The sequence below is a fragment of the Gopherus evgoodei genome, chromosome 13 (assembly GCF_007399415.2).
Source record: "Gopherus evgoodei ecotype Sinaloan lineage chromosome 13, rGopEvg1_v1.p, whole genome shotgun sequence".
NCBI lineage: Eukaryota > Metazoa > Chordata > Testudines > Testudinidae > Gopherus > Gopherus evgoodei.
In genome coordinates this window covers 31006175-31070306 of record NC_044334.1, presented here as the reverse complement: position 1 = coordinate 31070306, position 64132 = coordinate 31006175, and the positions used below count along the sequence as shown (strand labels likewise).

Genomic DNA, 64132 nt, shown 5'->3' with positions numbered 1-64132 from the left:
CTCAGGACATCCCGGTGAAACGGGGCAGTTCTGTTATCCCAATTGTACAGAGCAGAAACTGAGGCACAGAAAGACTAAGGTCATCTAGGAAGTCCATGGCAGAGCAATGACTTGAACTCACGTCTCAGTGCTAGGTCAGAGCTCTAACCATCAGACCAGCCTTCCTCTCTAGTCCCATTGACCTCACTTCTGTATCATGCTTCTCCTTTATATGAGCCCAGGGACCCCTTGCTCCTTTTCCCATCTGTCTTTTCTTTTTCTACTGCCAGATGCTTTCTCGCTCTAGGAATCTGCATTCCCTCTCCTTTGGGTTGATTGTATAATTGTAACCCTGCCTAAAATCCAACCCACTTTTAATCCAGAAAGAAAAATGTCCAGTGTGGAAAATGATCTTTATTTCTCAGCTTTGAATGGTCTCCTCTTTTGGCATCCTGTTGGGTAAAAACAGATCAGACTCAATCCATTTGCTCCTGTGGAGCTGCCAGTGTCCAAATTCTCTGAAGACCCGTCACTCAGCTGCTGGAAAATGTAAGATGAGAAATACATGTAAAGCACCTTTTTATAATGTGCTTTTCAAACCTTTTACTTTGTGTGTCAAGAGACCCCTTCAGTGCCTGGCTTTTAAAAAACACAAATTGCCTCTGTATGGGCTCAATCCAAAAAGCTCTAACCAATTGAGCTACCATGCCAGGTCCCCTCCAAATCCCTTGACTGGGGGGTGAGGGAGGGAGTCAATTTTTTGTCAAGGTCCAAATTTCTTGGTCATGGTATAGTCAAGGTCCAGACTCCAGAAAAACATTTTCCACACTGCAATAATAAAATAATAATGATAATGATAAGTAAATACAAAGATTTCACAGTCCATTTGGCACTCCGGATTTGGCCCACAGTCTGCCATTGACTATCCCTGTCTTAAATATTCCTACATACAATGTACCTGTGACTTCTCTGTATAACTCTCCCTTTGAATCATTTGGGTCCTGAGTCACAAACAAGACTTGGGCCAGTGGTCTGACCTCATGCTTCTCCTCCACATTGTCCTGCTGATCATGTTCTTCACCAGCTGCCCCTGGTGCCCTGCTCCCATGACTGATCTCAAACACCATGTATCTCAACGGTATATTTGTTTCTTCAATTCCCACAACTACACTTTGTTGGAGAAAAACTCAGTTCTCACTTTTTGGTTGGGTGCAGCAGAGTCAGATACTTTATTTTCTCTTTACAATTATATAGAGGGAGGGAGTGCCCTTGAACACAGGGTTGCCCCAGTCCTAGGCAGGTCTCTCTCCAGGTAAACAATTACAGCAGCTTTTATACTTTTTGTTACATACAATAATAAGCAACAGCTGCATTTTGTTTAGACAGAGGCCATTTTGATATCTTATTTTTCTCACTTCTATTTAGACGCCAGTCTACATTCCTCATTATCGACACAAGGTCGCAACAACTTCTCACACAGTTCTTACCCACTCGCCTCACACAATCCTCACTTCTACAAATCTCACGTTAGTAGGGTTACAGCTAGCCCGATTCTTGCTAACAGAGACTGTCATGCATTAAGATCCCCTCCAAATCCCTGTCAGTTCTTTCTCTACTTCCACAACCTGTATACTTTCTCTTTGTGAGTCACTTGACTGCTGGTGTTGGCAAGGCCTCAGTTAAGGGACTTTTAGGCCCTTCCAATTTTAATCAACAGGCCTGTTTAAATGGCTCATCCTCTTTTATACAATGGCTGTGCAATACACTTAGTCCATAGTTTAGGGTTAACATTTCAAACATCCGCTGGTCTCCATCCCTCAGTAAGGAGGAACATCTCTTTAAGGACATAGGAGGATGGGTGCTGTTGCACCATTAGGTTTGCATCATTTTTATATTTTATACTTTCCTGAGAGGGCCAGATCTCTTACAGAATTCAAACCCAAACCAAAACAAGTTATGTGATAAAAATGTACTCGACAATAAGTGGTTAATGATTTTCCCTGATAAAAATCCCTGTGTGTATCCTGAAAAGCCATAGACTGTCTGACTGTAATCTGCACTAGGCTGGATAGGCAAAGGTCTGACCACGCTGGTCTTCACTAGACAGCCACAAACAAGGCAAAAGAAAACCTGCCACATTTCTCCACTAGCCACAGTGTAAATGCTGGAATTCAGCGCAAAACCAGTCAACTTTATTAAAATTGCACTTTTACTTTTCAGGCTACATCTATAAGCAAACAAACAACAACAACAACAACAAAACACACACACACACCCCAACAAGCAATAAATACACCAACTATAATCACAAATATCCTAAGCAGTGGTTTAGATCTCTGAGTTGTGATGCTTAGGGACATTGTGGCTACAGGACAATACTGGTATATAAATACATGCACAAAGGATAACATTTGTCCCCAAAATGGTTATAAAGATATTTGTGTAAAATGCAATATATTTCTGAGAATAATGAGGCAACATTGTTGAGCAGTCTGACAAGTTATTAATAAGTTCCCTCTGAGGACTGGTAAGGTGCCCAGGGAAACTGAAATAAGCCACCATGTACCAATAAGGAGGAAGATGCTGTACTTTTTCTTTGTATCATATGGCTTCTTTTTAGTCATGGTTAAATATCAGGGCAACAAACCTACCAACTTGTCTAATAAACCAAATTGTGTAGAACAGGCTCGAAGTTCTCTTTCCAGACTTAAGAATGTTTACTTTGTAAACTATTCCAGTCATGAGATCACAAGGAGGTAGACTGCCAATAAAAAGTACATATAGTTGTGAAGTTTATTTTTCCTAGGGCCATCAAAGCCATCAGGTTCTCCACAGCTATGAAATAACGTATGATGAGAAGGCAACTTTAGTTAACTCTATGCAATCAGTAATAAGTTCTCCTGTGTGCTTATAATGTCAGGCTCTCAGAGTCAGCCTCTTCATGGGGTAAAATTAGGCACTTCCAGCCTTAAACTGACAGGCCTGTTCCAATGGTTCATCCTCTTTCATACAACGATCGTGTAATACTCACTTAGCCAGGAGCATAGGGCCAATGTTTTAAAGTCTATTGGCCTCTCTCCCTAGATAGGTTCGCTAACTTTCTACACTCACAAAACCTAGGCTTTTTGCCACTCCAAGCAAAAAAATGTTTGGCTGTCCGCCACCCCAACCCTGGGCTCTCCCCTCCCCGCAAGTGCCCTCCCCATCCGCCCCCACTGCCTCCCCAGCCCTGGGCTCCCCCGCCCCAGACGTGACATCCTCGTTCACCACAGCAACCCACATTTACACTTGCAGTGGGGATCAAACCGTTTCTCCTATTTTTATTTCACTTTAGTATAAATCTCACGTCCCCGTCCCCCGCAACCCCATCTTTAGTGCTCCACATGCCCATGGCAGGTACAGGGACTAACCCTCAAACCTTGTACCTGGAAAGGGCTGGGGATCTAGTAAAGGGGGTTCAGACAGCGGAGCAGGTGTGGGGTGCTTGGGGGCTCTACACTGGCAGAGAAGCGGGGTGTGATGTGCTCGCGAAGGAGGGCGGAGGAGGAGAGGGGGTATCAGGAGGGTTGCTGGAGAAGAGTGCAGGGGAAGGGGGAGGTGCGGGTGAAGAGGGCTGGGGGAGGGTACAAGGGGAGGGGTGCGGCGCAGGAGCAATGGGGGAAGGTACCAGTGAAGATGCTGTGAGTGGGATGGAGGGTGGAAGGGCTGAGAGGGGCAGGCACTGATAGCTGCTTCCCCAGCCCCGTGCAGGCAGAGCCGAGAGGACAGACACTGACCCACAGGTACTTGAGCCGCGGGGGTCCCCCGGCTCAGAGCCGGGCTCTGCCTCTCCCCACCCCTGGCACAGTGGGGGCCTGGGGCAGGCAGCGCGGGGCTGAGGCTGGGGATGTGCATGGTGGTCTGGGTCCGGGAGCAGGAAGAAGAGGCGGCAGCTCCCTGGCAGCTCGAACTGCCCAGCTACTTGCCCCATCAGCGCATGAGCTGGGATCCACGACCCCTGCCCAGCCCGGCGGTGCCCTGAACAGCCCACTCAGGTGGGAAAACACCACGCCACCCTGGGGAGACTCAGAGCAGCAGCGATGGGGGCAGCAGGATCCCTCCTTCCTCCCTGCATCCTGGGCCCCGCTTCCCTCCCTCCCTGGCTCCTCACACACTCCAGGAGCCCTTTTCGCAGCCCAGGCTTGGCTCCAGGGGACGATGCTCTGGCTCTCCAGTGGCAGGGCTCTGGCCAGGGCCGGCTCCTGGCTTTTTGCTGCCACAAGCAAAAAAAAGGAAAGGAGGGGGGCAGAGTGCGCCCCTTGGAAAGTGCTGCCACAAGCAAAAAAAAGGAAAGGAGGGGGGCAGAGTGCGCCCCTTGGAAAGTGCTGCCCCAAGCACATGCTTGGAGTGCTGGTGCCTAGATCCGGTCCTGGGTAATAATCAAGTGATCTCTCTCCTGCCGTCCATCTCCACCCTCTGGCAAACAGAGGCTAGGGACACCATTCTTTACCCTTTCTGGCTAATAGCATTAATGGACCTAACCTCCTTGAATTTACCAGTTCTCTTTTAAACGCTGTTATAGTCCTAGTCTTCACAACCTCCTCAGGCAAGGAGTTCCACAAGTTGACTGTGCGCTGTGTGAAGAACTTCCTTTTATTTGTTTTAAACCTGCTGCCCATTAATTTCATTTGATGGCCCCTAATTCTTATATTATGGGAACAAGTAAATAACTTTTCCTTATTCGTTTTCTCCACACCACTCATGATTTTATATACCTCTGTCATATCCCTCCTTAGTCTCCTCTTTTTCAAGCTGAAAAGTCCTGGCATCTTTAATCTTTCCTCATATGGGACCCGTTCCAAACCCCTAATCATTTTAGTTGCCCTTCTCTGAACCTTTTCTAGTGTCGGTATATCTTTTCTGAGGTGAGGAGACCACATCTGTAGGCAGTATTCAAGATGTGGGCGTACCATGGACTTATATAAGGGCAATAAGATATTCTCTGTCTTATTCTCTATCTTTTTAATGATTCCTAACATCCTGTTTGCTTTTTTACCGCCGCTGCACAGTGTGTGGACGTCTTCAGAGAACTATCCATGACGACTCCAAGATCTCTTTCCTGATCAGTTGTAGCTAAATTAGCCCCCATCATATTGTATGTATAGTTGGGGTTATTTTTCCCAATGTGCATTACTTTACAATTATCCACATTAAATATCATTTTCCATTTTTTTGCCCAATCACTTAGTTTTGTGAGATCTTTTTGAAGTTCTTCACAGTCTGCTTTGGTCTTGACTATCTTGAGCAGTTTAGTATCATCTGCAAACTTTTCCACCTCACTGGTTACCCCTTTCTCCAGATCATTTATGAATACATTTAATAGGATTGGTCCTAGGACTGACCCTTGGGGAACACCACTGGTTACCCCTCTCCATTCTGAAAATTTACCATTTATTCCTACCCTTTGTTCCGTGTCTTTTAACCAGTTCTCAATCCATGAAAGGACCTTCCCTCTTATCCCATGACAACTTAATTTAGGTAAGAGCCTAAGGTGAGGGACCTTGTCAAAGGCTTTCTGGAAATCTAAGTACACTATGTCCACTGGATCTCCCTTTTCCACATGTTGATCCCTTCAAAGAACTCTAATAGATTAGTAAGACATGATTTCCCTTTACAGAAACCATGTTGACTTTTGCCCAACAATATATGTTCTTTTATGACAATTTTATTCTTTACGGTTGTTTCAACTAATTTGCCTGGTACTGATGTTAAACTTACCAGTCTGTAAATGCTGGGATCACGTATAGAGTCCTTTTTAAATATTGGCATTACATTAGCTATCTTCCAGTCATTGAGTACAGAAGCTGACAGGTTACAAACCACAGTTAGTAGTTCAACAATTTCACATTTGAGTTCTTTCAGAACTCTTGGGTGAATTTCATCTGGTCCCGGTGACTTGTTAATGTTAAGTTTATCAATTAATTCCAAAACCTCCTCTAATGACACTTCAGTCTGTGACAATTCCTCAGATTTGTCACCTACAAAAGCTGGCTCAGGTTTGAGAATCTCCCTAACATCCTCAGCCGTGAAGACTGAAGCAAAGAATTAATTTAGTTTCTCTGCAATGACTTTATTGTCTTTGAGTGCTCCTTTTGTATCTCGATCATCCAGAGGCCCCACTGGTTGTTTAGCAGGCTTTCTGCTTCTGATGTACTTAAAAAACATTTTGTTATTACCTTTGGAGTTTTTGGCTAGCCATTTTTTGGCTTTTCTTATTACATTTTTACACTTAATTTGACAGTGTTTATGCTCCTTTCTATTTACCTCACTAGGATTTAACTTCCACTTTTTAAAAGATGCCTTACCTCCCACTGCTTCTTTTACATGGTTGTTAAGCTACGGTGGCTCTTTTATAGTTCTTTTGCTGTGTTTTTTAATTTGGGGTATACATTGAAGTTGGGCCTCTATTATGGTGTCTTTAAAAAGTGTCCATGCAGCTTGCAGGGATTTCACTCTAGTCACTGTACCTTTTAATTTCTGTTTAACTAACCCCCCATATTTTTGCATAGTTCCCCTTTCTGAAGTTAAATGCCACAGTGTTGGGCTGTTGAGATGTTCTTCCCACCACAGGAATGTTAAATGTTATTATATTATGGTCACCATTTCCAAGGGGTCCTGTTATAGTTACCTTTTGGACCGGATCCTGTGCTCCACTCAGGACTAAATCAAGAACAGCCTCTCCCCTTGTGGGTTCCTGTACCAGCTGCTCCCAGAAGCAGTCATTTAAAGTATCAAGAAACTTTGTGTCTGCATTTCGTCCTGAGGTGACATATTCCCAGTCAATATGGGGATAATTGAAATCCCCCACCATTATTGAGTTCTTTATTTTGATAGCCTCTCTAATCTCCCTTAGCATTTCATGGTCACTATCACTGTCCTGGTCAGGCGGTTGATAATAGATGCCTAATGTTATATTCTTATTAGAGCATGACATTTCTATCCACAGAGATTCTATGGAACATGTGGATTCACTTAAGATTTTTACTTCATTTGATTCTACATTTTCTTTCACATATAGTGACACTCCCTCCTCCCCCCACACCCGCCCCACCCCGCCCCACATGACCTGTTCTGTCCTTCCGATATATTTTGTACCCCGGAATGATTGTGTCCCATTGATTGCTCTCAGTCCACCAGGTTTCTGTAATACCTATTATGTCAATATCCTCCTTTATCATGAGGCACTCTAGTTCACCCAGCTTATTATTTAGACTTCTAGCATTTGTGTACAAGCACTTTAAAAACGTGTCACTGTTTATTTGTCTGCCCTTTTCTGATGTGTCGGATTCTTTTTTATGTGAATGTTTCTTGTCTCATCTGGCCCCTACTTTATCCTCTTCCATCCTCTCCTCCTCACTAAAACCTAGAGAATCTCTATCAATAGACTCTCCCCTAAGAGAAGTCTCTGTCCGATCCATGTGCTCCTCTGCATCAATCGGCTTTCCCCCATCTGCTAGTTTAAAAACTGCTCTGCAACCTTTTCAACGTTAAATGCCAGCAGTCTGATTCCACTTTGGTTTAGGGGGAGCCCATCCCTCCTGTATAGGCTCCCCCCATCCCAAAAGTTTCCCCAGTTCCTAATAAATCTAAACCCCTCCTCTCTACACCATCGTCTCATCCACGCATCGTCTCATCCACGGATGATAATTATTTAAGTAAATCCAGCAACTCAGCAAACAAAAGAATGTCTCCGTTTCAAAAAACTGCTTCTTAGTGTTGTTTAAAACCATAGCTTTATTTCTAACAAAGTCTTTTGTTGCAAAATTGAACCATTTTTAAAAAAGGGAGGAGGGGTGTGGGGAAACACAGTTGAAGATCCATGTTCCATGTTCATCTCCCAATCTTTCATGCCAACACATGTATACTTCTTTTTAAACTTTTTTTTATTGAAACATATGAGAATATGTATTATCTATAGTAATATTTTCCTCTGTGCTTTAACATTTAGAAAGTCTTTAAAGTAAAATATTCTTTCACTGACAACAGTCATTTTAGCAAAAAGGAGGAGGGAGATGCATTTCTTCAGATAACAAGGGTAAGAAAGGCCAATCTTTCTCTCTGTCTTTCATGCAGTTACAAAAGTATAGCCTCTCTTTTACAATAAAAAAAAGTTTAAAAACTGCTCTGTAAATGAATATTTTATATTAAATCCTTAATTAATTAAAAATCCCAAGTTAAATAAATTTTTATTGTAAATGTGCATTGTATATTGATATGACCTTATTTTTTTCTGTCACTAAAGTCTTTAGAAAACAATGATTTCCGTCTTTTAAAATGATAACATGTTTATAAATGGAGATATTACAATCCCCAGGAACTGATTTCTTCACAATTTACACTCCTGAAAAATATTTTTACAGGGTTTTTTCTTACTATGCTTTGTTTAAAGGAGAAAGTACTGAAATATTTCTGACTGGGTTATGACAAAGCGCAGGGCCGGCTTTAGGCCGATTCACCCAATTCCCAGGAATCGGGCCCCGTGCCTAAGAGGGCCCCGCGCCTTAGACTTTTTTTTTTTTTTAAACTTACCCCGGGTCCCTGGCTGCGATCTGCTCAGGGGTCTTCCGTGGTCCCACTCCCTTGAGCGAAGCGCAGGCAGGAGAGTGGCAAGCCCCACGGCCCCGGCTGGAGTCCCGGCCGGAGCGCAGCAAGCCCCGCTCTCCCGGCTGGAGCCCCGGCCGGAGTGCGGAAAGCCCCACGGCCCCGGCTGGAGTCCCGGCCGGAGAGCGGCAAGCCCCGCTCTCCCGGCTGGAGCCCCGGCCGGAGCGCGGCAAGCCCCGAGGCCCTGGTCTCCTGGCTGGAGCTCCGGGCCTTTAAATAGCCTCCAGAGCCCCGCCACCCCCATGCATTCCCCAGGGCTCCCGCGGCTATTTAAAAGGTCCAGGGCAGGGCAGAAGCTGGGGAGCCCCGGGCCCTTTAAATAGCCCCCAAAGCCCTGGGATAGCAGGGAGCTTGGGGGCTATTTAAAGGGCTGGGGCTCCAGCTGCCTCTGCTGCACCCTCTGCCTTGCCCACACCAGCCCTGCACCCCGTGCCCACAGCCAGTCCCTGTCAAACCCCCTGCCGTGTCTCCAGTCAACCCCTGCCACACTCCCTTGGCCCTGTCCAAAGCCAGCCAGCCTCACACACACTGCTGCCCGCACCAGCCCTGCACACCCTGCCTGTCTCCAGCCAACCCCTGCTGCACCCCCCTGCCTGAAGCCAGCTAGTCTCTGCCTCTGTCTCCAGCCCTGCCAACCCCTGCTGCATCCCCCCGCAGCCCTGCCTGAAGCCAGCCCGCCCCACACACCCCCTATCTCCAACCAGCCCCACACCCCTTGCCCTGCCTCCAGCCAGCCCCATGTCCACTGCTGCCCTGCAGTTCCAGGACAGTAACCCTGCACACCTGCTTCAATGAGGTGGGCAGGGAGCAGCTGGGACCCACACATGTGAAACAGCAGTCATTAATAACCAATCAACAGCATATATGATGCAATGTACATAATTTATAATTTTATTATTTATATAGTTATGGAAAGTAAATAATACATGAAAGAAATGAAAGGCTTTTTTTTCCAGTCATCCCTGCCAGGGCCCCACCGAAAATGTTTGAATTGGGCCCCGCACTTCCTAAAGCCGTCCCTGACAAAGCGGTCTCTCTTGGTTGCAAAATGCTGCTTCTTAGTCTCATGTTTAACTCCAGTAGAACAGCATGCTAATATAGCTTTATTGCTAATAAAAATATATTGTTGCAAAAGTTAACAGCTTCAGATAACAAGGGTGAGAGGGGGCAGTGTATCTCCCTCTTCTATGCAGTTACAGAAATATAGCCTGCCTTTTTAAACTTGTATTGTAAATGATGGAAATATTATATTCCCTCCAAAAATCTTCACACATGACAAATAATATCCTGTAAACCAGTGTTATAAAGTTTAAATTAAAAGGCTTTCTTGCAGCTAAAGTCAATAGGTGCTAACTTCCAACAAATGTAAAGTAGCATATTTCTGATAGTCTTTAAGTAAGTGGAATAAGGGAAATTGACACAATTCATGAGGATCTTTCGACCATTTTAAAGACAAAGGGTAAAGGTTTATGTAAAAAGAGGTAGTTTAATTCCTGGTACAAAACTAAAAACTTATAAAGATGTTTGTTAAATTTACATAAATTTTGTAAATAAAGAAATCTATATGCATGGTCCTTTTGAGTGGTGTTTTACAAGTTTATTTGTTAAAGCTGGTTTCATGGCATTTACAGTTTTCTTTCCTAACTTTAAAAAAAAAATTGATGTGGGAGAAATAGCAATCTTATCTCCGCTAAAAAGTGTTATGTTTTACGCAAGTTGGTTTTTCTTTTAAGTTAGCCTGTGTATGTTTTGTATAAAGTGTGTACATCTAAAGCTTTCTTACAGTGTACAAGTAAGATGATTTTACAGCAGTTTTCCTTTAGGCAAAACTTTGAAAAGCAAGTTAACACTTTTTAAAAGACTGGTGTATTTCTACAAAAACTTACATTATGTTATGTACAGTCTTTGTCTTTTTATCATTTATTTAAAGAGATGCATTTTTTAAACTGATAGTGGTCGAAAGCCACACCTCTTGGGACATTATGATTTGTTCAGAAAAATACAATTCTATTATGTTTTGAAAGTGTAGCTTCTGATGGCTTGTCCAAGGCTGACTGTTCTGGAATTACTGGGATTTGACTAGTAACAGCTGCAGTGGTGAGCTGCTTGTCTCTTTTCTCTGCTCTTTGGCCAGTGACCCAGGCTTTCTTCCTTTCCTGGAGTTTTAAAACATTCTCTGCAGCCTCTGAGTTAATTTTCTCTTTCTGTGACAATTTGAAATGCTTTTGCTGGTTGTCAGTTCTACAGTCTCTCTCATTGTGTGTCTTGTTTGACCCCACCCCACGTTCTTGTCTCAAATGTTCTGTAACTAATATTTATTTCAAAAGACAATTATTTTTCAGATTTTATTTCAAAACTACTTGAATTCATAAAATGTTATTTTTCTTTCTAAAGACCTCATAACATTTCTGTCTTATCACATTATTCCTCTGTTTAAAAAACTTTATTTCAAATGTGTAAAAGGCCTGGTTTCTTCTGAAAAAAATTCTCTTTTCTTCTAACCTTTAAAATGTCTCTAAATGTGAAAAAACCCACATACAAGCACTCCTAATGCTCCCCATAAAAAAATTAAATATTTCAAATAGGCTACTGCACCAAAAGTGTACATGTCCAAAACTGAGATCAGAGGGTGGAATAAACCAAAATGTGGGCCTGGAAACTTGTCAATATGTATATGGTGAAAAAAGGTATGGAGGTCTTCACTACTTCTACCAATAGCTGATATTAATAAAGAACCTGTCAATGAAGATCCCCCAGCACATGATGCACTTTAAATCCAGGATGGCTTCACTCACCACTGTGATGGGAAACAGCCAATGGCATAGCTGCAATGGTTCAGGTGGTGCAGGTGCACCAGGGCCCATGAGGTTATGGGGGCCCATCAGATGGAGTGTCACTCCAGCACTCCACCTGGTGCACGGGGTTGCAATGCCACTCACTCAAATGTGGCCCTCTCACCTCCATCAGATGGTGGGGAGGCTGGGCCAAATTTGAGTGACATTGCGACTGAGCATGCAGGGGTCACAGCACCACTGAGGTTTGGCCTGCCTGCCCCTCCATCATGACAGAGGAGGGGGCTGGGCCAAACCTGAGTGGTGCAGCAGTTCCATGGACTAGGTTGCAACACCACTCTCTCAAATTTGGCCCACACTGTGTGAGTATAGGGTAGGCAATAGGCATGAATGGAGCAGCTGGGATCAGGAGGAGCTGCCTGTGCCTGGGATGAGAGTAGAGAGCTGAGCCAGGGGTGCTGGTAAGCAGCTAGGATGGTCCAGGAGTGGGAGGAGAGGGACAAGAGGCAGGATAAGAAAGCCCCAGTGAGCCACGGGTTCGTATTCCCCAGACAGGGAGGGGAGAAGTGGGGGCAGAAGGCTGCTAGGGACAGGGAGTGTCTGGGAGGGGAATGGGGAGTAGGGTTGCCAGGTGTCCAGTTTTTGACTGGAACGCCTGGTTGAAAAGGGACCCTGGTGCATAGGCATCAACTTTCTCTGGCACTGATGGGTGCCTGCCCCCCCGCCCCTTTCCCCGCCCCTGGCCCCTCCCCAACTCCACCCCATCCTCGCCCCTGGCCCTGACCCCATTCCAACCCCATCCTCAAAGTCCCCACCCTAACTCTGCCCCCTCTCCCTGCTCCTATTGGATCCCTTCCCCAAATCCCTGCCCCGGCCCCAGCTCTTCCCCCAGCGCAGCCACGTTCCCCCTCCTCCCCCGGCCCCTGCCCCGAATCAGCTGTTTCACAGCGCAAGCACTGGGAGGAAAGGGGGAGAAGCAGGACAGGACAGCGCACTGGGGGAGGAGGTGGATGCGGGGGTGAAGGTGAGCTGGAGCAGGGGGGTGGGATGAGGCCATGGGGAGTTACCAGTGGGTCCACCAATTTTTTCGGTGGATGCTCCAGCCCCAGACCACCCACGGAGTTGGTGCCTATGGCCCGGAGGCTCCAGTCAGCACCACCAACCGGGCCATTAAAAGTCCAGTCGGCAGGGTTGTGGAGCGAAGGCAGGCTAGTCCCTACCTGCCCTGGCACGGCACTGTGCCCCAGAAATGAGGGGGGGGGCTCCCCACTCCCGTTGGCCAATGGTAGCTGCAGCGGCAGTGCCTGGGGGTGAGAGCAGCATGCAGAGCCGTCCGGCGCCCCTCTGCACAGGAGCCAGACCTGCTGGCCACTTCCAGGGCGCAGCGTGGTGCCAGGCCAGGCAGGGCGCCTCGCCACATGCCAGGCCAGGCAAGCCTACGCCCCGGCAAGCCTGCGCCCCAACCCAGTGACATGAGTGAACCCCCCAGGGAGAGGGAATGCAGAGAGCGGGGGCGGGGCCTGGAGAAGGGGCGGGGCTAGGATGTTGGGGGCGGGCCGGGAAAGGGGTGGGGCGGGGAAGGCTCAGGGGGTTTTTGTGGGGCCCGGCGGCAGCGGACTGGGGCGCGAGGGAGGCGGCCCCGGCAGCGCTGGACGCCGCGCGCTGAGCCTGCCCCTGCCCGGGCCCCGCCTCCGCCTCCGCCTCCCGGGCCCCACCGCCCGCGCACCGCCGGGCTGCGGCGGAGCCTCCGCAGCGCGATGATGGCGACGCGGGTGTGCGAGAGCCCGGCGCTGCGGCGACTGCTGCGGGGACCCTGCCTGGCCCTGAGCGGAGCCCGGTGAGCCCCGGCTCCCCTGCGGCCGCGACCCCGGCATCGCCCCTCTCAACCGGGTCCCCGACGCGTCCGTCCGCGGAGTCCCGGACCCCCTGCGCCCCGACGCGTCCGTCCCCTGGGTCCTCGTCACCCCCGGCCCCTGCGCCCCGCCGCGTCCGTCCCCTGGGTCCTCGTCACCCCCGGCCCCTGCGCCCCGACGCGTCCATCCGCGGAGTCCTGTACCCCCATCACCCCGGCGCCCCCGACGTGTCTGTCCCCTGGGCCCCGTCCCCTGCGCCCTGACGTGTCCAGCCCCCGGGTCCCTGTCCCCTCTACCCTGATGTGTCCATCCCCTGTGTCCCTGGTCCCCTGCGCCCCAATGCATCCATCCCCTGGGCCCCTGGCCCCTCCGGCCCCTGCACCCCGACGTGTCCGTCCGCGGAGTCCTGTACCCCCATCACCCCTGCGCCCTGACGCGTCCTTTCCCTGGGCCCTCGTCCCCTGCGCCCTGACGCGTCCGTCCCCTGGGCTCCCGTCACCTCCAGCTCCTGTGCCCTGATGTTTGTCTATGGAGTCCCGTAACCCCATCACTTCTGTGCCCTGACACATCCAGCCCCTAGGCCCTGACGTGTCCATCCCCGGTGCCCCTGTACCACAATCACCTCCAGCCCCAATGTGCCCATCCCCTCTTCACCATACACCCATTACCCCAGGCCCCTGTCCCCCAATGCGTCCATCCCCTGCGCCTCCATTACCCCAGGACCGTCCTCCAACGTGTCCATCCCCTGCCCCCATCACCTTCGGTTCCTGTGCCCCAACCATCCCTAGGGCCCTGTATCCTTATTATCTCAGGCCCCTGTGCCCCAAAGTGTTCATCCCATGCACCCTCATACCCTCATTACCCCAGGCCTTTGCTCCCAAAGCGTCCGTCTCCTGTTCCCACATGCCCCATTATGTTTGGCCTCTGCCCCCCAAAGTGTCCATCCTCTCCATCCCTGTCCCTCATACCCCCATTGCTTCTGGCCCCTGTGCCACCCCTTCCAGTGCCCTCCATCTGTGTCCCTTTCCACCCATCACCTCTGCCAAGGGCCTCTGCACATCTGGGACACTGTGTGCTCCCCATCATCCCCTTACCCCTCCCTTCATTAGGGCCACTGTGGGCCCTTTTGTCACCTCTCCCCATGTCATCATCTCCCTCCCTCTTATCCCCTCCCGGCATGGACCTCTGCACCCCTATTGTCTCTCCCTTCCATCACTGTCACTTTTGCTCTTGGCTTGGGAGCCTTATTCTCTGGTTACCGTAGGCACTTTAGTGTCTGAGTTTGCAAAATCCCCACCCTAAGTTTGGCAAGGGAATTGGGGGGTTGAGGGCAGCTGTTTGAATGTCTGGGGAAGGGCAGGCGCAAGGCTTGAAAGGCCAACAATTAGCTGCAAGTGGTCCCTTCTCCAATGCTCAGGCAGCCACGGTTGGGCCCAGAAGGCAGGGCAGGGCATGCCATGCCATGCCATGTGCTCTTGTCCCAGGGTACTGTATTGTTAGGAGAGAGAATGAATCCACTTCCGTGAGTTTTGTACGACTGAGGGGAGCAGGAGAGATGGGGGCACCCCTAGGAGCTGACTTGCAATCACGGGGGGTCATTTACCAAGGGACCTGATTCTGCCCTCCAAGTCTGGAGTAATTGCACTGAGCTCAAAGGAGTAAGAGGAGAAAGGCCTGCAACCCCAAGATCCTAACCTGGGCATAACAGATCTGCAGCAGAATAGAGCCCCCAGGTTGATGGCAAACAATCCTGCCCATCCAGCCCGATTTCAAAGCTCTTTGTAACAATGATGTGCCAAGGGACTGATGGGCAACTCAGGCCCCCGGGGGGGTCACTCCCGGCTGCTCTGGATTATTAGGATTCGGAGGATGGAAGGATGCAGGGGGCCCAGTGAAGGTTTGAAACGTTCAGGAAGCATCTGGCAGGCTTGTTTGAAGCCAGGAGGAGGGTTGTTTATCTTTCTCTCTGTTGTTAATGCGTTACTAGAGATTGTAGCATTGGGCAAAGGTCTTGCCAGGCACAAATTGTGGATGTTGTATCTCTGCTGATTTTCATGGGAGGGACAGAGCTGGGGAGATGGATCTGTATCTGCATCAGTACACCATGGCAATACTACTCTGGCACCTCCAGGATGTTTCCAGCCCTTATGGTTGTGAAGATCAGGGCCACCCAGAGAGGGGGACAAGTGGGGCAATTTGCCCTGGGCCCTGCAGGGGCCTCCACAGTGGGGTCCTTCACTCACTCTGGGGGCCCTAGAAAACTCTCGTGGGGCCCTGGCCCCGGAGCTTCTTTCATTTCAGGTCTTCGGCGGCGGGAGGTCCTTCCGCTCTGGGACCCACCGCGAAAGTGCCAGGTCTTCCGCAGCAGTTCGCAGACCCCAAGCCCCCTAATTCTCTGGATGGCCCTGGTAAAGATGACTTTCCAAAGATGTCCTGATGCAGCACTGTCTTCCTGAGTCTGCAGCCAGCCTGCAACAATAGCTCTGAGAGAAAGATGCTTCCTTGGTCGTTAGTACTGAAGCCCAACAACACTATAAATGTCGCTGTCACTACTGCACTGTTGATTTGTTTTACCAGTGATGAATTGCTGGGATTAGAGGCAGACTTTGAGAGGAGTGTCGCTGTCCCACCTGTGTGCACCTTTCACCCCCTTGTGATTTCAGCCCTGGACACAGCCTCTTACTTTGCACGTGCAGGTGAAGAGTTTGGAGAGGCCACCTCTAGAAGGTCTTGGACCGAAGGTGGCGCATCCTGCGTTAGTGGGGCTTAAACAGGAGGCAGCCTGACAAGGGTCCCTGGCACAGGCTTCTGTACGCTGTGCCACATTTAAACCCTGCTCCTTTTCCTGAAGAGCCACAGATTGGACAGGCACCCAAACCGTGTCTGCAGGGCCTCTGCTGGCAGACTCTGAAAAGGAGCTGCACAGCCAAGCCCATGCACTGCAGTGCTGTGCATTCCCCTTGGCTGGGATGCCGCCCTTCCTCTTGGCTCTGGGGAGCGGAGTTCTGAAACTCTGGGGTGTTCTTTAATCCCTGTTCTTTGGTATTAGGACCTCAGTTGTTAATTACCAAGGATTCCTTGAAGAAATGTTGCTTCCTGTGTTTTACATGCAAGTATTTTTGAGCCTGTGGCAGTCAATGTGTGCCTATTTTTGGTTGATAAAATGTGCTTGTCCTCCTCTCTAAGCAAGTGGATCCAATTAAAACCCCCGGACTAATGCAGCAAGCTGCCTCAGTGGCACATCTCCCCTTGAACAGAGCCCAGAACCCTGCCCCCTCTGGCAAAACCTTGTGTTGACAAATAGGCCAGCGTGCCCTGAAGGTGCTGCACTAGCCAGCCTGATCCAGTGGGGGTGGGGGATTCGAATTCCTGAACGCCTGGGGGAGAGCAGTTTGGAGGAGGGGTCTGTGTTGCTCACTGCCTGTGCCCTGCGCTCTGATCCCCTGAGGATTTAGGTGTTCTCAGAGGGCTGGTTCCTTACACAGGTAACAAGACTAGTTCAGTTAGGTGGCTGTGTTACGGATTTTCTTCCTCATCTGGCCTTGTTCAGTTACCTGCTCCTGGCTACTGGGACATTGCTCCTGGCAGAGTGTAAGTCAGTCCTCCAGGACCTCTTTCTGGGCAGGGACTTCAGACCGCTAGGGAACCCAGCAGTGCATGGCAGATACCTCCTGTTGCTGTTGACAGCCTGTGGGTGCCAGAGAGAGAGGACCTGACTGCAGCCCTGTATTCACTCCCTCCTACGCCTCGGCCCATCTCTGCCTTTGCTGACCTCTGCGCCTTCTTCCAGGGGATACTCCAGGGACAGCGAGGGCAGCTGGTTCCGCTCACTCTTTGTCCACAAAGTGGATCCCCGAACGGATGCTCATTCCACACTCTTGTCGAAGAAAGAAACCAGCAACCTGTACAAGATCCAGTGTGAGCTGCCCCTCTCCTTGTCCTTCCCTTGGCTCCAGGCCACTGCAATCTACACGCCAGCATCAGGGAGGGCGGTCAGTGTTCGGGGGTAGCCTTGTCATTTGTGGGGCTCCTACCTGCTGGCGGTGGATCTGGAGGCCCCCCCCCATGCCAATCCTGCTGGGGGAGTGCCTCCATCTCCACTCCTCCCCCTACCCCTCCCTGGGCCATGCAGTGAGCTGCAGGGCCCCAAGCAGATGTTTACTTTTTGTGTGCTTAAAGCTGGCCCTGCGTGGGTGTGGAGGCTCGTCTGCCCTCTGAGTTGGGGACAGTAGGAGAGGGGAATCTGATTGGCAAATCACCCAGCTGGCCGGGGATGGGCCTGCCAGGAGGTTAATAACCTTCTCGGGGATACAGCACTTGGGTGCACGCGCAGACAGGGTTCTGCTCACGCACCTCGCTGCCCTGCATGCCCCTGCTGTCCAGTCCTGCCCATCTCCCCGATGTGCCCTGCAGCGCCCCCTGCTGTTCGCTTCCTGGTGTTCTTGAAGCTGAGACTGGCAGTCGTGCCATGTCAGAGGCTGGTTCCTGGTCTCCAGTGCCTGACCCTGCTGTGCATTAGAACCAGGGTTGTGCAGAGAATCATGGTGTGGGGCAGGAGGGAGTTGGGGTACGTGAAAGCAGTGTTACTGCTCGGAGAGTGAGAGCTGCATGGAGGCCAGATGCCCGCATGTCACTTTGCGCAGCCCAGGAAGATGGCTGGCTGCTCTTAGCCCTGCCCTTGTGTTCCCTGCGGCTTGAGGCTGAATTTCTGCCCTGCTGACGTGACTTTTCCTGTCTGTTTCCTTGCTGCAGTTCACAATGTGAAGCCCGAATGCCTGGACGCTTACAACAGCCTGACGTGAGTGTCGCCCCCACCCGCACCTCTGCAGTGACGGGAGCCTGTGGGGCAACAGGTTCTAGCGGGGTTGACTGTTGGAGTTGTTCCTTGTACGGGCCCCTGTGTAGGGAGGAGCAGGGCTTTGTGGGTAAGGCACAGGACTGGGAGTCAGGACTCCTGGGTTCTGTGTGACCTTAGGCAAATCACTTCCCCTTTCTGTGCCTCAATTTCCCTGTCTGTAAAATAGGGGAAGGGATTCTGACTCACCCCTCGCTGTGCTGCAGGGTCTCACTCCTATGTGTTTCCAAAGTGTTTTGAGACCCTCAGCAGGCTGATGTGAGAGCCTCAGCTCTGCCTCTAAGCTTCCTTCTGCAGCTCCCTGTTCATTCCCCAGCCACTGCTCCTGCTCCCCCTTCTGTCCCATCTTTCTTCCCTGTCCCGTGAAACCCAGGTTCACAGACTCTGAATTGTCCCTAGCCTCTGTTTGGGATGATCACTGGATGATTTCCTGCTCCGTTCATTCCCTCTGGGGCACCTGGCATTGGCCACTGTCAGAAGGCAGGGTCCTGGGCTAGAAGGACCTTTCAGTCTGACCCAGTCTGGCCGTTCTTATGTCCTATGAGGCCAGTGCATCCCTCCTGCTGTCTCCAGGGCCTTGGCTTTCAGTATTGCTCAAGGAAGCATGAGTGTGTCAGCTTGAGTTGACTCACTATGTTGCACATGGTGCAGCTCATCCCTTGCAACCAGCACTTTGCTCCAGTTCATGCCCAAGACATTCCGTGTTGGGTTGGAAGGGTGAGTTGGGCGGGCATGGGTGGAGTCTTGGCCAGGACCAGCCCGTTACCCCCTGTAAGGGGTGGGGGGAGTGTTTAGTCACTGCCAGAGCCCTGTGTTCTCTCACACTGACCCCAGGCCCCAGCCTGCACTGGTATCTCTGCCTTGGAGTGTCAGCTGGTGCAGCCCCCCATTAGCTGGAGGGGTGAGGAGAGATTTCAACCTTTCCCACTGCCAGCTTCAGGTCTCTGCCTCCTGCTTCCCCATCTGCCTGGTCCCTCATAGCCTGGGCAGCAGGAGGAAGGACCTTAAATGCAGCTCTTCTGCAGGGCAGTCCGAGCCACCCATAGGCATTTCCCCGTGACCCTTCTGCATCCTCTGCAGGGAGGAGGTGCTGCCCAAGCTGCACTCAGACACCGATTACCCTTGTGACCTGGTTGGGAACTGGAACACGTGGTACGGAGAGCAGGACCAGGCAGGTGAGCAGGTGGCTGCTGGGCAGGACTCGTGGGCTCATGATGTGGGCATTGCACAGCCTTTGGTGGCCCAAGGTGCAGCCTGAAAGGTTGCAGGAAGCAGGCAGCTCAGGAAACGTGTTCCCTGTCCTACCAAGGGCTGGGCTCATTGACTCGGGATGCGGGATGGAGACCTGAACTATTCATTGCCCAGAGCTGGCCTCAGATGCACAGCCTGTACTTCTCTCTGTGGCTGTCCTGCCTTCTGGTGGAAACAGACTGAAATGCAAGTGAGAGGGGGGTTCAAATTAAACCAGGGGTCTCAAACTCCCGGCTCGTGGGCCACTGCGGCCTGAGAACCTCCCCAATGTGGCCTGTGGGGCTCCAGCAGTTTTGGGGCAGGGTCTCTCCCTTGGCCCGCCTGCCGCCCCTGGGCACTCCCCCCACCCCACATCCCCTGGGCGATTTACATGGCCCGAGGCCCTACTCACCACTAGCAGCGCAGCGGAGCTAAAAGGCTTCTGCCTGCTCGCTCCAGGGGCTGCCGGGCCCTCCCTGTGGCCCAGGAGTGGGGCTGTGCCTCCACACGCTGCCCCCGCCTCCAGCACCCCGGCAGCCAATAGGACGCTGCAGGGGCGGTGCCTGGGGCAGCAGTGCGTGGAGGCCCCCCAGCCTGCCCCGCCTTGGAGCTCAAGCTAAGCGCTGCACCCCCGACCCCCTCCCAGAGCCTGTACCCCCCCCCCCCGCCCCCATATAGGTACCTAGTGAGAGAAAAGCCACACTTGAAGATGGTCAAACATACCCTAGGCCCCAGTCCTGCCCAGATGCACGTGGTCAGTGTGACATGCTGTACCTTGGGGGAGCACCTCGCCCTGTAACCCTCCCTATTCCTTATGTGTATATATATTGTGATATTGCAGGTAAAGCAGGCCATGTGAGGTATCAGGATCTGCTGAAAGTAACTGTTTTATCTACATATGTATGTCATTAGTGCTCGTGTACTGCCAGGCTCTATCTTGAGCAGACGCTGTCAGTCATGTCAAATCATATGGGTGGTTTTCTGATGTGAGCAAACTCGCATTTTGGTCCAGCTCACTTATTGTCACTTGGGACTTGAACCTAGGTCTCTGGCTGTAAAGAAGGAGAAGCTAACCCAGCACCCCCTCTCCACAGCTCCCATCAGCCCCTCTTGTGCCTGGGGTCGATAGCACAGATGAACTCAGAAAAAACAAAGCAAAGTCATGCAGAAAATTCTCCTTGCCCAGCATGGGGTAGCGAATCAGTGATGGGCCAAGGAGGGTGAAATTGGCAGCAAAGGTCAGGGCTGCAGCACTACTCCACACTAGCCCAGAAAGGAGGCCTAGCTGTGGAGAGAGAGCCATGAGTTGTGGTGTGTATGTACTGACTTCCTTCGATCCTGCTGGGCAGGTCACCTGGCTCTGGCCTGGCCGCCTCTGCCCTTGGCTGAGACAGGGTGGAGTTTGCAAGACAGGGGGAATTAGCCCTGGAGCATGGGGCAGCTTGGGTGGAGTGCTTGGGTCCCTGGACAGTCGCTGACCACTCGTGTTCGCATCACAAGGACTCCCAGCCAGGCCTGACTCTCTCGTTGCAGTGCACCTCTGGCGTTTCTCCGGCGGGTACCCGGCACTCATGGACTGTATGAACAAACTGAAACAGAACAAGGTATCGCACACTTCACCATAGCTCCTCCTAAGCATAATTCCACCTCAGCTCTGTCGTACGCCCCCCCAAGGCGCTGCATATGCACTGACCCCATGTCAGGTGATTGCAGTCTCCCTGCCATGTGCACCATGCCCCTCCTCCAGCCGGCAGCCCTCTGCATCCCCTTCTTCCCCATGCAGGTGCTCCAGGCAGTTTGCCCCCCGAGCCCCTGGGCACAGTGGAACCCTGGTGCGTCATCGCTGGGATTCGTGCTCCCAGCCCCTGGGGGCAGCGGCATCCCTCAGCTGTTGTTCTTTGCAGGAGTACCTGGAGTTCCGCAAGGAGAGAAGTACGATGCTGCTGTCTCGCAGGAACCAGTTACTCCTGGAATTCAGTTTCTGGAATGAGCCTTTGCCCCGAGTCGGGCCCAACCTCTACGAGCTGAGAACGTACAAGCTAAAGGTAAATTGCTCCTTCCGGAGCCTCGTGGGGGAGCAGCGACCATTACTGGGCTAAGGACAGTAGAGCAATGAAGCAGCACGGCCTTTAGACCTGTCCACAGGCAGGTCCCTTGCTCAGAGCAGGGTTCTGGGAACCCCAAACCCTGGGAACTAATCCTTGTCTTCCAGACAGTTTCAGGAACTAAATCAATGGGGGACACTGCTCCTCCATCTGATAAATGACTGGTACAGACAAGAATGTTTTCCCTCAAAGCGCCTTCAAGGACCCCCACATATGCAACAGCAATAGTCTAGAGCAGTGGTTCTTAACCTGTACTGCAGCCTGCACCCTTTTGGTGCTCAGAATATGTTCTCGCACCCTTTAGCAAAAATCGTTGAAGTAGGTCAGTTCTTTAAATCTAGGTATATCATAACTATAGAACGAAAGAGATCGAATTATATATTTTAATTTCACAGTAAAATTAAGAATACTTGAAAAATTACACACTTTTTTAAAGTTCACCGGCTCAGTGACTCTTCTGCTGTTGCTTTTGTTCAATGATGTTCGAGAAACGAGGAACTTCTTTTTGAAATAGCCACATGCATGTTATCACTTGCATTTAGGTGGTTTCTGGCCTTTGTTTTGATGTGTAAGAGTGATGAAAATCCTATCTCACACAAGTGTGTAGTCGCAAATGGCACAAGGATCTCCAGCTCTGTCTTCGCCAGTTGTGGAAACAGTGCTAGTTGAGCACATCAGATGTGTTGAGTTCATTTAAGTGTATGAATACATCTGCCATGTACTCTAGGCAAAGGATGAACTCTCTATTTTCGAAGTCATCAACTAAATTACTGCTTTGGTTACAAAGAAACTGACTTATTTCTTCGTGCATTTCAAAAATACGAGTAAGCATTCCGCCACGGGAAAGCCACCTCACTTCTGTATGGAAAAGGAGGACAGTGTGCTCAGCACCAATTTCGTCACAAAAAGCACAGACAAGGCGATGATTTAGAGCACATCCTGGATGAAGTTTCCTGTGCTCACCACAGTAGACAAAGTATCCTTCAATCTTGTAGGCAAAGTCTTCGCGGCAGGTGCATGACAGTGCAACATACAATGTGTGATCGTGATATGAGGTACTTCTTTCTTTACATAGGCAACAAATCCTGAATTTTTTCATAGCATGGCAGGGGCACCATTGGTGTAAATTGATCCACACATGTCAGGCGTTATCTTGTGCTTCAAAAAGAGGGCTGATGAGATTGACCCATCGATTCCTTTTGTAGTTAGTTGCAGTGGTTCACAGAACAAGAATTCTTCTAAGATTTCTTTCTCTTCTACGTACCATACCTGCTGAAAGGGCATCTTGCATCCCCAGGGGGTGTGTGCACCCCAGGTTAAGAACCACTGGTCTAGAGCACAGGGTGAGGAGCTAAGTGGGCCCACCTGGCTCAGACCATTTGATCTGCTATCCTGGTCTGGCAGTGGCCTGTGCCTGATGTTTTGGGGGAGTGAGCACCTCAGTTAATACAGCTAGTCAGCTCTGCCCTACCATACAGGGTGGGTGATGGTGTGGGATTCCTGTCTGGCCCAGGTGGGCAAGCAGAGCCTGAGAATGACCTTGATCCCCAGCTTACAGAGGATAAATGCAGTCGTGACATGGTTTTAATTCCTTCTCTTTCTTTCCAGCCAGGGACCATGATCGAGTGGGGGAATAACTGGTAAGCATTGAACCTTCAAGCCTCTTTGTATTCCTGACTAGCAATCCTAGTGCTGTGCAGAGTGGGAACAGAGCCCAGCCGTGCAGGGGTCTCTGGCTGGACAGGGATCCATAAATGATCTGGAAAAAGGTGAACTGTGAGGTGGCAGATGATACAAAACTATTTAAGATAGTTAAGTCCCACGCAGACTGTGAAGAGTTACAAAAGAATCTCTCAAAACTGGGTGACTGGGCAACAAAATGGCAGATGAAATTCAGTGTTGACGAATGCAAAGTAATGCACATTGGAAAACATAATCCCAGCTATACATATAAAATGATGGAGTATGAATTAGCTGTTACCACTCAAGAAAGAGATCTTGGAGTCGTGGATAGTTCCCTGAAAACATCCACTCAGTGTGCAGCGACAGTCAAGCCAACAGAATGTTGGGCATCATTAAGAACGGGATAGATAATAAGACGGAAATATCAGATTGCCTCCATATAAACCCATGGTACATCCACATCTTGAATACTGAATGCAGATCTGGTCACCCCATCTCAAAAAAAATTTATTGGAATTGGAAAAGGTTCAGAAAAGGGCAACACAAGTGATTAGGGGTATGGAACAGCTTCTGTAAAAGGAGAGATTAATAAGACTGAGACTTTTCAGCCTAGAAAAGACAAGTAAGAGGAGATATGCTAGAGGTCTATAAAATCATGGCTGATGTGGAGAAAGTAAATAAGGAAGTGTTATTTACTTCTTACAACACAAGAACTAGGAGTCACCAAATGAAATTAATAGGCACAGGTTTAAAACAAACAAAAGGAAGTATTTTTTCACACAACACACAGTCAACCTGTGGAACTCTTTGCCAAAGGGTGTTGTAAAAGCCAAGACCTAACAGGGTTCAAAAAAGAATTAGATTAATTCATGGAGGATAGGTCCAGGCTGGGCGGGGATGGTGTCCCTAGCCTCTGTTTGTCAGAAGCTGGGAGTGAGCGACCGGGAATGGATCATTTGACGATTACCTATTCTATTCATTCCCTCTGGGGCACCTGGCACTGGCCACTGTCATTGGACTGGATACTGGGCTAAATGGACTTTTGGTCTGACCCAGTACGGCCATTCTTATGTAGTGCCAGTCCATCCAGCTTTAACTGAAATCTCACCTCTCTGGAACTGCCCCTTGAATGCCATGAGCTCCATAAGCGAGGCCCAAAGCAGAGCAGCCAGCACCTTGCATCACCGTATGCAGAAGGAGACCACATTAAGCGCTTGTGTTGGGAATGTGAGCAGCAGGATGCTGGGAGTTGGAGCACTAGGCTCAGAGTCAGAAGACCCAAGTTCTAGTCCTGTTGATGCTGTACGTTATTTGTGATGTGGTAGAACCCAAAGGCAGCTCCAAATAGGGAGCAGGACCCCATTGTACTAAAACATCCCTGCCCCAAGATGTCACAGTCTGGCATGTGATAGGAGCCGTAGTGACTCACTCAAGGTCACATAATAAGCTGCTGAGTGACCTTGGACAAGTTACTTCATCTCTCCATGCTTCAGTTTCCCCAGCAGGGAGCTGTACCCGCTTTGTATACGTGCTCTGAGGTCATTTTCCCTCAATTCTTTCCTTTCCCCTGCACCAAGCTTTCCTTTCACCTCTTTGCTCAATGCTGGATGCTTCTCCAGCTGAGGCAGTGGCCTTCCATGGGTAACATCCGCTCACGGTTCTGTGGCCGAGAACACAGACCACAGTATAGTTGGACCCAAACAGTACTGAAGATCAGAGTAATTGCAAGGCCAGTCCAGCTAAACACCTGAGTAACCCAGTTGACTTCAGGATTGCCTAGTGGTTAAAGCACTGGGAGTCAGGAGAGCTGGGTCCATTTCCTACCTTTGTCACAGACTCTCTGCATGACCTTGGGCCAGACACTTAACATCTGTGGGCCTCAGTTTCCCCATCTGTAATGTGGAGACAATGCTTCCTCCCTACCTCGGCTGGGTATTAGGAAAAGACCCTTTCTGGGGCAGGGAGTATTTCTTACTATGTGTTCATACAGCGCCTAGCCCAACGGAGGCCTGGATCTCAGCTGGAGATTCTAGAAGCCACTGTAATATAGCTACAAAGAACTTACAAGGCCCCTTGCCCCTATGGTGATGGTCCCATTGTGGGTAGCTGACACAAGGGAAGGCTGCAGGATTGGGCCAATAGTGGGAGGTGAGTGGCTGCATTGTACGATCTCAACTATTGTTGCAATGTGGAAATGGACTCTAGTAGCGTATAAAGGGGGTCTGCATTGGGCAAAAGCGGTCTGGTCTTTTCATGCCAGCATTGGCCATGTCTTAATTACATGTATCCAAAATAACATACAAGCATCTCTAATACCAAGGTGGGGGCTGCTATTGTATTGAAGTTATGGCATGCATAAGGCTCTGGCTAGATGCTTATATTGTTCTTGTCACCCTTGTAGCATCTGAGCACCACCCACTCATTAATGGATTTTATCCCCACCCCCAGATAGGGGGGGTATTAGCCCCATCATACAGGATCTTAGGTGCAGGCTAGAAGATGTGACTTGCCCAAAGTCTGTGATGGAGCCAGGTATTGAACTCAGGTCTGCTGAGACTTAGGCCACGTCCAGACTAGGGTATTAAAATCGATTTTAGATACGCAACTTCAGCTACGTGAATAACGTAGCTGAAGTCGAATTTCTAAAATCGAGGTACTCACCCGTCCAGACGGCGCGGCATCGATGTCCGCAGCTCTCCGTGTCGATTCCGGAACTCCGTTCGGGTTGATGGAGTTCCGGAATCGATGTAAGTGCGCTCGGGGATCGATACATCGCGTCCAGACTAGACGCGATATATCGATCCCCGAGCAATCGATTTTAACCCGCCGATGCCGCGGGTTAGTCTGGACGTGGGCTTAGTTCAGACAAGTCCCCTGTCTGTTGGGCCATCCTTCCGCCTGAATCTCAGTTGAACTTTCACTACTTTCTTTGCTCTGTTTTCTCACTCTCTTGCTGTTAATTTCTTCCTCTTAGCTGGAGGAACCAGGTAAAGCCTGGCCTGTTCTGACTGCATGTACAACACACTACATACATGAGAATGGTGCCCTTTAGTGCCAGGCCTACGGCGACAAGAACAGCCTGCTACTTCTTCCCTGTGGATGTTGTTTCTCCTGTAGTTCTAAGGGTTGAGGCCTGTGTGTCTTGTGCTGATGTCTTCTAGTTCAAGCCCTGCTGCTGACTATGGCAATATCCATATGACCACGTCTTATTGCACATGGGTGATTTCGGGTATGTTTGGCTAGCCAGTAGCCTGGGATCATTAAAGGAGACTTGCATAGCAGGAGGTTGGATAATTAGGCTTCTATGGAAACTTCAAAATGCCTCTGGTAATGCCGGTTGCATCCCAGAGCAATACCACCTAATTGCTTCTCTCCTCCTATGTCTTTGCTAGGGCTCGAGCCATTAAATACCGTCAGAAAAACCAGGAAGCCGTGGGTGGGTTCTTCTCCCAGATTGGAGAGCTCTATGTCGTTCATCACCTCTGGGGTAGGTGGCTTTCCTTTTCCTTGAGTATTTATTAGCCATTGTCTGGCATGAGCTTCAGCTGGTGAGTAACTTTGCTCTGCCAGCACCTCAGCACAAGGGTCCTGCTTTTGCGAGGATGCATCCTAGAGCATGAAATGCCCATGTGCCCTCTCTTGCCACTTAATCAACTTCTGACCCTGGCCGTTCCGAAAGGGAGATTTAGTTTGATTGCTGGGCCCTAAATTTGTTCCCTTATCCCCTCCCCCAACACCCTCCTAACACATACACGCCATCACCAACACCTGTTTTCACCCTCACGCCTGCTTTCAGAGGCTGGTCCTTATTGCACTGCTGAAAGCATTGTAAGATGGTTTATTATCACCAAGTGCCTTTAAAGCTGCTCCTGCCCCATCAGTTACATTTTGTATCTCCTGAATTGTACCTAGCACTGAGAGCTGGGCAGAGAGCAGGGATTCCATTTCAGGGCGGGGTGTGAGGTTTTATTCCTGTTCCAAACACCCCGCAGTATTTCTCAGTTCTGATATTGAATTACCGGAGCACATAGGAGCAGGAACCCGTTGTGCTAGGCATGGTACAAATGCAGAACAAAAAGACACATTCTCCACCCAGCCATACTGGGAGCCCCAGCTCTGGGGCAGTCCACCTGGTGAGCTGATGGGGAGCCAGGGACCTGACAGCCCTGCCAACCCAGGCTCCTGAGGAACTGGGAATCTGAACTCTCTGGGTGTGTCTACATTGCAATTAACACCCCCCACCCCGGGCTGGCTTGTGTCAGCTGACTTGCAGGGCTGCAAAAACTGCAGTGTAAACATTCAGGCTTGGACTGGAGCCCAGGCTCTGAGATCCTCGTCCCGGGCTCCTTCTTGAGCCTGAACGTCTACACCACAATTTTACAGCCCCATAGCCTGAGTCAGCTGACATGGGCCACCTGGAGGTGATTAACTGCAGTGTAGACCTACCTACCCCCAGGCTCTGGGCTTTCTATCAGTCCTCCAGGCTGGCAGGAAAGCAGACAGGTTTGCAATGGCAGGCAGGGTTCCATCAGGTTCATTCTGGTTTTTGGTGGAATTCCACCAAAATCAACACAGTCCCGCAAAACATGTCCAAATTCTAAGGAAAAAATGTTTCATCCAAAATTTTCCTACTAGGTCTAGTTACCGCTGCTGCTTGGCAACCATAGCCCAAGTGACTAGGGCAGATGCATGTGAGTTTTAAAATAGGAACATTGTACGTTTCCTTTGTGCCTGTCATCAGGAAGGATCCCTGTGTGTTTTGCAAACTGCTTCCAAAGGGAGGGCCAACAAAATGCAGCCAACTCTGGGGTGGAACATGGTAGCTTGGTTTAATGATGCTTGGCAGCATACACAACACTTTAGGACAAGGAGTGAAAATAACTCCGTATCCAGTTGAGAGGGTAGGGAAGAGAGTGCTGTTACTCACACGGAAATCTGATGGAAAGAGACTGGGGAGAACCCCTAGCTCCTGCAAAAAAGCAATCAGCTGAGATGGCCATGAACCACTTCTGAGCAGCCTGCAAAGTGTCTGTGGCCAGCCTGCCACTGCTGCATCTCTTCTCCAGTGCAAGAGCACCCATGTGAAATGGGTTTGGTGGGTCTCAGCCCAATTCGAAGTGGACAGTTATCCTCATCACAAAACCCACCATTAACACTGGCACCGATTGGCACCTTTGGTAGGATTGAATTGGTCCTGGAGAGTGAACCTCCCACTGCTTTCATGTACACAACCCTCCTATCAGAGACCCTCCTCCCAGCCTCCCACCCATAGCATTAAAGCACACCATGGAGACACACCAAGACTTAGACTGGGCTGCTCCCTTTTGCCTGGATTTCTTGCTAAGCTGCTGCTGGCAGCAAACACTAGACATCAGCAAATGTGGGGGATACCCCCACCTCCACACCTGTCATTTTCTTCTTTCAGCCTACAAGGACCTACAGTCTCGAGAGGAGACAAGGAATGCTGCCTGGAGGAAGCGAGGCTGGGATGAGAATGTGTACTATACAGGTGAGTGCTTCTCTGGAGTGGCTGCTGCTGTGAACTCTAATCCTCATGTTCCAGGGCCGAAGCCAGTTGTGAGCTGTGGTCAGGAAGAAAAGCCCCCTATGATATAGTGTTGCCTAGTGAGGGATTATATGCTTTCCTATGAAGTAGTATTGGCTGCTCACAGCCAGAAAGAGGATACTGGAGCAGCTGGACTATGTGCCTTCTGTTGTGGCACACTCTATCTCCTCTATAGCCAGTACTCCACCGTTACTCTTTTTCAGCGTGCCTCCTGGGAGGGGCTGAAATCAGAGTAAATGAGATCTCTCCTATAATCAGTGCCCTGCAGTGCCTCCTGCTGGTAGAATGGAGTGGCATGGAGCTCCTCGGGGGCCAAAGCTGAGGCAGAGTTTACAGCTCCCTCTGCCCAGGGCTCCCATGCATAGTGATGTTTGTTCCTTTTGCTTTGCAGTCCCCCTGGTTCGGAACATGGAGTCTCGGATCATGATCCCCCTGAAGATCTCCCCCCTCCAGTGAGATCCCTCCAGCGCAGGAGTCGGCGGACAGACAGGAGTGAGACTCACTGGGGTTTCTCTGCATTTCCCCCGAAGGAGTCTGTCCCCTTTTCTGTCTCTCTCAGTTCGAGGCCATGCTCCTAGCCCAGGTGCTTCCGTATTCCCAGTCTGCTCAGCTCTGTCGGGAGCACCAGTGGGAGATGGATGAAGTAGGCTGAACCAGCACAAGGCTGCACATGGTTTCCTATCTCTGGGTCCCCAGCTCTATATGAATGGGCCATGGAGACTGAACTCCCCTTTGCCCTAACACTGTTCTGGGGAGGCCGCTGGGGACCGAGAGACATGACCATAGAGCACAGGATAGCTGAGCTATGCCCCTGTGGTGAGCTTAATACAGACACCAAGCTAGCTAGACCAGTGCTCACTGCTGTCTGGGTGCCGAGACAATGTTCAGGCATCTGAAGTTTTAAGCCCCGCTCCCCTGCATGCCGTTCCTCCCAGCACTGAGGAGTGACTGCTGCTGGTCTCCTTTCCAGCATGCCACTGGGAGGGACCCTTCATCATGCCTGGTTGTGTCGGTTACCATGAATGTTAGCACATGGCTAGCCTGGTGTAGGGGAGAACTCCGCCTTCCTCGCCCGGGTTGGAATTCCAGTTCCTGATATGGCGTCCTGTTCCCAATGAATCTTGGCACTACCTGTATCCTTGGGAACAGGAAGTCCTGCCTGCTGATGGAACCAGACTGTATCACCCCACCAGACTCCCTTTGCAGGGAGGTGTATGCTGGAAAGTGGATGTGGAGCCCTGCATGTCCTTTCATGTAATGGCTCCCAGATCCAGTTAACTGACCTTACAAGCCCAAAGGCTTTTATCTGCCCACTCCTGACCTGACACCGTGGCACTGGGAAGGTCTGATATACAGGGTGGTGTATCCTGGTGGCTTTGGTGGGAGCGGAGGGCATACAACAGCAGGCAGGATTGAGCCCTTAGTTCAGAAGCTGCAAATGAAGCAGAGTCCTTCTCCCCTTTCCATTATCCCTGTGAATAATTAGAGTTTAGCTAACACTAGAAGCCACCTTCCAGAGCTGCGTTGGCTCAGCTGACGTGAAAAGTACAAGCTGGGCTTTGTCAACATCTGCATCTTTTCTGCTGTGGCAAAAATAGTACATGCAGCAGCGGTAGCAGTAGCTGTGTAGCCAGGACTTCTGCTGCCCCGGGGTCTAGTGCTGTTCAGATCGATTTAAGAGCCATGAGCTCTTTCCATGCTACAGCTTCTGTGAATAGAGGGTCCATTTGTCCCAGCACGTATACAGCCCCAAGGAGCAGATACATGAAGTGAGGTGCCAGTTTTAATCACTTTTCTTACATCTTAAGGCCCAGTCTTGCAATCCAATCCATGCACCAATGCAGAATGCCCTTGACTTCAATGGGTCTCCCTGCTAAATGCAATCTGATTGGAGGTTTGGGCCCATAGGGTTTAGAGAGGAGCCATGTCTCTCTCTTGAAGACTTCGGTTCCTTCCTTGTGTGTGCAGCCATCAGTCACAGGGCTGTTTGTACCTATCCCCAGCATGGAGGAAAGCGAGAAGAGAGGTGGTCATCAATCTACACGGGCCTTTCTGACAGAGGTCAATTCCTCTTGTGCATTATTTATCTTAATTATGACTAATGGCTATGTGGCAAGCAACAAAAAAGATCTGTTTTGTGTGTGAAGCATTTTCTATGCGGGGGCTTGTGTGTGTCTGATTGCAAATGTAACTAAATATTTCCTATGCTAGCCTTGGTCTCTCTCATTGTGTGGAGTGCAACGCAACCTGATGTGGGATGGGATCTTTGAGCAGGCGTCTTCTCCAACTTGCTCTACAGCCATAGTACGTAAAGCAGGCTGTAAAGTCCAAACTTGCCCCCTCCTGGGAGGTTGCTGATTTTTGTTAGTAAAGCCATAATATCTGCTCAGATTTTCTTCCTAGACTTGTCTGTTCCTAGGGTTCTTCTCTCAGGACTGCCTAGGTCCTTTGTCCCCAAGAGAGCCACTCCCACCTCTCTCATGTCCAAGCGGGGCAATGAGCCACCTGCCTTGGAGAGTCAACAGAAACCACTTAATTTTTTCTCAGCAGAATGAGCCCCGCTGGTTTGTTCAAGGTACAAACTATCCCAAAGCATGCTGAGAACCGTGTAAGGTAGTGATGAGTACCTGGTGCACTGTTGTATAGTCATTGTATGGATACTCTATAGCTTTCAGGCATAAGGCCATTTAAACAGGATTGAGATGCACAAGGAAGAGAAGATTAGTAGACATGAGAAGGCAGGATGACAGAGACTTTTTAGATGGCAGCGGCTCTGAAGGGGTTTTGTACCATCTGTGGTGAGGTTACAGGAGATGAGACGATGGAAAAGGCACCAAGTACCCCTGTCCTAATAAGAGGGCTAGTGCTGCCTCAGCGACCTTAGGGTGCTGAGCAGAGGTTGGCACTATGCAGAGAAAGGATCTCAAGACAGTTCTGCTTTGAGAGTTATGTTCTCATAAGGTCAGAGTCAATCAGCCCCTTTATGTGAGGCTGTAGAGAAATCCACTGAGGTTCAAAGACAGAGCTAAATGTGCAGGAGTGTGACAGGTATATGGGATGTCATATCACTGCTAATGTGTAGGGTGACCATCTGCATATCCAGTATGTGCTTCTTCATGTTCCTTGTGCAACTCTCCTCTTCCATCCAAGGCTCTCAAAGAGTCTTACTGATGTTGATAAATGAAGCCTTGCAGCCGTAAGGAGGCATTAGCCCCATTTTACTGAGAGGGAAACCAAGGTACAGAGAGGGGAAATGTTGTGCAGTGTGTCAGCAGCAGAGTCAAGAATAGAAGCCAGATCCTGTGCTTCCCTGCCCTATGCTTAAGCCAGGTGACTGGCCTCCTGCCCTGGTGATCTTTCCTCTCCCTAATCAACCTAAGGCCCCATTTGTCTTGTCAAAACCTATTCTGCTAGGGGACTTCTTTACAAGCCAGTAGCCCCATGCCATGATTAGTGTTGTGGAGAAGCCAAGACAGCAGCATTTTTTAGCTGTGGCAATGGAAATGAGGTTAGAAACCAGTGTGGTCCTGTCTGTGCTGTGAGAGTGAGCTGTGTTAGAACTGCCCTGGGGATCAGAGAAGAATCATAGAAATTAGGATTGGAAGAGATCTCAGGAGGTCATCTAGTCCAGCCACCTGCTCAAAGCAGGACCAATCTCCAACTAAATCATCCCAGCCAGGGCTTTGTCAAGCTGGCCTTAAAACTTCTAAGGATGGAGATTCCACCACCTCCCTAGGTAACCCATTCCAGTGCTTCACCACCCTCCTAGTGAAATAGTGGTTCCTAATATTCAAGCTAGACCTCCCCCACTGAAACTTGAGACCCTTGTTCTGTCATCTGCCACCACTGAGAATAGCCTAGCTCCATCCTCTTTGGAAACCCCCACTTCAGGTAGTTGAAGGCTATCAAATCCCCCCTCACTCTTCTCTTCTGTAGACTAAATAAGCCCAATTCCCTCAGCCTCTCCTCATAAATCATGTGCCCCAGCTCCCTAATCCTTTTCGTTGCCCTCAGCTGGACTCTCTAATTTGTCCACATTCCTTCTGTATTTGGGGGCCCAGAACTGGATGCAATACTCCAGTTGTGGCCTCACCAGTACTGAATATAGAGGGGAATAATCACTTCCCTCAATCTGCTGCCAATGCTCCTATTAATGCAGCCTAATACGCTGTTGGCCATCTTTGCAACAAGGGCACACTGCTGACTCACCTCCAGCTTCTCGTTCACTGTTCTCATCCTCTTGTAAGCCGGTTCCCATGGTGCTGGGAACAATGGGCAGGAGCATAGGGGCTATCTCTGCCTGCTGGGGAGGAAGAAGCAGTTATTGTATTGTGGTCTGGTTCTCAACCCGTGGCTACATGCGGCCCGATTAGCACACACCAGCAGCCCAGCTGTGCGCTAAGAAAAAAAATCAAAATGTTGGGTCTGGCAGGAAGTGGGGCTGGCTGATGGGGAAACAGCATCAGGCAACCTTGCTGGAGTGCTCCTGCCAGCAGCTGTCTGGTGAGTGGATCTCTGGGGAGGTTTGTGGGGGAGCTCTGGGCAGTGAGGGGCTGGGGTGGGGGGCGCTGAGTAGCAAAGGTGCATGAACTATAAGGTTTTCAGGGGTGCTGCAGCACCCTCAGGTTTTACGTGGGACTCCAGTCCTGGTCCTGTACCCGGGGTCCTGGCTGCCAACCCTGGCCCTGGGGCTCTGCTTCTGGCCCTGCTCTGTGGAGAGGTCTCTGGCATGGGTGCTGGAACAATTTTTATAGTGGGAGGGCTGAGAGCCAATGAACCAAACTGTAAACACTGACCTGTGGGGGAGATAGCTTAGCGGTTTGCACATTGGCCTGCTAAACCCAGGGTTATGAGTTCAATCCTTGAAGGGACCATTTAGGGAGGTTGGGGATTGGTCCTGCTTTGAGCAAGGGGGTTGGATTAGATACTCCTGAGGTCCCTTGCAACCCTGATATTCTATGAATATGATGGTGTGACAATAGTGGAACTGTTCTTAATGTTTCCTCTGAATATTGTGTGGGTGCCTCAGTTTCTCCAATGCATTAAAAGTATCCAGTGTGTATAAATGGCTGACAATCTGTCTCCTAGCAACAAATGGCCAGGGCCCTTTTCCCCTTGCAAGGGAATAGCTAAAGGTAAACAAAGAGATCAAGTGACCTCCTAGGCCAGGAAAGAGACAAAGGCCAGAAAGGAGGAGCTGGAGGGGGTTTCAGTTTGGAACAGGCTGGGGACAGGAAGTGAGAGCAGACAGGGTTGTTTGGCTCACTTGGCACCCAAATGGACCCAGCTGAGGGATCCTGTACTTACAAGCTCTGTTTTGGACTGTGTTTCTGTCATCTAATAAACCTCTGTGTTACTGGCTGGCTGAGAGTCACGTCTGACTGCGAAGTGGGGATGCAGGACCCGATGGCTTCCCCAGGACCCCGCTGGGGTGGACTCGCTGTGGGAAGCGCACGGAGGGGCAGAGGATGCTGAATGCTCCAAGAAGAGACCCAGGAGGTGAAGCCGTGTGAGCTTCTTGCCCTGGGGACAGTCTGCTCCAGGGGGGAGGGGGCTCCCCAAAGTGCTGACCGGCTTTGTGGGGAGCAGTTCCAGAGCATCGCCCAGGGACTCCATGACAGATGGAAATCACGTCAAGCCAGGGGTGCTCTTTAGGTGTGGGGTGCTGGGCATAGCCTGGAGTCTGTGGGGCGTTTTAGCAGGAGGGGGTGCTGTGGGTTTCAACCTGTGGCCCATTTTACATATTGTGGGCCACATATGCAGCCCACAACGATCAATAGGTTAGGAACCACTGCTCTAACCCGTGCTATTGCCAGCCTGTCAGACGTCAGTGGGGGTGCAGACCCTTCTCCAGCCTGATGGGGACTGGGCAGTGTGGGCTGGGGGGCGGGGGCTAACCAGCCAGAACCCCCCCCCCCAATGGCCCTGGGACCTCAGCAAGTCTGATTCCTCTTGCCAAGCGCTGCCCAACTGAGCCCCGATACCATGTCCCATCCCGCAACTCCCACCCCCTCCTTGAACCCTCCGTGTGGGGCAGAGCCGCCCTTGGGGCACTCAGCTGCCTGGCCCCCAGCTGCCCCATAAGCACAGAGCAGATGAGGGGAGATGCCCCCACATGCCGCAGATGAGGGGCAGCAACTCGGGATCTCTGGGCCCCCACAGGGGACTTGGCCCCCCCCCAAGTGTCAGGGTGGGCTGTGGGTGGAGGGATCTGTCCAGCCCTGTCCTTCCTGCAGCTCCGCGAAGGGCCCCCCGAGGGCGCTATAGCTCGGCGGACGCTCTAGCCCTCGCTGACCGAGGACTCGTCTCCTCCTGCCTCGGCGCTTCCGCTGGGAGTCTGGAGGTGGCGGGTCGGGAGCGCGGTGAGCGACCGGGGCGGGCGGGAGGGACGCGCTCGGAGCGCGGCGGGGCCCCTGGGGCCGGGCGGGGCGGGGAGCTCGGTGGGGCCGCTCGGGATGGATGGGGGGGCCCCGCGGGGCGGGGGCTGCGTGTGACGGGGTTTCTCTCTCCAGGTGCCGGGGGGCGCGATGTGTTTTGGGACCGGGCCCCTTAGGACAGTGTTGGGGCCCTGCTCCGGGGGGGCTGTTCTCGCTGCCCCTTCCCCAGCCGTCGGAAGGAGGCTCCGTGTGCGGATTGCTGTTTTGGCCGCGGATGGGGGGTGCTGGCTGAGCGAACCCCCAAGAGCAGAGACAAGGAATGGGGTGAGGGGCTGGTTCTCACTCCCATCCCCTCTGCTGACGGTGATTTTATCTGCAGTCCCCACGCGTGTGCTGAGTTCTTCGTGGGACAGATAGAAAGACAAGGACCCGGAAGAGCTAACCGTGCCATTTTACTTGTGATGTGCCCCAGCACTGGGGGAACAGACCTCTCCCAGAGGTGAGGTCAAGCAGCTGGGTTGAGTTTGGTTACATCTGGGGCTGTTCCTTGCGGGCAGTGAGACAGAGGGATTTGAATGAGGCCAGGGACTGGCTTGCCAAAGCAAAGGGCGTTCATGTATAAGGCATGGCATGGAAAACAATATAGAGATGACTGTGGGGAAAAGCAGACAAACAAATGAGGCATTGACACATCCTTGGGGGTGGGGATATGATGAGGCTAGGTGGGTTAAGCAGATGAGGCAGAGTGCTAGAGGGCCTCAGAAGTGAGCAGGGGAGGTTTGACCGTGAAATGGGGAGGCAGTGAAAGGACTCAGCGATGAGTTGTAGTGACTAGGATAGGGAGGGAGGGGTTGGATTACCCTCCCACTGGTGTACTAGTGCTCTGACAGTAGCTCCAGTTTGTTCCAAAGGAACTGAGGAAGTCCCCTTTGGAGACAAGCTATTTTTGTATTCCTCTCCTGCTCCAGAGCCTGTGAAATAAGAAATGTCGTCTGATTCGAGCAAGAAGAGGAAACCCAAGGTCATCCGCACCGACGGGGCCCCGCAGGAGAGCAAGCGGAGCAGGGCTGACCCTGACCAGGTAGGGAGGGTGGGGCGATTGTAAGCCTGTGCAATTCTGCATGCAGATCAGACGCCTGTAGGGCTGCAGGAGCACAAGAGTCTGTCCTTCAGCTCATGGCTTTGTTCTAAAAGCTCTTGACATCAGAAAAATATCACCCCCCCCCCCCCGTGTGTGTGTACGCTGTATTATAAGGATGAGCTTTTCAAAAGCGCTCAGGGTTGGCCTTACGCTACTCTTACTGAAGTCAATGGGAATTTTAGCAACAATCGCCAGTAGCAATTGCCAGCGTCCTGAGAAAAAATGGTTTATGACCATGGGAGCCAGAGTTTGCACCTTGTGCTCTCTGAGCAATTTTCTTGCTGTGTCACAAGTTTGTACTGGCTCCCAAAAAGATCTTGGGGTGTTTTAAGAGGCCCTGAAAAGATTGAGGGGGGATTGGTGTGGGTGGCAACTAAACTGGAGCCTAGTGCTAACGAACTGTCTTCCATCCTGGCTGATATTAAAAGAACTTTACTCACTGCTCTTTTTCCTCTCTTGATTGTCAAAGTACGTGGGATTGGAACCAATACTGATCTCTGGTGACAGTGTAAGAGACACTCCTAGCTCGCTAGACTTTGAGATCCCTGGTGGAGTTTGCCACACCAGCAATTAGTCAGATCTTCTCAGGATGCATAAAGCTGCTTTAAACTTGGAATGGAGGGAGTGTGGATTTGAAAGACTCAGGGGTGAGGCTTTTCAGAAGAGGGCCGAGGGAGTGTTAAGTGCTGCTCTGTACTTCTGGCTCTTTGCAGGATGTGAAGTATTACAGTGAAGAGGCGGAGGTGGAACTCCGAGATCCCAGCAAAGACTATGAACTCTACAAGCAAACCTGCCAGGAACTTCAGAGGCTCATGGCAGAAATCCAGGATCTGAAGAGCAAAGGCAGCAAAGACAGTGTAAGAAGAAGCCCCTAGAGTTGTTTCCCCTGAGCATTTTTAAATACCTTTCTGCTGCTCCAGGAAAGCAGTGGGTTTGAAATCCACATGGCACCCTAGCAAGATGCACAAAGGGGGAAGGCACTTATTACAGTCTCAGCAAAACCAGATAACATCAGAGGACTGAATAGCTCAGGACAGCGGTGTGGGGACAGGAGAGAATCCAGCCCAGGTTATTGATTACCCCAGCCTGATGCCTGTTTGGGGGCCTGTGTGAAGCAAGTTGGTGGGTCTCGTTCAAGTTCCTGCTAGGCAGGTGTTCACATAGCAGGCTGACTCTAATGACCGTTGTTTAGAGAGTGAAGAGCATGGACCTTAACTCACCTCTTGCCCCCACAGGATGGCCACATCTGCTCAGAGTTGAGACATACTCTTAGGGAAAGCTGGCACTACAGCTGCCGCTTTCTGTGGCTGAGAAGAGGACCTCAGCCAGGGCTGTCAGGCTAGCAGCTGTACCTAATACAATGGAAAGAAGGGTGCAAGTCATTGACTGAAGTCTTTGTGCCTCCAGGGTAGGGTAGATCCACTGGTAATAGTCAGGCTTGTTTGATTCATAGATTCATAGACTCTAGGACTGGAAGGGACCTCGAGAGGTCATCGAGTCCAGTCCCCTGCCCTCATGGCAGGACCAAATACTGTCTAGACCATCCCTGATAGACATTTATCTAACCTACTCTTAAATATCTCCAGAGATGGAGATTCCACAACCTCCCTAGGCAATTTATTCCAGTGTTTAACTACCCTGACAGTTAGGAACTTTTTCCTAATGTCCAACCTAAATCTCCCTTGCTGCAGTTTAAGCCCATTGCTTCTTGTTCTATCATTAGACGCTAAGGTGAACAAGTTTTCTCCCTCCTCCTCATGGCACCCTTTTAGATACCTGAAAACTGCTATCATATCCCCTCTCAGTCTTCTCTTTTCCAAACTGAATAAACCCAATTCTTTCAACCTTTTTCATAGGTCATGTTCTCAAGACCTTTAATCATTCTTGTTGCTCTTCTCTGGACCCTCTCCAATTTGTCCACATCTTTCTTGAAATATGGTGCCCAGAACTGGACACAATACTCCAGTTGAGACCTAACCAGCGCAGAGTAGAGCGGAAGAATGACTTCTCATGTCTTGTTTACAACACACCTGTTAATGCATGCCAGAATCACGTTTGCTTTTTTTTGCAACAGTATCACGCTGTTGAATCATATTTAGCTTGTGATCCGCTATGATCCCTAGATCTCTTTCTGCCATACTCCTTCCTAGACAGTCTCTTCCCATTCTGTATGTGTGAAACTGATTGTTCCTTCCTAAGTGGAGCACTTTGCATTTGTCTTTATTGAACTTCATCCAGTTTACCTCAGACCATTTCTCCAATTTGTCCAGATCATTTTGAATTTTGACCCTGTCCTCCAGAGCAGTTTGATGATTGAACCAAACACACTTGGTCTCTGAAAGGTTTAAATCCCAGTGAAGAGTGTCATGAAACCGGCCCCCTGAGCAAAAAAGAGCCCTGTATTGAGCCCACGAGGAATCTTGTGATTCCGATCCCTTCCTGGACTAAGGAAAGAGTGTGGAGAGAAAACCTACATGTCTGTTTCCAATGAACCTGGAAATGTGTGGCACCTTAGGAAGTTCTAGAGATATTAACGAGTGTTTCACCTTTGAAAATTGTCTCATAGGTTCCAAAGCCAGAAGGGACCATTGTGATCATCCCATCTGCCCACCTGTATAACAGGCTGAAGACCTGTTTCAAAATAATTCCTAGAGCAGAGCTTCTCGAAAAACATCCAATCTGGATTTTAAAATTGTCAGTGATCCACCTGACCCTTCGTAAATTGTTCCATTAGTTTATTACCCTCACTGCCAAAAATGTGTGTCTTATTTCCATGCTCTGCAGATCCCTCCTTGTTCTAGTTACTTCTCCCATGCACAGTAACAGTGTCTCTACAGTGGAAATTTACTCAAATAACAGTTACTAGTGAGTAAACTTCCTTACCCCAGCTCTCCTTCCGCCTTGTCAGGCTGTTGCAATAGAAGAGCGTCGGATCCAGAGCTGCATGCACTTCATGACCCTGAAGAAACTCAACCGTTTGGCTCATATTCGACTAAAGAAGGGGAGAGATCAGACCCATGAGGTACAGTGGAGGCCAGAGATTGAAAGGGATGCTACCTGGAATGGCAGAGGGGTTAGGGAACTTCTGGAATGGCAGAGGGAGAGGGGGTGTTACTGTCTGGTACCTTAGTGCACCCTGGATTAGATCCAAGTGGTCTCTGAGTTAGAGGCTTACAGGGAAACTCCACTGAAGTGAAGCAGATAATCTAATAACTGGAATGAATGAAGAAGCAGCAGCACCTCTTAATCTCTCAGACATGATTTAACAGTCAAGAAGCTGCTGTTGATCTGATGTGCAGCAGGGCTGAGAAGAAAATAGTGCCTCGCTCTTGTGTAGAACTTTGCATCCCTAGATCTCAAAGCATTTTACAATGGAGGTGTATCATTTTCTCCATTGTACAGGGAGGAGAATTGACTGGCCCAAGGTTACCCAGCCGAGCTGGCTATAGGCCCCAGGGCTCTCGGTACAATCAGACCATTCACGGGTCTGGGTGGGAGATAAAGACACAGTGATGGGTGTTCCTGAAAAAAATTGACTTAAATTCTTATCAAGTAAATATCCACATAGTGAGCTAAGAAGCTGTGTTGTTGCTAATCGCTGCAGCCTCTTCCCCACAACTTGGCATGGCCTATCCCTTGCTTCAGCCATGAATCCTTTTTTTTATTTTTAATGTGGAGAATCAAGTTGCTTATTCAGATTCCAGATTTCTGCAGGGATCAAAATCCTCTCAAGGTATTTCTAATTCACCCATTACCATAGCGCCAGTAATTGTCATCTTGATAGTGTATCAATGTAGAAGTAACTGGTAAATCCCAAACAGTGTGTTTAAGATAAACCCTTATTAATTACTCATAAACCTCCAAGTAAGCTGAGTTGATACCACTTAACTCCTTAGAACAGGGGTATCAACTCCACAAACTGGTGTGCGGCCAGCCCCCAGAGAGGGCAGGGAGGAAGTGCCACCTAACTCTGCTGCTGGCCCTGGCTGCCAGCCCAGCCTCTGCCCCCTTATTCCTGTCTGCGCCCTGCCCCTCCCAGAGCCACAGTCCCTCTTTGGGCCCCACTCCCAGTGGGGGGGGGGCGGAGGGGAGATGCGGACGGGTAAGGGAGGGCGTGAGGTAAAAAGTTTGGGGACCACTGCCTTGGAACCTTCCCAGACTGGCTAGCTCCTGGAACCCTACATACCTGCATGCTTGCTTGAACCCAGTCACTGGTTTCCCATTTGCAACACTTTTTTGCAGTGAGTAGTGCCCGCAGGAATGAAAAGCCTTAGCATTGTCCTTATAGCAGGCACATAATGTTACAAAGCCAGCTTCTCTTCTGATCTGGCAGCTTTTGTTTGCAATAGTTATAGATTCAGAAGGAACCACTGTGGTCATCTGGTCTGACCTATCTAACACAGACCAGAGAATTAATTCTTTGAACTAGAGCAGATCTTTTAGAAGAACTTCCAATTTGATTTGGATCTCACCTTGCATGCCCTGGTCTCCCCACTAGTAATGAGCTCAAGGCCATTTTGTACAGGCTGGTGGTGGGGTGCCAGCCATGTGTCCATGATATCTCCTGGGTTTCACCATGGCCATTCCCTAATATCTGCCATCTCCAAATGGCAGCCCTTGGACCTTGCCATCTGTTAGGCACGTTGCTCTATTAATTCCAGTTTTATCTGCACTGTGATTTTTACACTCACCTGCTTACATTCTCCTTTCAGGCAAAGCAGAAAGTAGACGCCTATCACCTGCAACTCCAGAACCTGTTGTATGAGGTGATGCATCTGCAGAAGGAGATCACCAAATGCCTGGAGTTTAAGTGAGTACAGCAAAAGAGAAGGAGGCTGTAATTTGAGTTGCATGTGTCAGATACAAAGGGGCTTAGGGAGCGTGTCATGCCTAGAGTCACAAGGAGACCCTAGCTCCAGTCTCTGAAAGATCATAAGAATCCTGAATGTAGCCATACTAGGGCTGAGACTCTGGCATGTGATCTGGATATCCTGGAGGTTCCTTGGGAGAGTGGAAGGATACTGGTACATAGGGAAGGGTGAGGACAGTCAGGATAAATACTCTGAAGGTTTTTGATAGGAATCGTGCTGGTCTAAGGAGGTTTTCTTTGGATTAGTCTCTACAATGCTTAACTGTACTGCATCAGTATAGTTATTCTAGAGGCTGCACCTTCCACAATCACATCTCTGAGCTGATACAAAGGGAGACTGCCCCTCGGCTGACTCCTCAGTAAATCCCAGGAGACACAGCCAGGCAGGGAACATGTGCCGCCAACACCCAGGAAAGGAATGGCCCTGTTCAGATTTGAACTGTTGCCATTTTGCTCTCTGGAACTGTAGTAATGCATATTGCAAAGTGGGTCTCATAATTGGGAAACAGTGAATGCTGAGGTTGTGAGATTGCTGGTAATGGTGCAGCTCTACACTGGGATTCCCAGCCTTCCCCAGACTCATCTCTCCTCCATCTCTGCAGGTCAAAACATGAGGAGATTGATCTAGTGAGCGTGGATGAATTTTACAAAGAGGCTCCTCCAGAAATCAGCAAGCCTGACGTCACCCTCAATGAGCCCCACCAACAGACCCTGGCCCGCCTTGACTGGGAGCTGGAGCAGCGCAAAAGGTAAGCCAGCGGGCCACCGTTCAGATCAGTCCTGTCTCTACCTGGCACCAAGCGTTTGCTGATGTATACATCACAGCCCAGGGACATGCTCTTTGAAAATAACCAAACGATACAGTAACAAAAAAGAGAGGCTACACAGTCAGTTTAAGCTAGTTACTAAAGGACAAATGGCAGATCTCTTTGTAACATACAGACAGGCTGTCTCTCAGAACTGTTTCTTCTGTACAGTAGTTCTGTTTTATTCCGAACGGTGTCTTGATCCTCATTCTCAGTTCAGGGAGTCTTCTCTCATGTGACTAATGAAAGGGGACTAGAGCTATGCCCCGGTCTCTTCCCAGAAGAACAGCTCCCATTGTTTTACAGAAGTGGGCGTGAAGAGTGTAATTCTGCATTTTAAAAGCATAAGAGCTCCCTGGATCAAACAAGGAAGGGGAGGTGTATATTATGAGGGCTATAACTCTGATGTCATTGATTCAGGCAGCCCCATATAGAGCCATGCTTTTTAATAGGGCCACTTGACTTCATTGTCTCTGGAAGCTGATTCTTGTCGCAAGGAGTGGGCCAGCAATGCAGCCATGTTGGCAGTACTTAGATCTGATCAGCTGTGTGCCTGTGAAATCCAGTGTCCACAAGACTGGCTGTGGAATTGACATGCAATCCTGTACTAGATGGGGGATTCTTAGTCTTTTTAGTGCAGTTGATCATGCAGCACACAGACACATGACACTCGGCCTGTTGTAAAGAGCTTCTGGCAAGTCCATGGCTGTGAATTTGTGCTGGTTGAACCACAAGGTGGTGCTGAGAGCACGCAATTCTTTGTCCGTTTCTGCTTTCCAAAGGGTCATCCTTAACGGGCTTAGCCATCACCAGTCCGAAATCATCCATCGGTAACCTCAGGAGGAGCATCCTGCCAAAGGATTGCTTTAGTGCCCCACTAAAAATGTCTGCACGTTGGAAACCGTCTTTAAAAAGCAAAGAAGAGCTAGGGTGAGGTTTCCCCACAGAAGTGAGTGGAAGGTGTGGTTAAATCACTAGTCAGCTGTGCAAATCCTAGCCCTAGTGCCTACAGTGTTCATGGTTGCGTCCTCTCACTTGGCCACTCTAATTTGTGGGGTGTAGTCTCTTGAACTAGCTTAAAAGTAGGTTTTATTTCTGAGAATTCTGACTGGAAGCTTTGTGGTTTTTCCATTTCTGCCATTCTCCAGCCAGTCACACCCTCCGATAACATCAGGTGATATTTATGACTATGCTGCTTAGCTAAAGCTGTGTTTCTAAGTGAGGGCCTGTGTAAAACTGGCATTGTGGGGTTCCGTGTTTCTAAGTGGTTCCATTCCAAACAGCCTTAGCCTTTCTGTCAGAACTGTTTTTCTGATGGAAAATGGGGTTTTCCACAAAACAGAATTTTTCACAAAACAGCTATGCTTTCCATGGGAAACCTCCATTTGTTTGGGGTGAAAGACTGAGTGCTCAAAAGCTGAAATATGTTCATTCTGAAACGCTACTGCAGTGTGTAGTGGGGAGCTGTAGTTTGGCTGCCTCATTCTTCTCTGTGGGCCAGGCTCCCCAGCTGGACTTCATCTGCTATGATGCAAAACTGCTATGATACATGCCATCCCTCTTCAAGAGTGGAGACCATGGTACATCCTGGGACATGTAGACCAATCGAGCCTGTTTCAAGCAGAATAGTAGCAATGGACACCCAAAGTACAACTCCCATCAGACCCTGCAGTGGCATTTCCGAATCAAAATGTTTTGATTTTCAGGCATTCTGTTTTTTGATGAAAAGAATCACAGGGGCGAAAGAACCGTTTTCTGATCAGCAATTGTCCTCAGTTGACAATTAAAGGTGGTGAGAGGGGTTTCAGCTCTTGGGCTCTGAGAGTCAAGCTGGTCTCTCTTTCATTTATCAGAGCCAGTAGTAAAGGTTCTTTAGGTCAAATAAGTACCTTAGTGATATGTGAAACCTCATTGTCCTCCATGGGTTTGCACAGCTATTATTGATAGGCACTTAATAAAAATTAAAAAACAAAACGCTTCTGATGATGGCACCTGATGGAAAAGACTTTCCTGTAGCTGTTTTAGCTCTGCAGGGCTAACAGACCCAATAAAGCACCATGAATGTGCTTTGTCACTAAAGTCAGCAGTTGAGATGCTAATATGGGAGCAGATCTGGGGAGTAAGGAGAGGCCATTCATATGTCGTCATTTCTTCGAGTAGAAAAGCACTTGGAATATGTTCCTATGTTTACTAAATGGCACATTTACTCTCCAAGTTTCTCTAGTTTCTCCTCAGTTTTATTTTCGTAGATTCCAAAGCCAGAAGGGACCAGCTAGTCTGGAATGGAGTTTGGGCTGCTTCCACAGGCAACCCAACTCTGAGAAGATCCATGTGGAGATCTCACCTCAACAGTTCTCTCTTAACAGCTTCACACTCTCTTGAACTCTCTTCAGAGTTCTTTTCAACTTTCCCAGTTTTCCAGCTCTGCTAAGTTTCTTCCTGTTTGTTGACCCTTTCCCTTGGATTTTTAATGAACTCTTCATTTATCATATCACTTCAGAGGCGACAGCAAGGTCAGATATTGATCAAAATAGGCTCTGAAGCTGACTTCAAAGCATAGAGTGACCTATCTTGGTTCAGGAGCCCCTGACGGTGGAATCAGGAGCTCTGGATCCTGAGGTTTAGAAATGCACCAACAGGGAGCAGAGATTCTGATCTGACATCTGTCTCCTTTGTGAACACAGTGCTGTAAATGAGCTTCTCTTGTGCAGGCTGGCGGAGAAATATAAGGAGTGTCTGGCCAACAAGGAGAAGATCCTGAAGGAGATAGAAGTGAAGAAGGAATATCTGAGCAGCCTGCAGCCCCGGCTCAACAGCATCATGCAGGTACTTCCTGAGCTTAACCCAGCACTCCTCTTTGCCTGGGAGACTGGCCGCTTGCAGTGAGAGTCTGTGTGTTTCCTGCTAGGTGGATCAGAGCCCCTTTGTGCTGGCCCTTGCCTTTCTGCCCTCTAACCCTCAGTTGTTGGGAGGTAGATGGTGTGGGGACAGGCTGTCTAAAGCCACAGAAAGAGAGGTTCAGAGCACGGGGACTGAGGCTTTTCGGAGGTGTTGGAACTATTTCCTGCTCCTTTACCTGCGCTTCCAGATCCTCACAGGGCAAGGATTTCCTGTAAAATCTCATTGTGCAGCGGCCCCTGCCGAGGTGCTGGCAGAAGACTCATTAGATGGGACCTTCCGTGGAGAGCAATTGTAGCTTCCTCCCCTTGCATCAGGCTTGACTGGGAAGAGTGGGTGAAGGAAGTGGGTTCTCTCCTGTCTGCAGAGCCATTAGTCCTCCCCCGCTTACCTCTGGTGGCTGCTGCTGAACACCGCAAGGATCGTCTCTGTCCACAGGATTGTGTGTGCTCCTGGCACAGGTTCCAGGTGTCCTGCACTGCAGCATAGAGCACAAACCACTCGGTGCAAACAATCCCAGTACTAATGGTGCATGTGTGATTTGTGTCCCGCCAGGCCTCCCTCCCTGTCCAAGAGTATCTCTTCATGCCTTTCGACCAGGCACACAAGCAGTATGAGACGGCTAGACACTTGCCACCACCTCTCTATGTTCTCTTTGTCCAAGCCAATGCCTATGGTCAGGCCTGTGGTGAGTATCAGTGCCGGGGCAGTGGGGGTAAGGTGGTTGAGACCACCTTCATCTGTGTCATTGAAAGCTGTGATCTGAGGGGAACGGGGAGTCCATCCCCCATGGACCAAATTTCACAGCTGCCTGCAGAAAACCCTGCTGCTGCAAGACTCATGGATGACTGCTTCATCCGATCCACTCTGCCTCTGCTGCTTCTGCACGCCCTGTGTAGCTCCTTCACTGCTGCTCTTGGAGCCCACTTGGGAGCAGCCACAACCTGGGAGCCAGTCTGACGAAGCAGCATCATTTGAGAACCTAATTCATTTGGCTGCTGCAGCTGAATCCCTTCCACACTCCTCTGTTGAGAACTCTTTTCAAATCTCTGCCCCTTCCATCCCTGGTGGCCCACTCAAGGTGATCAGGGATTGTGGACACTGCTGCAGTGACAGCTTTAAAGCCAGAAGCCCAACTCAGATATGCCACATCAGCAGCCCCCACAGTATGGCATTGGCACTTGGCACTCCTGCCTGTTGGGCTGTCGTGATCCAGGACCATTCGGAAAGGGCTGTTGAAGGCCATGTCTGCGCTGTTGGGACAACAGCAGCGTAGCTATGTTGGTGGAGCTATGCAGCCATACTCCCATGATGGAAGGGGTGTTTCCATTGGTGTCAGCACCCCAAGCATTGGAAGCATTCTTCTGTCAGCCTAGCTGTGTCTGCAGCGAGGGTTAGGTCAACATAGCTATAGTGCTCAGAGGGGTGGGTTTTTCGCACGCCAAATTATGTAGCAGCCTGGCCCAGGCCGTACTGCTTGCTGAGTACGGCTTGGGAGATCAGCTCCTGCGTAGTTTCCTCTAGTGGGACAAAGCCTGTAACTTGTCAGGGAGACGTGGTCCAGGGCAGAGCCTTGAAATTGACATGACTCCCATCCCTTGTGTGGCTCGTGTGCAGTAAGGAGGCGATCCAACCCCTCAGTTTATGAGGAGAGGCTTAGGGAACTGGGCTTATTTAGTCTGCAGAAGAGAAGAATGAGAGGGGATTTGATAGCAGCCTTCAACTGCCTGAAAGGGGGTTCCAAAGAAGATGGATCCAGACTTCTCAGCGGTAGCAGATGACAGAACAAGGAGCAATGGTCTCAAGTTGCAGTGGGGGAGGTTTAGGTTGGACACTAGGAAACACTGTTTCACTAGGAGGGTGGTGAAGCACTGGAATGGGTTCCCTAGGGAGATGGTGGAATCTCCTACCTTAGAGGTTTTTGAGATCAGACTTGACAAAGCCCTGGCTGGGATGATTTAGTTGGGGATTGGTCCTGCTTTGAGCAGGCAGTTGGACTAGATACCTCCTGAGGTCCCTTCCAACCTTAATATTCTGTGATTCTAAGTCCTCTGTCAAAGCACATGGGTTGGCAGCTCCCAGGAGAGCCCAAGCGAATGTCCTTGCTGACTGTGCCTCAGTGTGCTCCTGTAACTTCATCTGCCAGTCAAGGGGCCCCCTTCCTTGCCTAGCAAATTCACTGTCCTTGAGACTTGTTTAACTGTCATCTGCTTCTCAACACACACAGCCAGAGGATAGCACTTCTTTGCATCACTCTTCCTTTCCCTTCTACCCCTCTCCCTCCCCTCCTTCCCTTCCTTTTCCAGCCCAACCCATTAGCTAACCTGAAGCCCTCCTCACAGGCAGGATGAGTACCTTTCTTTCCTTGCATCTGAGACCTGCCAGAAGCCTCCTTTTGTAGCAGAAGGTGGTGCTTTTTAAAATAGCCAAATCCCTGCCCCCGGGTTTAGAGCTTCCTACAGCCCAGACAGGGCACAGCGTAGAACCCCAGTGTGTGGCCCTCTCTAACTCTCTGTGCAGTGCTTGGACACTGTGGTGATGGGCCCCCTGAAAACTCCTAAGCCAATCCCACAGCTGAGCTCCTGGGGCTGAGACTCTAGGGATTGCCAGGCTAGATTGGACCCAAGGCCAATCTACTCCAGTGTCCTGTCTCCGAGAATGGCCAGCACCAGGTGCTTCAGGGGAAGGCGTAAGAAGCCTGCAGTACCAGATGTGGGATAATGGGCCCCCATATTAAGTCTCAACCTGATCTCTAATAGTTATGTCCTGAAGCACCCAAAACTGTCATTAATATAACTGGATATTCTTGTTATCTGTATACATGACCAGTGCTTGCTTTCTTGTCAACTGTCTGTAATGGTCCACTCTCTTCAAAAGTTATTTTTCCTCCCTTGGTATCCTGCTGTTAATTGATTTATCTCATTAGATTGACCTCACACTTGGTAAAGCAATCCCCATCCTTTAATGTATTTACACCTGCTCCTGTATTTTTCACTTCAAGCATCTGATGAAGTGGGTTCTAGCCCATGAAAGCTTATGCCCAAATACATTTGTTAGTCTCTAAGGTGCCACAAGGACTCCTCGTTGTCCTTTTTTAGACTCTTGCCAAGTTCTTGGCCTCAACAACTTCAGTGACAGTGAGTTCCATAGTCTTAATTAAATGTTGTGTGAGAAAGGATGTCCTTTGATCAGCTTTGAATTGTTCTTTTTACTCACTCCTTCCAATGGCTGACATGCAGAGATGTATATGCCAAATGCTGCTGACCTGCTTTCCTCTCTTTCTTCTTGGGATGTCTCTACTGAGGCTCCTCAGCCCAGATGCGGTTTCCTGCTACAGCGATGCGCCTGGTAAAAATGCCTTGGTGGGTGTTGCATTACACAAAATCCATTAAAAGCAGAATCACAACCCATCTGGCATCTTGCCCCGATGTAGGGGATACCTGCATCTGGGGAACGGGGCATATCGATGGAGGGTAATGTGAAACAATAATCGGAGTGGGAAATTTGTGATCCCCCTTGCGCACAATGTCACTAGAGTGTCTGAGTGTCATTACTGCTGTGGAGAGGTGCACAAAGCATTGGATGGGAGGGTGATCTCGCCACGGCTCTGGAGAATGCTTACAAACAAAATGTCTTGCACTGTGCCGCCGAGATGCAAGTGACGCTGCAGGTTCAGATCAGCTGCCCACTAGGCACTGAACCTGCCTGTTGCGAGTGGGGAAGAGGCTACAGAAGTAACTTGACTAACTCCTTGGCATCCTTGCTTCCAAGCCTGATGCCTCTCTAGGTGGCCGGCAGCAGCAACCTGCCCTTTAACTGCCTGGCTTCCTACCTCAAGATGTACTGAATGGTGCTTTGCCCTCCACAGATAAGAAGCTGGCTGTAGCAATCGAAGGGAGTGTGGAAGAAGCCAAAGCCCTCTACAAGCCACCAGAGGACTCCCAAGGTAAGTTAACTTGGTATCCCCACCTGCCTGTCTTGGCCCAGCCTGGGGGCTGAAAGCTGGTACTGGGGGCAGGGAGTGGTGGAAGGACCCGAGGAGCAGTGTTGTTCTTGGGCAGGGCTTAACTTGCTCTATAGCTTCAATAGCCCTGGCTCCTCCCTCACACCCGACTCACCCTCCTGGAGAGGCAGGCTGCCGAGTGTTAGTTAGAGTCCCTCCAGCACTGCCCAGTGGCACACGGGGGCCTCGGTACTGTAGAGGCTGTAAAGGGACCAAAAGGCATGTAACGCACCAAAGGCCTCAGCTGTGCTGAGTGCCCCTTTGTGGGGCACTAGTATCTTCCCAGGCAGTGCTGGGGCAGTGGGTCCCTGGGGCATGCGGTGTCAGGGTACCTCCTGGCCACCGCGATGTTTGGACAGTCTCTCAAATGGATCCCTGCGCATGGCTCTTGCTTATCCCTGTGTTTGCATGTGCAGATGACGAGAGTGATTCTGATGCTGAAGAGGAGCAGACCACGGTAAGGGACTAGCACAGCTCCAATATTGAAATTCTGGGCTCTACTCTACTCTCACCTCACGTAGGTGGACCCACTTTTGTTTCTGCCAGTGAAGCATTGGATAGTGCTTAGAATGGGGGGCTGAGTCTCTCCCCTGCTCTGCCGCTGATCCAATGTGTGACCTTGAGCAAGTCACTTCTCCTCTGGGCCTCAACGTGAAATAGGACCGACGATGCCATCTGTCACAGATCCACAGGGTCTAGTCCAGGGGTGACCAGCCTGACCTGAGAAGGAGCCAGAATTTACCACTGTACATTGCCAAAGAGCCACAGTAATACATCAGCGTCAGCTTCCCCACCCTGCTCCCTGTGCCTCCTACCCACCAGCAGCCCTGCCGATCAGCTGTTTCGTGGCGAGCAGGAGGCTCGGGGCGGGGAAAGAGTGAGGCCACGGCAGGCTTGGGGGATGGGGGCAGGAAGGGGAGGAGTGGAGGCAGAGCCAGAGGTTGAGCAGTGAGCACCCCCTGGCACATTGGAAAGGTGGCACCTGTAGCTCCAGCCCTGGAGTCGGTGTCTAGACAAGGAGCTGCATGTTAACCTCTGAAGAGCTGCATGTTAACATCTAGAGCCCCAGGTTGGCCACCCCATGCCCAGCCTGTAACCAGTCCCTTGGGAGTGACCCCTTTAGTGCACTGGGCCCCAGGGACTTACTCTGCTCCTAGAGTATCTGCAGTGCCGCTCGGCAGCCTTTCCAAACACGGGTAACGATTTCTTAGTCTCCTGGCCTCCAGAATCGGAAAGTCCTTCGGTTAGCATGGAGCAGGGCAAGCTGGGGAAAACCTCATTTATAGCATTGATTTTAATCAGCTTTTCCATTTGTACTTCAAGGATTTTTATGCAGAAAAGTATAACTTTATTGGTTGATCTAACCATTAAAACGTTGATTTACAACTAAATAGAGCCTGTGCATTAGATTTGGTATCTTTTTGTTATCTTGCAGGATAAGCTGTAACTCTATACATTTATTCAAGTAATTATATAGCTTAATAGTTTCAAATTCTTGTTAATTGTAACTGTTTAGTATGTTAGAAAAGGGTGACTGACACATTGCATATTTACTAGGTAATTGGCTTTTTGCTCCTGATTTGTGTCAAACTTCATTAGGGTGGTAACCGGAATTGAATTAAACACACAGAACAGCAATATAAGATTTATTTTTATTATACAAACCAACTTTTAAATGTTTTGGATACATAAACTTCTCTTATCAAAACATGTTTCACATTTACAACTCAATAGGGATTAATCGTAGTCTGTGAATTACTTGATTATTTCAGGTCAGCCTGGAAAAATTTTCCAACATGCTGATAGGAAAGCGACGGGAACTTAAGTTCCTACTCACCTCAGTCTCATAAAAAGGAGAGACCGTTTCCTACGTGACGGCTTCCTTCAGACTTTCCAAACTAGTAGATTTCATTCCCTCCCTCCCTCCTCCTTTTTATTCCTTTTAAACCAGTTTACAAGAAAAACTTACTGCGATTGGAATAACATCAAAAATAATCTGATTTCAAATAAAATCTAATTTCTTAATTTTTTTTTCTTTTTTCAAATGAAACCTCATCAGTTTTTCTCTACCCTGGTGTGGAGAGGCAAAGGTTGGGGTAGAATTCACCCTGGCCAGCACTGCCATCTGTCCCTTTCTCCTGAGCGCCTGGCGTCCATCTGACTCCAGATGTGAGCTCTTAGCTCCCTGCCACCTTTCCCCTTTGTTCTCCAGCTCCAGGCCTTTGCTCTGCTTCTCCCTGCATGGGGGGATCTGCTTCCTCTTGGCTGTGGGTTGCTAGGTGTGAATGTCCTGGCTATTGGGGTTCCCTTTGCCTTTCCGGATCCTCCATTGATATGGGTCAGTTTCAGCCAGTCCTGACACACCCATTTACACGCCCCCCCGCGACAGTTACATGGCCCAACACCTCCTGTCCCCTGCTCTGCCCCATGCTTTTTAACCCTTTATACTCCATGCACAGCAATGCAAAGCTCGGGGGAAACTGAGGCATGCAGAGGAATAATAAAAATATTACCAAATTCTCCCTTTGTCACACCTCCCAAGGCGAGGATGTGAGGGTTCATGTTCTCAGAGCCCTTTTCATTTTCAATCCATTTTCAAAGGCAGTGGGAGTTGAGCACTGAATTGCCCTGAGGGCCTTTGAAACCTTCTCCGAGGAGGTTTGCATGACTGGGCTCTGGGTATGCTAGGCATTGCTCATTCCTCGTAGGGTTCAGGTTCTTAGTGCTTTGGCAGAAGGAGCACACTGAGCATCTGCACGTCCGACTGCCCGTACTATCGGAGAGAGCACTCAGCAGCTCCTGAGATCTGACCCTGATTACCCTTTGTGGACTTGACAAGTCACAGCTTTGTGCCTCAGTTTCCCTATCTGTAAATTCCCTACCTGGCATCCAGGATGCTGCATGGAGTAGTTATAATTAAGTTACTGTGTAAGTGCTAAGCATTGTTTTGCCTGCAAAATACAGAGAAGCTTGCCCCATTTGCCATCAGCACATCGCCATGGGGTGGGAAGAATGTGACATGTTTTCAGGCACTGTGATTTTGCTCTCCCCTGCTGCAGAAGCGTCGCCGCCCCACGCTGGGCGTGCAGCTGGACGACAAGCGCAAGGAGATGCTGAAGAGACACCCCCTGTCTGTTACCATTGACCTCAAGTGCAAAGGTACAAGGGCATTAGACACTGAGAGTTGGGTTCTGATCTCGGTGTAAATCCATTGACTTCAGTGAGCCATTGGATGTACACCTGTGCCTGTGAGATCAGAATGTGGCCCCAAGGGTCGAGTTTCAAAGATCCACCTGGGGGTGAGTCACAAGAGCCCCCCCGTGTGACTGAACAATGATCTTCATGGCAGGTCGGCCCAGAGTGAGCGAAACCATTCCATGTAGGCGGTGGGGGACAAAGACAAGTGAACTCGAACTGTGGTACTGGTGGAGTTGCCAGAGCACCCTGGCGCAGCTGTTCTGGGGAGGGGAACTCGTCTGGCTTCCCACTGTATGGTATTCTCATGCCCTCTGGATGGGCCGGGCTGTTTGGTTCTCAGTAGATCCTAGGCAGTTCTTTGTTTGCTTCTCTGCTCTCAGGCACAGGGGAGCAGGGTTTTATCTGTCAGTTCTGAGAACATAGAGGTGCTGGTGCAAAAATCAGGGCCCTCTGGCTGTGCCTTTTGGCCTCTGCACTAGCAGCTCTGCGCTCCCAGGCGCACATGGAAACACTTGGCTCTGCCTCTTCCAGCAGAAATGCCTCTACATGGGGCTTGGCCAGGAAGAGAGGGGTTCATTGGCCACGTCTTGCACACTTCTCACATATGTAGGATCCCCAGGGTAGCAGTATGTAGGGCCTACAGCTGTCCAGTCTCAGGCTCTGGATCTTGTCCTGTCCCACAAGCAAAGCAGGATGAGCCTGGCCAGTACTTGGCTGGGAAAGCTCCAAGGAAAAGCGGTGCTGGGAGTTCAGCAAGGACCATGCTTTGCTTTGAGACAGCATTGCCCCAGTGCTCTGGCCTGAGGCCGGAGGGTCAAACTGTCTTTCAGAGGAGACCTAGAGCCACCTATGCTTAGTCAAGATCCTCAGCACATCTCGTTAGAGAAGGGTTGTTAAGCCCAGTGGCCTGGCCAGATCCCAGGGGGGGATATTGTATGCTGCCCCTGCACTTCCCGTTAACCTGGATCACTGACTTCCTTATCTCAAGTTTCCTTCCCCTGATTTCTAGCTTAGAATTGTACATCGTTCCCCCCATTTGGTGTCAGTGTCTACATCTGCCCAGAGTCAGCAGCCACGTGAGCCAGTGAAAGTGGTATGGGCTTTCTGCTTCTCTTGACATTTTCTTCCTTTCTTCTCTGCCCTGCTCCTTCATCCCCACAAACGGCTTTTCTTTCCCATGCCCATCACCAATGTCACCGCACAGATGACAGCGTGCTCCACCTGATCTTCTACTACCTGATGAACCTCAATGTCATGACGGTGAAAACCAAGGTGACCACTGCTACGGAGATGGCCACGCCCATCAGTGCTGGGTAAGCTGAGTCCACAAAGGTGTCAAGGCCAATCTGTTCAGTCCTGCACTGGGGATGGAATATGTCTGGCATTGATCTCACCACAGAGGAGCTGCTATCCTCAGTGTTCGCTGTTCAAAGTGACCCTCAAATATCCCGTGCCAGCCAGCCCAGGTGACAGGCTTGACTGGCGTTGAGCACGGCAGAGTGGTTAGCAGGACTCCTTCCCCCGACCTCTAAAAAGCAGCGGTGGGACTGAGAAGGGAAAGCTGTTGTCAGGATGTGCCTCACTCATCCCTTCCCCGGCTGAAAAGTTGCAAGCTACTTTCAGTTGAAATGCTGCCTGCATTTCTCATCCTGCCTCAGCGTGAGCAGCCCAGCAGAGCTTGGACCTGGGGGCTTTATCTCAGCCTTCGCTGCACGAGGTGACTACCAGCAGGGAGAGCTGTAGACTTGAAAATCCTCCTGAACGAAGCAGTTGGCCGCATTGCTCATGCAGCGTCCTTCCCTTCAGCAAGGGAGACCCATCCCGCAGCCCTTTGTTGGCCAGCTGCCAGGGTGATGCAGCTGTTCACTCAGCTACAGTTTGGGGGAGGTTGGGGCAGGGCACGGTGCAGCAGATTGAGTTGTTGGTACAGAGACAGAGTCCTTCTCTAATCTCATTTACCCCTGCAGTGAGACTGAGGGATCAGGGTAAAGGGAGATGGTCCCGTGGTTTTGATCATTCGGAAAACAAATCTGCTCTCCTTTGAGTGCGCGTGTCTGCTGCTGCAGCCAGCGGGCCCAGATTAATAGGTTAGTACCCAGACAGAGGAGGAGCTGGGGCATCTCATCTGCTTGTCGCATTTAATTACCATCTTGCAGATGAATAGTTTCCTTCCCTTCCCCAGGCCTGTGTCTGGCACTCTCCCTCCACCTCCTTGTTCTGCAGGTCACCTTGTCTCAAGAGCCCTGGATAATGCCTTCTGCCAGAGAACCCATCCAAGTTTGATTAGTGTGAGAACTGGGCTGAAACTGCAGCTGCAGAAAGCTGCCCTGGACATTAATTCAGCAGAAAATGCCCAGTTCTGAAGTATCTCCAGGCATGAGATGGGAAGTGGGGGCTGTTTGTCTGTGCACCTCATAGCGTGAGCTTCCGCGTGGCAGTGGACAGGCCCCCTGGCTTGGAGAGCTTTCTCCATGGCAGTGCCCCTTTGCTGGGCAGGGGCAGGGAAGAGCGGTGTTCCTGCACGGCAGGGCCTCCCCTCCCCCCCCCACTTGCCAGCTGCAAATGATGTGGCTGACTTTAGGCTTCCCTGTCCCCCAGAGATCTGCTGTCTCCAGGCTCCCTGCTGAACTGCCTGTATCCTGGGGATCATGGGAAGAGAACTCCAAATCCAGCCAACCAATTCCAGTTCGATAAAGTTGGGTGAGTCGGCTGTACATCTGCCCCTGCCCTTTGTCATGTCCAGCTTCGCCCATGGAGGCCAGTCAGGCAGGGCAGCCTAGAGCAGGCGACCAGCGTGCTTGCGTCGTTCCCATCATGACGTGGGACCTAAAGGGCTTCTCTTGCCAGTGTGCGCTCTGGGGAAGCTTTCTAGCCCAGGACAGCTGGGGCAACCAGGCCAAATGGCAATACCCTACACTCAGGCTGGGCTGCTGCTTCCAGAATAGCTAGGTGATATAGTGGCTCATCTATAATGAAAGCCTTGTTTAGCTTGGAAAAGAACTCGGATACCTGAAGTTCGGGACTCGGATGCCTGCATCAGGAGCTGGAGTCATACTATTGGTCAGTGTCGGGGAGATGGGTCTGTCTGCTGTTTCAGGCACTCCAGGTCTGGCTCTCTCACATTGGGGAGACCCCCCATCCTGCGTGGCATTGCGATATTTTCCTTTTGTCTCCTAAGCATCCTGACCCTGAGTGATTACGTGACAGATCTGGGGCACCCCTACGTGTGGGTGCAGAAGCTGGGTGGTCTGCATTTCCCCAAAGATCAGCCTCAGGTATGTCTAAGGCACAGCCTCTGGAAAGCAAAGCCCTAGCAATGGAAGATGTCTCCTGAGGCTCTGCCAGGCTGCTGTCCCCTCTGCTCTACCCGGGGAGCTGAAGCCAACGGATGCCATTCTTTTAGGCTCCAACGCGCGGTGCAGCCAGCTTTGGTGGCTACTGCAGTATCAAATGGCAGTCACTCCTGAGCTCAGGAATCTAACTGCAGCTTTAGGGGCTGAACTGGGGCAGGGACAGGCTGGTGTTTCCACAGTCTAGCTCGGCCATGGCCCAGTCTTGTTGGTTTGGTGGGAGCCAAATCGAGCTCCTCTTCCCAAGGGGGAGTTCGTTTCCTTCAGGCTAATTAGATGGAGGGGGATGGGCATGTTCCAGAGAGTAACGAGAGGGAAATGTATTTTCCCGGTGTGCTGGGCACTGTGGAATACTGTGCTCAAGGGATTCCAACACAACCAGCTGTCGGCCCCTGCTAGTGGGTGAGGAGGGAAATGCAGGTTCTAGATCGGTCCTCCCTGTCCGCAGCACACAGTGACCGCAGATAACTCGCTGAGTGCCAGCCACATGGAGATGACTATGAAGTTGCTCAGGATGAGGCTGCAGTCCCGCCTGGCTCTCCACAAGCAGTTTGCTTCACTTGGTAAGGACACCGCATCCTCCCAGTGATCTCCCTCCTCCCCTGAGCATAGACCATTGGCCATCAAAGCAGGGTTGTCCATTTGAATCCTGTTTAGAAGAGGTGACAATAATGTTTCCTTGAAGGGATTCCATGGCTCTCCGCCAGCAGAACTCCCATGCCCCCTTGTCCTTTCTGCAGACACAGTACACGGCTCCTGCTTTCGGAACAGGAAAGTGAGACTCTGGTCCCTGCAGTGATTGTCTCTGACCCCCCCTTCTTGGAGCTCTGCTTACAGTGGCTCTGTACAGATGGCCCCATGGCTGTCTCCTGGTGACCAGATCAAACTCCCCATATACCCAGTGAAAGGTTGCTCTAATGGCCAGTGCTGGAAGTTCCACCTGGCTTCAGAAAGTCCAGCTCTTCTTTCTGCCTTTGGTGCTATCACCAGCCGTGAAGGCTCTGCAGATAGAGCGTAGCTGGCAGTTTTACTGATCATGTGTGAGGCAGGCTTTACTTCGGCTGGCTCGCTCCCAGCAGCTGGATTGGGCTGCGTTCACTCTGCCCTCTAACACCGTGCTGGGAATCAGTTGGGCACGTGGAGGGAGCTGAGTTGTTCCCCTCACAGTCTGCACTTTGCCGAAGTTTCTCCCGTCCATGTGCAGACATGCCCCATCCTGCCCAGCCTGTGGGCTCTGGAGGGATCATGGCACAGGCTGGGGAGCTGCCGGATGCTCTCGCGTGCCCCTCTATTCAGTGTCTGTAGACATCAACTTCATCTAAAGAGGCCCATGGACTCCAGATTTCACTGTATCTGAGCTTCTCCCCACCCCCGCCACCTCTCCCACCCCCCGGTTCTGTCTTGATTATCCCAGACAGCAGTAGTGGGGTTCAGTGCTGCTCAGCTGGCTTTGTCGTTGCTTTCAGAGCATGGCATCGTGCCGGTCTCCAGCGAGTGCCAGCATCTCTTCCCTTCCAAGGTCGTGTCGCGCTTGGTGAAGTGGGCCGCGCTCCCCTACGAGGATTATCTGGTAGGTCCAGATGCCTTAGGTGCAGTGCCAGAGCAAGGGACCGGCTTCAGCTCCCCACGCTCCCCGTTCCCCGTGGGAGAAGCAAATCAGTAACCCTGCACTTTCCTGTCCTCGGTGCCCAGGCTGCAGATCTGAGCGCACAGCTTTGTTTATCCCCCTGCAGGAGCTGTCCTACACCAAAGACGTCGTGGAGGCTGGCTTAGCTGAAGACACTCACCTCTATTACACGGCACTGGTAGAGAGAGGAACAGGTGGGTGTGTTTCCCTTCCTTTGGTCTCTGGCTTCAGGGAGTGCTGCATATGGCTTCCCTTGTTCCCTCTGACATTACACTCAGAAGCAGCCAGTGGGACATGCACCCCTCAAGCTTGATGGGCCTTGAAAGGCTGAGACGTCATTAGCAGGTGTCAGCAACAGAAGCTGTTGGGTCAGTTAGATCAGTGGGTCTCAACCTTTGTGGACAGCTGTGCCCTTTCACTAGACAGTGGCCCTGGGGGGATCTGCTGTTGCTCCCCCAGTAAGTGATTGGTGTGGGCTCTTCTAGACTTTGACTTCAGCCAGCGCACAGCTTCAGTCTGCCATCTGGGGGCCTGGCAAAGATGGGTGCCCTCCTCCCATGCTCGGCTGGCACCCTGGCTCCTCCCTGACAGGTACTGAAGTCATTCTCCAGAATGCTCTGGCTCTGTCACTGAGTGGCTGGTTGGGGGAGACAGTCCTCCCAGGCCATCAACCTAGATTCCAAAAAGCAGATCCAGTGTGCTGGGAACAAGCCAAACTGGATGAGAGGGGTAGGGAGCTGCCCATTGGCTTGAGAGCTGTGCCAGGGCCATGTGCATCCCTGAGGGGTGGGGAGGTTCAGGGGTAGTGTGTAATCCTAGATCTCTTCCTTTGCACATTTCAGCCAAACTCCAAGCAGCTGTTGTGCTGAATCCAGGCTACTCTTCCATGCCACCCATCTTTAACCTGTGTCTGAACTGGAAAGGGGAGAAAACCAATAGCAACGACGACAACATTCGGGTAAACTGGAGGGGAGGGGGAGAGGAGTCCTTTCATTGGGTCAGATCTAATGTGGTTTGGAAGTGCCAGAGCCACTGCTGTGTGATGCCAGTCACTGGCCTGTTAGAAGGAGTAGATCAGCAGGCACGGCAGAGGCCGGGGGCGTCAATGGGCCATGGGGTCTGAACTCCTCTCTCGCCTTTTGGGAGGTAGCCTGGCTGAAGCATCTTGGTAGCAACTGTACCGGGCATGCTGAGGAGGGATGGGGGAGGACGGAGAGATCTTGGGTTTCCGAGGGTGTCGAGCCAGCCCCTTCACCATAAAGCAAGGTTCCTGCAGCAGATGGGGGGGGAGGGTCCCTGGAGGAGACACTTCGCAAGCAGGCTGGCTAACCTAGTGAGGAGGGCTTTAAACTAGGTTCACTGGGGGAAAGAGACCAAAGCCCTGAGATAAGTGGGATGTCAGGAGGAAGCACAAGCAGGAGAGCACGAGACGGGAGGACTCCTGGCTCATATTGAAAAAGCAGGACAATCAGTGAGTTATCTTAAGTGCCTATACACAAATGCAAGAAGACTGGGAAACAAGCAGGGAGAACTGGAAGTCCTGGCACAGTCAAGGAACTATGATGTGATTTGGAATAACAGAGACCTGGTGGGATAAATCACGACTGGAGTACTGTCATGGATGGGTATAAACCAGGGGTCCTCAACGCAGTGCCTGTGGGCACCATGGCTCCCGCCGGGGCACCTAAATATATCCGCATATTGGTTGGCAGACAGGCGTCTGCCGAAATGCCATTGACAAGCTGCATTATCCAGAGGCGTTGCTGTGGAAATGCCGCTTATTTTTTGCGGTATTTCAGCAGCGACGCCTCTGGATGGCGCTGCTTGTCAGCTGCATTTTGGCACTGACGCCTATTGACGTTGCTGCTTGTCAGCGGAATTTCGGCAGATGCTCGTCCGCCACCACGCTCCTCCATGGCTCGTCATCTGGCAAAGGTTGGGGACCACTGATATAAACTGTTGAGGAAGAACAGGCAGGGCAGAAAAGGTGGGGGAGTTGCACTGTATGTAAGAGAGCAGTATGACTGCTCAGAGCTCTGGTATGAAACTGCAGAAAAACCTGAGAGTCTCTGGATTAAGTTTAGAAGTGTCAGTAAGAAGGGTGATGTCGTGGTGGGAGTCTGCTATAGACCACCAGAACAGGGGGATGAGGTGGACGAGGCTTTCTTCTGGCAACTAGCAGAAGTTACTAGATCACAGGCCCTGGTTCTCATGGGGACTTCAGTCACCCCGATATCTGCTGGGAGAGTAATACAGCAGTGCACAGACAATCCAGGAAGTTTTTGGAAAATGTAGGGGACAATTTCCAGGAACCAACTAGGGACAGAGCTCTTCTTAACCTGCTGCTCACAAACAGGGAAGAATCAGTAGGGGAAACAAAAGTGGATGGAAACCAGGGAGGCAGTGACCATGAGATGGTTGAGTTCAGGGTCCTGATACAAGAAAGAAAGAACAGCAGACTACGGACCCTGGACTTCAGAAAAGCAGACTTTGACTCCCTCAGGGAACTGATGGGCAGGATCGCCTGGGAGAATAACATGGGGAGAGAGGAGTCGAGGAGAGCTGGCTGTATTTTAAAGAATCCTTGTTGAGGTTGCAGGAACAAACCATCCCGATGTGTAGAAAGAATAGTAAACATGGCAGCAGCTTGGCTTAACAGTGAAGTCCTTGCTGATCTTAAACACAAAAAAGAAGCGTACAAGAAGTGGAAGATTGGACAAATGACCAGGGAGGAGTATAAAAATATTGCTCAGGCATGCAGGAGTGAAATCGGGAAGGCCAAATCACACTTGGAGTTGCAGCTAGCAAGAGATGTTAAGAGTAACAAGAAGGGTTTCTTCAGGTATGTTAGCAACAAGAAGAAAGTCAAGGAAAGTAGAGGGCCCCTTACCCTAATGGAGGCAACCTAGTGACAGAGGATGTGGAAATTGCTAATGTACTCAATGCTTTTTTTGCCTCTGCCTTCACGAACAAGGTCAGCTCCCAGACTGCTGCACTGGGCAGTACAGTATGGGGAGGAGGTGACCGGCCCTCAGTGGAAAAAGAAGTGGTTTGGGACTATTTAGAAAACCTGGATGAGCACAAGTCCATGGAGCTGGATGCGCTGCATCCGAGGGTACTAAAGGAGTTGGCGAACGTGATTGCAGAGCCATTGGCCATTATCTTTGAAAACTCATGGCGAACGGGGTTGGTCCCGAACGACTGGAAAAAGGCTACTGTAGTGCCCTTCTTTAAAAAAGGGAAGGAAGATGATCCGGGGAACCACAGGCCAGTCAGCCTCACCTCAGTCCCTGGAAAGATCATGGAGCAGGTCCTCAAGGAATCAATTCTGAAGCACTTAGAGGAGAGGAAAGTGATCAGGAACAGTCAGTATGGATTCACCAAGGGCAAGTCATGTCTGACTAAGCTAATTGCCTTCTATGAGGAGACAACAACTGGCTCTGTGGATGAGGGGAAAGCTGTGGACATGTTATTCCTTGACTTTAGCAAAGCTTTTGATATGGTCTCTCACAGTATTCCTGCCGGCAAGTTAAAGAAGTATGGGCTGGATGAATGGACTATAAGGTGGATAGAAAGCTGGCTAGATCGTCGGCTCAATGGGTAGTGATCAACGGTTCCATGTCTAGCTGGCAGCCAGTATCAAATGGAGTGTCCCAATGGTCAGTCCTGGGGCCAGTTTTGTTCAATATCCTCATTAATGATCTGGAGGATGGTGTGGATTGCACCTTCAGCAAGTTTGCAGATGACACTAAACTGGGAGGAGTGGTAGATACGCTGGAGGGTAGGGATAGGATACAGAGAAACCTAGACAAATTGGAGGATTCAGCCAAAAGAAACCTGATGAGGTTCAGCAAGGACAAGTGCAGAGTCCTGCAATTAGGACGGAAGAATCCCATTCACTGCTACAGACTAGGGACCGAATGGCTAGGCAGCAGTTCTGCAGAAAAGGACCTAGGGGTTACAGTGGACGAGAAGCTGGATATGAGTCAACAGTGTGCCCTTGTTGCCAAGAAGGCTAACGGCATTTTGGGCTGTATAAGTAGGGGCATTGCCAGCAGATCGAGGGATGTGGTCATTCCCCTCTATTTGACATTGGTGAGGCCTCATCTGGAGTACTGTCCAGTTTTGGGACCCACACTACAAGAAGGCTGTGGGAAAAATTGGAAAGTGTCCAATGGAGGGCAACAAAAATGATTAGGGGGCTGGAGCACATGACTTATGAGGAGAGGCTGAGGGAACTGGGATTGTTTAGTCTGCAGAAGAGAAGAATGAGGGGGGATTTGATAGCTGCTTTCAACTAGCTGAAAGGGGGTTCTAAAGAGGATGGATCTAGACTGTTCTCAGTGGTAGCAGATGACAAAACAAGGAGTAATGGTCTCAAGTTGCAGTGGGGAGGTTTAGGTTGGATATTAGGAAACACTGTTTCACTAGGAAGGCGGTGAAGCACTGGAATGGGATACCTAGGGATGTTGAGGAATCTCCTTCCTTAGAGGTTTTTGAGGTCAGACTTGACAAAGCCCTGGCTGGGATCATTTAGTTGGGGATTGGTCCTGCTTTGAGCAGAGGGTTGGACTAGATGACCTCCTGAGGTCCCTTCCAACCCTGATATTCTATGATTCTGTGACTGCCCATGGCGCAGGAAGGGAAAGTAACGAGTGATAAGCTGGCCAGGGTTCCTCATGAGACTGATCTCACCCCCACCCACCCCACCCCCGGCTCTTGCAGGCAATGGAGAGCGAGGTCAATGTGTGCTACAAGGAGCTGTGCGGGCCAAAGCCTGGCTACCAGCTTCTGACCAATCAGCTGCAGCGCTTGTGTGTCGTGCTGGACGTCTACCTGGAAACAGAGTCCCATGACACCAGCGTGGAAGGGCCCAAGGAGTTCCCCCAGGAGAAGATGTGCCTGCGTCTTGTCAGGTGAGGACCCAGCCTGCTGCCAGCAGGCCTTGGGGAGTGAGCAGAGGGCTGCGCTAGAGCCAATGCAGACACACACAGGGACCATGTGTAGCTCTCTGGCCAGCAAGACTCCATGTGGGGTACATACCAGGGAGGTAAATATTTAATATGAAGTGAATCAGAGGCCGTCTAAGGAGGTAGTTTCTAGAGCTGCCCTGTTCCCTGGAATGTGCAGCTCTGCAGATCACTTCCCTCACCCCCTCCCTTCCACCTTACACTTGATACCAGCTGAGCATCACTCGGAGCATCTTGTTTGCTGCTTGCAGAGAGATCTCTTCCCCCACCCCCAGGAGCAGGAGGTTCCTCCTGCCTCCAGCTTCTCTGCTGCGGTTGGGATGTAGAACACTTCCACCCAGGAGTGAGATCAGCCAATGCTATTTACTCTGTTTTCTTGGCCTTGATGTTTGTCTCTGATTTCTGTCCTCCTCGCCACCCCCTTGATTGAATTCTGCACCCGAGCTGTCGAGATCCTGGGCAGAGCCATTCAGGGTGGTGACCTGTGAGCTGAGGCTCTTGGTTCTCTAGTAGCTGTCCCAGCTCTTTGCCATGGCGTGGCACAGATGGCAGCTGCTCCTTGCCAAGAAGTCCCTCCTGGGCTCATCCACACCTGCTGGTCTGGCCCTTAACCATAAGTGACTGACCTTAAATGGTGCCTCCCCATGGTCTGTCCTGCCCCTAGGTAGAAGCTCCTCCCCCACCCCCCAGAAATGGGCTCTCAGGAGCATGCCCCTGATCAGGGGTCTCCTGCTGAACCCACCACATGCACCTCATTCTAACAAGCAGGTTCTCCTGCTCTGGCAGGTGCCTCTCACCATTTTATCCCTTTCTCCGAGCACTGGACTAATGCTCACCAATCGCCCCCGTCCATACTCAGCCAAAGAACAGTCGCTGGGCAAGCTTCCCCCAGATAGTGCTGCGGTTCCAGTCCGAGCATCCTCCCAGTCTCTCTCTGCCCTGCAGATCCCTGGCCAACTTGAGCAACTATTTACTGCTTTTGAGCCTAATTGTCCTGGCAGTTTTACACTGGGGCAAATGGCTCTTGCAATGAGACTGATGCTCCCTGCAGTAGACACTCTGAATGAGGCTCAGCCCTTAGGCTCCTGATTTGTTTCCTCTGCACCCATACTTGAGATCCCTCTCCATTGAAAGGTCTAGTGCAGGGGTTCTCAACCAGGACTCCAGGGTCTTCTGGGGAGTCTTGAGCAGGTTTCAGGGGGTTCGCCCAGCAGGGCCACCGTTAGACTGGCTGCGGCCCAGGGCAGACAGCCAAAGTCCCACTGCATGGGGCTGAAACCCAGGGCCCTGAGGCTGAAGCCAAAGCCTGAGTAACTTAGCTTCATGGGGCCCTGGGCAATTGCCCTGCTTGCTAACCCTTAATGCCAGCCCTGGCTTTTAGATGCAGAAAAGCAGTTCCTGTGGCACAGGTGGCTGTGGAGTTTTTATAGCATGTTGGGGGCCCTCAGAGAGGTTGGAACCCCTGGTCTAGTGCATACTGCAGCCTCACCTCCCCGCTCTTTCATCTCCTCTTGCAGGGGGCCCAACCGGATGAAGCCATTCAAGTACAACCATCCACAGGGGTTCTTCAGTCACCGCTGACCCCATCACCAGGATTGTCCTGCCTCCAACCACTGAGCTCCCACAGCACCTGAATCTCCATGCCACGTTGTTCTAAGCTGGTTGGGGCTCAACCACATCCCCCAGCAACCTCTCCTGCCCCTCCATGCAGCGCTCCCATTCCAGCGTTGCTTCCCAGGGGTGTTCAAAAGTATTAAATTCTAGATGAAGAAAAGTCTCTCTGATCAGTGTGTGTGAATGCCAGCTGCACCTTAGTGGATGGGTCTGGCCCGGCTGAGGGGAGCGGCTGGATCATTGCTAGCGATGCCTATTAAGGAGCTATGCCTGCAGCTTCTATAAAGGGTCCCAGGTGGATGTCCCAAGGGCATGGCTCAGCGAATAGCCCGTAAAGAGTGGCAGCTCCAAGACTTCTGCGCTAGGGACACAGACATGATGGAGGAGATGTCATTGGACTGTCATTCCCTTGTTCTCTGGGCCCATGCAGGCCTTTTCAGCCGCTTGCCCCTCTGTCCTGCCCTTCTGCTGGGCCCAAGAGGGGACTTTGATCACCCCTGCACAGCACTTCCATGCCTTGAAGAAGCTCTTTTGATCAGGGATGGAAAATCCTATCCCAGCTCCTGGGGGAGGAG

The 64132-nt window shown here is 50.7% G+C and overlaps 2 protein-coding genes and 1 pseudogene across 5 annotated transcripts; 2 read left to right on the top strand and 1 right to left on the bottom strand.

Moving 5' to 3' along the window:
* Positions 1-1875: 1875 nt before the first annotated feature.
* LOC115661091 lies at positions 1876-2895 on the bottom strand (annotated as a pseudogene).
* Positions 2896-13146: 10251 nt separating this feature from the next.
* Positions 13147-32355, top strand: NIPSNAP1 (nipsnap homolog 1). The gene is made up of 10 exons (XM_030582432.1): positions 13147-13248; positions 17055-17182; positions 18017-18062; positions 19200-19294; positions 20883-20953; positions 21254-21394; positions 23063-23094; positions 26530-26624; positions 28563-28646; positions 29095-32355. The coding sequence occupies exons 1-10, from the start codon at positions 13169-13171 to the stop codon at positions 29157-29159; spliced, it is 837 nt and encodes a 278-aa protein (XP_030438292.1). The 5' UTR covers positions 13147-13168; the 3' UTR covers positions 29160-32355.
* A 2629-nt stretch (positions 32356-34984) lies between these two features.
* THOC5 (THO complex 5) lies at positions 34985-63720 on the top strand. 4 transcript variants are annotated; one of them, XM_030582428.1, is made up of 21 exons: positions 34996-35065; positions 35460-35579; positions 36051-36161; positions 36935-37078; positions 39130-39243; positions 40934-41031; positions 41694-41840; positions 44609-44723; positions 45351-45483; positions 48664-48741; positions 49215-49255; positions 51858-51957; positions 53201-53309; positions 54595-54696; positions 55175-55271; positions 55795-55909; positions 56813-56916; positions 57080-57167; positions 57816-57931; positions 61699-61889; positions 63461-63720. In XM_030582428.1, the coding sequence occupies exons 3-21, from the start codon at positions 36066-36068 to the stop codon at positions 63522-63524; spliced, it is 2052 nt and encodes a 683-aa protein (XP_030438288.1). In that variant the 5' UTR covers positions 34996-35065; positions 35460-35579; positions 36051-36065; the 3' UTR covers positions 63525-63720. The 4 variants fall into 4 exon arrangements, with proteins under 4 accessions (XP_030438289.1, XP_030438288.1, XP_030438290.1 ...); XM_030582429.1 differs by lacking the exon at positions 35460-35579 and having other exon boundaries at positions 34985-35065; XM_030582430.1 differs by lacking the exons at positions 34996-35065; positions 39130-39243 and having other exon boundaries at positions 35212-35579.
* The last annotated feature ends 412 nt before the right edge of the window (positions 63721-64132 follow it).

What these genes read in the sequence shown, in the direction of transcription:
- THOC5 (XM_030582429.1), top strand. Translation starts at nt 36,066, where the DNA reads ATGTCGTCTGATTCGAGCAAGAAGAGGAAACCCAAGGTCATCCGCACC. An exon ending in GGCTCAACAGCATCATGCAG is followed by an intron (nt 44,724 to 45,350) that starts GTACTTCCTGAG and finishes GTGTCCCGCCAG; the next exon opens with GCCTCCCTCCCTGTCCAAGA. An exon ending in TTCCAGTTCGATAAAGTTGG is followed by an intron (nt 54,697 to 55,174) that starts GTGAGTCGGCTG and finishes TTGTCTCCTAAG; the next exon opens with CATCCTGACCCTGAGTGATT.
- NIPSNAP1 (XM_030582432.1), top strand. Translation starts at nt 13,169, where the DNA reads ATGATGGCGACGCGGGTGTGCGAGAGCCCGGCGCTGCGGCGACTGCTG. An exon ending in CAACCTGTACAAGATCCAGT is followed by an intron (nt 17,183 to 18,016) that starts GTGAGCTGCCCC and finishes TCCTTGCTGCAG; the next exon opens with TTCACAATGTGAAGCCCGAA. An exon ending in CGGAGAGCAGGACCAGGCAG is followed by an intron (nt 19,295 to 20,882) that starts GTGAGCAGGTGG and finishes CTCTCGTTGCAG; the next exon opens with TGCACCTCTGGCGTTTCTCC.